This window comes from Glycine soja, chromosome 7, assembly GCF_004193775.1.
Source record: "Glycine soja cultivar W05 chromosome 7, ASM419377v2, whole genome shotgun sequence".
In the NCBI taxonomy this organism is placed as follows: Eukaryota; Viridiplantae; Streptophyta; class Magnoliopsida; order Fabales; family Fabaceae; genus Glycine; species Glycine soja.
This window is the reverse complement of record NC_041008.1, coordinates 36,680,073-36,752,161: the sequence shown is the minus strand read 5'-3', so window position 1 is coordinate 36,752,161 and position 72,089 is coordinate 36,680,073. Positions and strand designations below refer to the sequence as shown.

The following is a 72,089-nucleotide window of genomic DNA, read 5'->3' as shown; positions in this document are numbered from 1 at the left end:
TTCTAGATGAATTCTCAATAGATTTGCAAGTGTTTGCCCAAGAGTTGTTGAGAGAGCATTTGACAATTAAGTTCTCTTAGAATATCTCTCTCTTGCTTTTTGAAGTCAGACACACATATATATAGGCTCATCGTGCCTTTTCAAAATGGTTTGAAGAGATGTGTCTTTTCAAAAAGCTTTTTTCTGAAATTCTTCACTGGTAATTGATTACAGGTTTCTGGTAATCGATTACACAGTTATATTTTGAAGGGTCATAACTTTTTAAATTGAATTTAAGGAGTTCCGTTATTGGTAATCAATTACACACCAATGGTAATCGATTACAACCTTTAAATTCAAATTTCAAAACCCTTTTTAAAAGCTGATTTGTAAACTTGTCTTCTCATAATCGATTACACTGCTTGGTAATCAATTACCAGAGCCTTTGATCTCTTGAAAACAATTTTGTTTGAGGCCTTATCTTTTTCTTGATCTTTGTTTGCTTGACCTTGAATTAATCTTGAAGCAATGCTTAACATTTGAATGTTTGTTGAAGTAACCTTGTAAGCGACCTTATTTGATTCTACTTTGCCATCATCAAAATCCTATATTCATACATTCACATAGATAACCTTGGTCGTTTAGCCTAAGTAATTTGTGGGTGAACTAAGTATAAAAATTGTTTGTTGTGGAAGTAGGTTAACATTTCTATTAACAAATAGGGAATTTCTAAGTAAATGCCCAAGTATTTGTTACTTCTTGGGTTGAAAATATATTTCTTGCTACTTAAGAGTTGATACTTTGGCCACGACTTAGATAACCTTGGCCACATAGCCTAAGTAATTTGTGGGTAAACTAAGTATAAAAATTGTTTACTGTGGAAATAGTAGGTCAACATTTCTATTGGCAGATAGGGAATTTCTAAGTACATGCCCAAGCACTTGTTACTTCTTGGGTTGAAAATATATTTCTCACTACTTAAGAGTTGATACTTTGGTCACGAGTTAGATAACCTTGGCTGCATAGCCTAAGTAATTTGTGGATAAACTAAGCATAAAAATTGTCTACTATGGAAGTAGTAGGTCAACATTTCTATTGGCAAATAAGGAATTTCCAAGTACATGCCCAAGTACTTATTACTGGGTTGAAAATACATTTTTGGCTACTTAAGAATTGATACTTTGGCCACCACTTAGATAACCTTGGGCACATAGCCTACAAAATTTGTGGGTAAACTAAGTATAAAAATTGTCTGTGCAATATCCTATCTCCTTTTCCTTTTAAATTTTGTCATTGTTTTTTGATTTTTTATAGGTTCTGGACTATGGTTTTAAATTTGATCATTTTACAAGAAAACCAAGTTTAGATCTTTGAAACAAATTTTATTCAAGTTGATTATTCAAATTGGAAGGTTTCATTTCAAAAAATATAGGTTTCCACATTCAGAAACAACTTTAGAGTTATATGAATCAAGGAATTGGCTTCGAATAGTTTCCAGAAACACCATTTAAAATACAAATTTGAAAAATAAGCTTTTGAACATGTGTACAACATTTGTTTAACTTAAGATTATTCAAGCGAATGAAACATTGAGCAAATAATATCAAATAAGTTTTAGTAAATATGCTACATATTATCTGAAGTAATAATAATAATACTAACAATAACAATAATAAATACTTGAAAACACAATTAATTTTGGTTGTTTGTAAATTGTAATATATCTAGTTTGTATGTTGTTAATCATTGTTTTGATCCTCCATGAATTCCTCATTCGAAGCGACATCGGTGGCAGGCTGCATATTTGTAGTGGTTGGATCTGATAAAGTTTCTGCAAAAGTTGAATCCTGAACTTGGTTTTTTATCCTTGAAATCAATGATGTTGTAGGTTCAGGTTGTTTAAACATGGAAACAACATTTTCTTTCAGGGCAAATTCAGCAGTTATCTTTTCTTGCCTCTAATAAGTGAAATGAAATATTATTTATTAAAATGATGCATCCATAAGATTTCTTTGTTATGGCATATTTCAATGACATTAAAGAAACCTTGACAATCAAGAATAGTTGATAGTGAACCTCTTTCTACTCCAAACAACAATTCCTTCCCAATAAGAGATTTCAGCAGTATAGGAGGATCCTGTACCCAAAAAAGTAATTTTAACATATATAAACACACACTAGAAGTATCTTTTTGGTTGTTTAGAATTTAATTTAATTTAAAACTTAAATTTATTTTTGACACCTGAATTTTAGAAACAACTTCTGCACATTGGAGTCAGTTAGCTTGAAGGCAACATTAGCAGATCCATCTACACTTGAACCTTAATGCAACAACTCAAGATAGTCTAATAATGCCCAAATTATTTGCAAGGAATACAATGTATTTTTCAAATAGTCGCAAATAAATATGACTTACTAAATGCATGGTTTTTATTCTTCCATTCTTGTTGAGTGTAGGAATGCTTTAAATGTTTTTTTTCCTTGTTTTGATGAGGATATACAAATTAGTTATGTTTAAGTGAGTCAACTATACTTAACTCATCATGGTTTGGTAGGTTTAATAGGTCGACTAACAAGTTGACTCACTTAATTTTAAAAAAATAAAAAATACACAATGTATAAGAAAAATACAAAAAAATAGAAAAACATAAATAAAATAAGATCAACAATATAATTATTCATAACAACAAATTCAATGAAATGAGTAGACAAAATTTTTACTTCACATCATTGTTTGGTGTGTTAAATTAAACTAATCAAATTTTGAAGTATGCCATATTTAAGTTAGATAACTTTTGGGGTTGAGGAACGTAACAAATGGTCCATGGATCCAATAAATTTACAAGATATAAAAATAATTAGTGGTTTTTTTAATCAGAAACTGTAGAGTTTCAAGTTAAAAGATAAGATGCATGCACATTGGAAATTAAATTTTTATCACTAAGGTTTAGGTGACTTAAATGCAAAGTAGAAGATTACTTTTTACTAGATAAACCTTAGTTGAATGAATGCATTGAAAGTTGTTTTTATTTCAACTTCCAAGAGAACTTATTTATTATAGTTGGTTACAATCTTCACTATAAATAGAGAAGAGAATTAGTGGATAAACACAACATATGTAGAGAGAGTGCGACAGAAAAGAAATTGTGATACAAAGTCACTTTGTTGAGAGAAAGATGTTTTTGTATAAGAGTGTTATCATTTCTTGTAATCATTGAGTGGGGTATTCGGGTTTGTGGAGTGATATACTATTTGAGGTGGGTTACAATCTTGTAATCATTTTTGTGATAGTGAAATACTTTTTGAGACGATTCCGTGGACGTAATCAAGAGGTATCAGACCATGTTTAATTCTTGTGTTTGTTATTATTTTTCTACGGTGTAATCTTTGTTGTGTTCTCACGATCCTTTGTGGGTGTGAGTAATTTATTTGAGGGAGTATTGATTACCCAACACTAACGGGTGGTTTTAATAGGTCATCTTAATTATTATTTTTTAAAATGAAATGTGCGCTACTAGAGTCAACCTAATTCACTTTTTTACACGAAAAATTCTAGAATACAGATTAGGAATCCATAAACCAAATAGAGAAAGACAATATGAGAATTACATATATTATGTTGGATATACCAGTAAACGAATGGTGCCTGTAGGAACTCCCTTCATCTAAGGGAAATGCTAGGTGCACCCAGCAATATTGTTGGTGCACCCAGCAATTTATTGAAAGGACCATTTTGCCCTTCATTTAAAAACTTAAAAAGATTTTTTTTCCCCTCTTTCGGAAGCATTCTAACTTCTTCACTTCTCTCTTCCGCAAAAGCATTCTAACTTCTTCTCTTCTCTCTTCCGCGATGAGCCTCGGTGGTGGTGGTCTTCTTCTCCGCGAGCCTTCTCCGCGAGCCCGCTGCTTGTTTTTCCCTTGGACCCATTTGCATTCGAGGTAGGTGCCTGTAACCTTCCTTTGGTTTTGTTATGCACTATAGTTGTACCATTTAGGGTAGGTTAGTGGAACCTTAGTGGAACCTTAGGGTAGAAGACGTCGGAAAAAATGGGAAAAAGGTGGTTACGGTGGCACCTTCCGAAAGATCCGTTTCAGGTTCTTCCGGAACTTCCGGAAGAACGTGTTCCGGAAGATTTCCAGAAGAAGGGTTCTTCCGGAAGTAATGAAACGTCTTTCGGAAAGCTTCCGGAACACCTCTTCCAGAAGAAGTAGTTCTTCCGGAAAATTTCCGGAAGAAGGGTTCTTCCGGATGACCTTTCAGTGCTTCCGAAAGCACTTTCCAGAAGACCCCTTCTTCCGGAAAGTTTCCGGAAGAACTAATTTTTCCGGAAGTTAGTTTTTTTTTTTAACAGAAAAAGTTAATGTATTTTATTTATAAATAAAGTTGGTTATTTGTATAAATTATGTTGGTTATTTTTGTTAATTGTTTTTGTTTATTTTTTATATCATTTTAGTTGAGTATTTTACTAATTATTTAATTTTAAATTAGTTATGTATTTTTTTATAAATGAAGTAATTTATTTTTGTAAATAAAGTTGTGTGATTTGAATTTTTTTTTAAATACTAATTATTTTTTATATATGATATAAATTAAGTTGTGTATGTTTTGAAATTTTTTTCCCATTTTTGTTTTATTTTTATATATAATTTTAGTTGTGTATGTTTACTAATTTTAGTTGTATTTTTTTTTCTATAAATAAACTTTTTTATTTTATTATAAATAAAGTTGTTTATTTTATTATAAATGAAGTATTTTTTTTATAAATGAAGTTGTTTATTTTTTTTTTTAAATTAAGTTGTGGATGTTTAATAATTAATTATTTGTACATTAGTTGTGGTTTTTTATAAATGAAGTTTTTTTTTAAATTAAGTTGTGGATGTTTAGTAATTAATTGTTTTTATATTAGTTGTGTTTTTTTATAAATGAAGTTGTTTATTTTTTTTAAATTAAGTTGTGGATGTGTACTAAATAATTTAGTTGTGTTTTTTTTATAAATGAAGTTTTTTAATTTTTTTTTTAAATTAAGTTGTGAATGTTTAGTAATTAATTATTTTTATATTAGTTGTGTTTTTTTATAAATGAAGTTGTTTATTTTTTTTAAAATTAAGTTGTGGATGTTTACTAAATAATTTAGTTGTGTTTTTTTTATAAATGAAGTTTTTTAAATTTTTTTTTAAATTAAGTTGTGGATGTTTACTAATTAATTTTTATTACATTAGTTGTGTTTTTTTTATAAATGAAGTTGTTTTATTTTAGTCTTATTTGATTTATATTAGTCTTATTTGTTTATAAATAAACTTGTTTTATTTTTATAAAGAAAGTTGTGTATATTTTGACCGAAAAAAATATGTGTTTGACTTGATTTGCAAATCATGACTAGAACACGAGGTTTAGGTCGTGCCATAGGTAGACTTGTAGACAGAGATAGACATGATGACCATGATGCAGCTGATGTTCCCGAGAGGCGTAGGCCTACTGCCTCAGCCCGTAGGCAACAGGTTCATCAGATGACTGCTGATGCACGTGATATGGCTGAGGACGTTGTTGACATGACTGACGATGTCCCTGATCTGGTTGAGGAGGCACCTGAGATGTGTGCGGACGTACAGGGTGCTGATGGTGCTGAGGGGTCAGATGCTGATGATGATACTAAGGGATTCCCTGGTGGGCCACGTGACCCATCAGTACTGGCATCATTTGTGGACCATGTTGCACATGCTATTTGGAGTGGACAGGTATTTTAATTTGTTAATTATTTATCATTGTTGATTTGTTTGTCATTATTTTTTTTTAATAATTGTATAATTTGTACTTCAAATCAGGAACGTCCTGATTTGAAGTTGGTGTCACATGGGAGGAAGGTGACATTGATTGGGAGGTCAGTGCCTGAGATTGAAGGACTGGTTGCTGCCACTGGATTAAGTCCACTGATCGATTATTTAGTTGTTACTGGCGATCCTGGACTAATATCCGCATTTGTGGAGAGGTGGCACGGCGAGACCAGCACCTTCCACCTTTCGGTAGGAGAGTTGACGATCACATTGGATGATGTGTCATCACTCCTTCATTTGCCCATCACTGGCACGTTGCACAGTTTTCATGCTCTTTCTACGAAGGAGGCGAGATTTTTGCTGACAGAGTTGCTTGAGGTATCTGTCGAGGAGGCTAGAGCCGAGACAACACTGACATGTGGGGCATATGTACGGCTAGGATGGGTTCGAGACATTTGTGAGATGAGATGTCAGGCCCGGCGGTGGATTGTAGCAGCTCGTGCTTATTTGCTGCACCTAGTCGATTGCACTCTTTTTGCTAATAAGAGTGCAACATACGTGCATGTGGTTCACCTAGATGCTTTTCTTGACCTCGCTCAGAGTGGTGGTTATGCTTGGGGAGTTGCCGCGCTGATTCATATGTATGACCAGTTAGATGAGGCTTCTAGGACCACCACACGATAGCTTGCGGGGTACCTGACTCTATTACAGGTAAATTTTGTGTTTTTTAATATGTTATGTTCGATTATGATTTAAACATGTTTTTATGTTATGTTAACCTCATTTTTTGTGTAGTGCTGGATCTATGAGCACTTCCCTAGTGTGCACCAATGCGTGACAGATGATACATACTAGGAGACGTCCCCACGTGCTTCCCGGTGGTTGACGTCGAAGGCGCACATGAAGGGAATCACAGGAGCACCTTATAGGGCACGTTGTGATGCTTTGACCGTCACAGATGTGTCCTGGTTGTCGTACACAGAGCATCGGGGGGTTAGGGCCTTTAAGTTGATTTCATCATTCCAGGGTCAGTTGAGATGGGATCCTATGGTGGTCACAACTCGACCAGAGAGGGTGGTACGGCAATTTGGTTACATCCAGAGCATCCCTCCGCCGCCTATTAGTGCTCGATTGTCACACGATGATATAGATGACAGGTGGATGCATTTTGCGGAGCACGTACTACCTGCGGGTGAGCTTTGTCTAGTGCCTGGGCAGGTATCTGCGGATTACATGGAGTGGTTTTTCCGCATATCTCACCCATTCATGATACTGACCCAGGCAGGTGACCAGCAGAGAGATGCACCAGCTGCAGACCCTGAGGAGTACATACAGCCGCCCAGCCCCCAGGTTCCAGTGGCATTTGACCCCCCTCCACATGTGGTAAGATTTTTTGCGCGTTTAATGTTTGATGAGTTGTTATTTATTTTAAATTTTATAATAAATATTTTTAATGGTTGTCACAGGATGATTACGACGGATATGAGGCGAATGCACAGAGGTTGGAGTGTGTGCTCAACCTTAGGATGGTCACTGCAGGCACAGAGTATGCAGGACTGTCTGACGATCGCCAGAGGGGGAGCCAGTGCTGATGAAAGTGTTAGGGCTCGTCAGAGACGCCGCACGGAGCATTGATTATTGTATTTATTTTTTGTCTTGTAGTTGACATGAATTTTTGTAATTATTACAGTTTTTTGTTTAATATAGTTGACTTGTTTTGCACAGTTTATTATTTTATGATATTAACTGACGTATGGATTCTGATTCCGATCATGGTCCTTAAGCGAAGTTTTGGAGTGTTTTAAATTTATTTTTAAAAAAAGTGAACCTAAAATCATGAGTTTTGTTTGTAAGAATTACATTAAAAATAACATGTTTGAGATTTTTTTCCGTGGGTGTGCGAGTGCCGTAAGACAATGGAGGGCCGCTATTTGTCATGTTTGGACGTCAAAGAACCCAAAAAAATTATTTCTGTTCCCCGGTTCCATCAAATAACACCTAAAAACAAAGCCAAAAAAATAGGAAAGAGACCCTTTTTCATGTTCAAGTACCCATGTTTGGGATTTTTTCCGTGGGTGTGCGAGTGCCGTAAGACAATGGAGGGCCGCTATTTGTCATGTTTGGACGTCAAAGAACCCAAAAAAATTATTTCCGTTCCCCGATTCCATTAAATAACACCTTAAAACAAAGCCAGAAAATCCAAAAAAATAGGAAAGAGACCCTTTTTCATGTTCAAGGACCCATGTTTGGGATTTTTTTCCGTGGGTGTGCGAGTGCCGTAAGACAATGGAGGGCCGCTATTTCTCATGTTTGGACGTCAAAGAACCCAAAAAAATTATTCCCGTTCCCCAGTTCCATCAAATAGCACCTAAAAACAAAGCCAGAAAATCCAAAAAAATAGGAAAGAGACCCTTTTTCATATTCAAGTACCCATGTTTGAGATTTTTTTTCGTGGGTGTGCGAGTGCCGTAAGACAATGGAGGGCCTCTATTTCTCATGTTTGGACGTCAAAAAACCCAAAAAAATTATTCCCGTTCCCTGTTTCCGTCAAATAAAACCTAAAAACAAAGCCAGAAAATCCAAAAAAAAAAAGGAATCCGACCCTTCTAACAATTAAAATAAATTATCCTTGGACCATTGAAACAACACATTCAACTTTATTATGGTATTTAAACACGCTGTAAACAGATAAAGGTTACATCAACGAAAAAGAAAAAAAATAAACATTGCATTCAGTTGTTTAGCGATGTCCCAGTGACCTCGTCTTCGATTTTCACAACATATTTAGTAAAGACAGCTAAAATTTCTATTGGTTCATATTTTTTCCAGTAGTTAGATTGTACTAACACCTTCAGCAGTTCTTCATTGGTCCTCAGCTCATTTATTTCATATTTTATAAGCGTATCTGAATACTCAAAGCGAGCTGGTTGGCGGAAAAACAATCGTCTTACCATTTGTGATTCGTGAATTCCAAGAGGGGGAATCCCTTTAGGTGCAACTTGCTTTATTAAATTCTTCAGTTCATCGATGGTACATGTTGAAGGAATTTGAAATTTCTTAGGATTTTTTCCTGTGAACGCGCATCCAACAAATTTGTTCTGCGGTGGCATGTTCCATTTCCCGTTGTAATACAGGATCGCGTCATGAGTACGGGGCATAGTGCGTTGAAGTAAGTTTATTATTCCATCTGGTGTTCTTCCAATGGTGCATAATAACTCAATCGGACCAACACAAGAAAATTGATCATTACACATTAACATTGTGTTGACATCGTCATCATTTATCAATTTCATACACTGAAAGCGAATTTGGTTACCTGTATCGGTGATTGGCTTCCGGTAGTGACTTTCATCCAAAAATTGTTTGTCGGATAGCTGAAGGGTATTGTGTATTCTGGTTTTTAGGCTTGCAAAATCACAACTGTTTGGTACTCGAATGGGCACCGGAGTTGAAGTTTGGAAGTAAACGCCAGTATCATTGTGAATAATTGATCCATTTGGAAAAATGAAATTCAACCTTAAGTTGACAATCGTTTGACTGCTAGTTTCTCCTAAAAATGTCATACTTTGTGTATCAATTGGGAGACTATTTGAAAGCAAGATAATGTGTGATTTATTAGCCGTGTCTGCTATATATATAGATGGTTGTGACCGAGCGATTGCTTCACTTTGTTTACAAAAAAATAGACACGCATGAACATGTTTCGTGTTTACGTTTCCTTCAGAATGTGTAGTCAAGTCAGTCAATGTGTTGTCGCGCTCAAACTTTAATACGCATGCATGCCATTATGTGTTGTCAATTATGACAATGATGTATGCTACACGCATTAATGATTTTTGTTTGACCAACAATTTTTTTTGCTTAACCAAACGAGTACTTAATAATATTAATTGGTTAGTAATGGGTTACAACAAATTATATCGTATAATGAATACAATTACATAAACAATGCATGTTTAGTCTTCATTTAGGTCGACATATTGTCTTTTGAATGACATCAAGCTTGTGTATTGCTACATTCTACTAATATATGGAGTTGTCCACTGCTTTGCTTGAGAATAACAATTGCATGACCACAAAAACGCTGGAGGCGGTAAGGGACAATGGTCTTTCAAATAAACCTGTTGTACATGAACCAAGATTATATCATGCGGTGACTGGTCAAATGAACCAGCGAAGTCATTGCATAATTGTTATACTAACTATATTCAATGTACCTGAACAAAATGATTTCCAAACACGTGACCGACACATTTCATGCGGTGCCCAGAAGAATCAGGTGGTGGTTGACTTCTAAGAGGGAAAAATGTCATGTTTTGTTGTCGGGACAACGATACAAGGATTACGTTATACCGTGATGCAATCACATATCTCATCTTCGTTATATCCATCCACTTGTCCACACTAACCTGAATTAACCAAACATACACATGTAAGTAATTTAAAGTTTGTTATTAAAAAAATTAACCTAAAAACATACCTTCAAAAACCCATCAACAAGTAAGGACAACTTTAATTGTTCAAATCTCTCTATGCCACTAAAGAGGTTCATGTACTCATGCGACCACCTGCCAAGTTCTTTAATCAATTCATTATGCACTAGCGGCCACGAATCTTCCCCCATACCTAATAAAGCGGCAATGGACCGATATCCACAATTACCGTCCACTTTCACATCCACAACGTCACGAATGAAACCTTGAATGAATGGCGCAAATTGATCCAACATCAGGATGATCCTTGTTGGCTGAGGCGGTTCAGAACATGATGCACTACGTTTGACTGGAGAGTTGCTGCTTTGAACAGACTGAAAAGCATCAACATACTCCCAGTAAGACGGATCACGCTTTGTGGATCTTTGACTTCTTTTCATCGGTTTCTTCGGTGCACCTTTAGTGTTGACCTTTGACAGAGGAGGGCACATAGAGTTATGATCAGGATATGCAATTTCTTGGAGTTTACTCTTCATAGTTACTTTGCCAGATACATCAAGTTCATCAAACCTTTTAGATATGGTCTCTATCTCTTCCTTGATGCTAACTTCCGTCTCACATAACCCTTGGTCTGAAAAGCAAAGTCTCCTCCAGAAAATATGGACTGACTCCAATGGGATGCTGCCAGCAGTATACCTAGAAAGCTCACATGCACAAGGAAGACCGTGCGTGCTTCTCATCACACAACCACAAGAAGAGGGATTGTTGCCGAGATAACATAGACGGTCAACCTCAGAAGCAATTTGATTTAAAGCGTCCCTTGAAACCATCCTAAGAAGCCTCTTGTATAAGGTTTTTTTATATACATGTCCAACCACATGCGTACTGGTTTCAAAGGATGCTTTAATTTCGACGTGTTACAGCGTGATCATGTTGTTCATGGCATCCTAAACACTACATAGGTCTCCAACGCTATTTTGTAGTACTCTTTTGAGAGCCCAATGAGTTGATTCAACCCTACATTTAAAATACACAACAAACATAAAAATATAAAACAATTAAATACCATTTATTACTAATCCTTACTAGCAAATAAAATCAGTTCTTAATACCTGTTTGTTGTTGTGTTGCCTAGGTGCATGACCTTATTCGTCCATGCTGTAATAAATTTTTCCTTGTGGGAGATAATCCATGTGTCGTTAACATAGTCAGTGAACATCGGCCAAGGCAAACAAGCAACTTGAAACTTCTGAAGTGACTCATGGAACTGGTGTTCGGACGGACAATCAACCAAAGTACCCCAGTTATCCATTACATAGTCCCACGCATTTTTTTCACTGATTAAAGATTTGCACTTCGCCTTCACATTCTTATCGATATGAAACCTGCACAACAAATTTGTACACTTGGGGAACACAGTTTTCACTGCATTCATCAGTGCTAGGTCTCTGTCAGTGACAATAACAACAGGGAGGCGATCGTTTCTTAAAAATAGGCCTCGAAATCGTTCCAAAGCCCATACAATATTATTAACACGCTCAGCCTCCAGATATGCAAACCCAGCAGAGAATGTCATCACCATTAGTGTCACTCCAACAAAGTCAAGTAGTGGGAGTCTGTACCTGTTTGTTTTGTAGGTACTGTCTATAAAAAACATCAGATGACATGCATTGCATAACTTTACTGCATCTGGGTGACACCAAAACAGATTATGCACCACAACTTCATCCTTTAATCTATGCCAATGAATGTATTGATCACGTTCGAGAAGCTTCATCAGATGCTGCATTTCGGTATTAGCTCATCTTATTGAAGAACGATATGCACTTCTTGCATTGTAAATTTGCTTTATCATGGTGCAACTGTTGGCATTGTGTTCCTTCAACGTTAGCAAGATGTTTTTTGGTTTCACCATCGACTTTGTCATATCAGCAATAATTTTTTTTTCATCCTTAGTCAATCGCCCAGCGTATGGATGTCCAACTAAGGACTTGGCCAATTCATGATTGTTTATCCCACAGATCAACTTCACCATCCAACCTTCCCCTTCATGCACTGGTTTCCCACGAAGCCTGAAGGAACAACCACATTTCCTACTCCCAGTGTCTTTTCTAACGAATTCTTTATTCATACACTTGTATATACCACTCCTTTCACACCCAATTAAGACAAATGAACTTCTTCCTCTGCTACCGGTCTCTGTGTAAGACCTCATAATCACTGCAACAAATTCATTTTCATGGGCAACTGTTCGAGCCCATTGCAAAACATCATCTCGAGTACCGAATACCTACAACGCAACCCAAACATATTAATTTTTATACGAAACATCAATTCAACCAAATGACTCAAATTATCTATGATTACTTGAGACGTATTAAAAGCATTTGAACAATTCACATGTGGTTCATTCACCCCACATTCTTCTTCATTATCATAATCATAATCCATATGAACTTCTTGTGACATCGCATAGTCATACCTCCATTGATCTTCGTCCATCTTAAGGACATGCATCATACACAAGTACATTCAAATTATCATATAACCACATCCAAAAATTTACTACACATTAAATAACAAACATATTAACAGGACATATGCATCATACAAAAGTATATTCAAATTATCATATAACCACATCCACAAATTGACTACATATTAACTAACAAACATATTAACAACTAATACAAATATATTCTAAATTTATAACTACATTATTTACTTAAACAAAACTTAAAACTATAATAAACAACTAATAAAACATTTTTCTACTACAACAAAATACAATTATGTTACCTAAATCATTTAATATTATACCAAATCATTATACCTAATTAAACCAATAATCCACAATTGAATATATATATATATATATATATATATATATATATATATATATATATATATATATATATATATATATATATATATTAAAACAAAAATAAAAAAATCTGTTAATAATGTAACATTCCGGAAGAACTTCTTTCGGAAGTTACTAAGCTCAATTCCGAAAGAAGTAGTTCCGGAAGTGTTTTTCGGAACAACTTCTTCTGGAATGGGCCTTAGTAACTTTCGAAAGAAGTTCTTCCGGAAGTTGCTAAGGCCAATTCCGGAAGAGGTAGTTCTAGAAGTGTCTTTCGGAACAACTTCTTCCGGAAATGGCCTTAGCAACTTCCGGAAGAACTTCTTCTGGAAGTTACTAAGGCCCATTCCGGAAGAAGTTGTTCCGGAAAACACTTCCGGAATTGAGCTTAGTAACTTCTGGAAGAAGTTCTTCCGGAAATCCAACATTCTCATTCCGAAACTTCTTCCTCCTCTAGTTAAAATTTCTTCCAGAAATAGCTTTTTACTGTTTTTCTTCTCTAAAAACTAGTCAGAAAACGCAAAAAATACTCATAAATGCGTACCTCCGACGAAATAGGAAGACCAATGACTAACAAAACTTCAAATACGGAACACCTGCTTCACGGGACCACCAAATCTTCGAATACGGAACACCTACTTCATGGGACCACCAAATCTTCAAAGCTTTTTACGGAAGGATAACAACAACAAGAACATAAAAAACGAAGGATGCAGGTGAAATGGAAGGAATGGAAGCGTGTAAACAGAAAAGGAAGCGCAGTAAATTTAAAGAAAACTACACAGGGGCAAAATCGTCATTACATATGTATTAAATATTATTTTATTTTTACTTATTATTATAAAATGAAATTTATTTTTACTTGACATTGTTATAAAATAATAATTATTTTTTTATTATATATTAACTTTTGTAATACAAATTAAATGTTATCATAATAAATATTTTATATTTTTAATAAAATATACAAATTAATTAATTTTTATGATTTAAATTATACTAAATTGTCACACAAATTAATATTTACATTTACATCCGCGTAAAAAAAAATTATAAATATTAGTCATAATTATGTTCACTAATTATTTATGTATAATAATATTATTTATTTTATAACTTAATTTATTCATTAAAATTAAATAATTACAAAAATACCATTTAAAGAAAAACAATTTCCGGAAGACCCTTCTTTTTGAAGAAGAAGGTTGTCTTACGGAAGAACCTTCTTCCGGAAACATTCCGGAACATGTACTTCTGGAACGTATTCCTGAATTCTTCCGGAATCACACCATCTTCTTCTGGAAGAAGGGTCTTCCGGAAATTTTCCGGAAAAAAGTGTCTTCCAGGATGATTCCAGAAGATGATTCTTCCGGAAAGAGTGTTCGTGAAAGGGCATTTTTGCCTATTCACTATTTGCTGGATGCCCCAACAATATTGTTGGGTGCACGTAGCAACTCCCTTTATCTAATATCAAAATTCTATATCAACAAGGAGGAGGAGGCCCACCCGATAATGTGTATCCTGGATCAAATACTTTTCATTGTGATCAAAAGCCAAATTAATTAAAGCATAACAATTCAGTTTCTCTTTAAACATTATAAACTTTTTTTTTTACTTGTGATTTTTTTTTTTATGTACAACAATGATAATGAGAACCGAATGTAAATTTTAATTATGTATCTATTTTAACTTTCACAATTAGATCGACTCTAATAAAGTTTGGATTTTGACCAGGGACTTATTTAAAATCCCATTTTTTTTAAAAGAATTAAAATAACCTATTAAAACGCCAATTACCCTCTATACCCGGTAAACTTATTGGATTCATGTGGCATTTATTGGTTTCTCAACCCTATAAGTCGCCTAAATTAAATAGGGCATATTTTAAAGTTGATTAGTTTAATTTAATTTAACTTAACACGCCGAACAACAATGTGATGTTCACTTAAACACACACATAAATGTGACGCAAAAACGACGTCGACTTATTCCGTCGTTCGTATGCTTAAAACCTCGAAAAACGACGTTTGGCATAGCATCGCATTGCTTTTGCCAGCACACAGTTGCATCCTTCATCCAACTCCAAAATAAAATCGACACAAACACAACACAACAGATCGAATGTATAATGTTGCGTAAGGAACTATAAAATCTCTCATTTCTGTTCTCTTCACGCACACCAACAAAACCTCTCTCTCTCATCGGAATCTCCCAAAAGAATGGACGACAAAACGCAGCAGTCCGAGAGTAAGCAAAACGACAACGACGAGGAAGTTGCGCCAAAACGACAAGACCCTAACCCGTCGTCTGGCGGGTGGGGCTTTTCGCCGCTCTCGTTTCTCTCCGATCTTCAGAAGGCCGCCGCTGTTGCCGCCGAAGAGATCTCTCGCAATGTGGGTTTCCAAACTACACAAAAATGCGCCGTTTAACATGAAATTGGGCTTATCTGAATTATTTTTTGATTTGTGTGTTAAATGTGTTTTCCCCTTTTTATTATTGCTTTCATTGTTTTGCAATAATTTTATCATGAAATTGGGCTTATCGGATTTCCGAAATATGTTGCATTAGGTGTTTTCGGTCAATGTTTTTTTTTTAAAATGTTACTAATTTAGCGGATTGTCCAGTTCGTCAGTGTGAGATTATCTAGTTCTACAAAGCATGTAGATTTTATTGTTTTATAATTTTATTTTAATTTGTTTTTGTTGGAGATTATATAAGGGTTATGCTTGGTTGGAGTGAAAATGGATTTGTGGGAAAAAGATTAATGCTTTATTTTTCCAATAAATTCTATCTTGATTGCTTAAAATAGATAATATTGAATGAAAAAGTAGAGGCATTAGTTATTTAGTTGTGGAGGATTATTAGGAAGAATGATTGAAAGACTAGAATCTAGATAAGGGTTATGTTTGGTTGGGGTCAAAATGGGTATGTGGGAAAGAGATTGATGTTTTTTTTTTTCTTGATACATGGGAAAATATTGGTGCTTTATTTCTTCTAATAGATCATATATTAATTGCTTAAAATGGATAATATTGAATGAAAAAGTGGAGGCATTAATATCTTGAAAATTATTTTGATTTGGAGGGCTGTGAGGAAGAATCATTAGGTGGGCATCAAATTATTTGTTGTGATTGTGAATTAATGGTGTTTTGAAATGCAGGCTGCTGTAGTTGCAGAGACTGCATCAAAGAGCATTGCAGAGTTGCAAAACGAAGATGAAGATTCAGAAAAAGAGTATGAAGGAGATGAAGGATCTGCAGCTGAGAAGGAAAGTGACGATGAGGGTTCCAAACTGCGTAAATCTGCTCTGGAAAGATTGGAGAAAGCTAGTGAAGAGTCACTTCTTAGCCAGGCAAGCATAAAAGGATACTTTCCCTTGGGGGGTTGGGGTGGGTTAATTTGCAATTTAGATGTTAGATTATTAGTGAAGTTAAGCATCTAACTCTGCACATATTATGCAGATTTATTCTCATGACTTTGCTATGAATTAGCAAATATGCCGATTTTCTAGTCACCATCTCTTTTGCTCATCTTTTATTGTTTTACACTGATATTTTTTCTGCTGAGTGATTGTTGAAACCTATACTATCTAGCTTCTTGAATATGCTCCTATAGGTATTGGCTCTTATAAGTTTGGTTTTTTCTCATGATTGTCGTGAGTTGTGATTTGTTAGTGACATTGATGGTGTAATTCTGTCACACTGTTCTATCAGGGAAAAATAATAATTCTTTATTTGTGAATGCAAATTGTATTCTTTTAGGTAGACTGTACTCATCCATTAAGCACTTATACCTGATCTCCTTAATGTGTGTAGGGTTTGAAGGTTTTTGATAACTCTGTGGAGACTTTTGCTTCGGGGGCATGGAGTGCTTTAGGAAATGCATGGAGAGGGGGCACTGATTTTGTTCAGCGGTATAATTCATTGCTTTATTTATTTATTTACTTTTACACTGACCCACATGGGGGTTCTTCTGTATGTCTAGTCACTGATCATTGTTCTGATGGTGATATGTTGATATTTTGAAGGAGATAAACATCTATGCTACTTGAAAATATGTAACTAGTGTCAGTATTGTATTATGCTATTTTTTAAAAGTGAACTAAGTAATGGGCCAACATGTGCTTCACTTTAGACAAAAGGACCTGCAAACTACTACTGTAGTTAATCCTTGTATGGAGTAGTTAATAAATTGTATTTTACCATCTTTTCCTCAATAGATTCCACGTCTACTTTGTATTTATTCTTGTTCCCATCTTATATGTTTACTCATCCATCATGTTACCTCATCTACAACACTGAGCTTATGCTCTTGTTGTCTCTTTACTGCCCGACATTCAGGATTAGAGTGCTATGGATAGATGAATTTAGCATATTATTTCATGCTGTTATATGATTATGGGATAAATTGATGTCTGTGTTTTGGTTGAGGATGGAGTGTGGTATCTTGTGATTTGATGTGGATGGATTTACTCAGTGTAGTTCGGGTTATTTCACCCTGCAGTTTCCTTCAAAATTATCTTTCTAAGTCAACAACATTTTAGCATTGGTTGGTATGGGTTTTTTGTTTTTTCTATTTTTATAAAGGAGGAAATTTTATCAGAGAAGAGAGAGAAAAATATAAATGGCAGAGGATAAGATATCATCTCAGAAGTAGCTGAAAACTAAAAAGTTGTTTGGTTGTGTTAAACATTGATTAGTGTTAGTTGCACTTGATTATAGAAAGTAGAATTTGTTGGAATTGAACTATACATGTGACCTGCAGTTGTACTCTGGACATTAACCCTGTCCCTTCTCTGTCCTTATGTGCTTGTTCTTTGTACTTAATATACAATACACAATTAGAAAGGAATGGCTTCTGTAGGCAGTCTGTTCACTGGTTAAGTATTGGCTGTACTGCATATGTAAAGCAATAGGGACATACTCAAAGGAGAATTTAGAATGGTGCATCTGTTGTACCTAATATTATGCATGTACAACAGCATGGAAATCTAGGATACATGTTAAGATATATGTTGAATTAATTTTAAAAATACTTCAAATATAGTAATAGGAAAATGCTACAAGTTATTTTGGTTATTGTTGGCAGAGAAATAGTTTTCTCTGAGGAGCATAGGCTCTGGTGGTTCCTTGTAAGAGCTCCTTTCTACTTTCATTAATAATATTCGCTTATTTTCTGGTGTTCTGCCAATACTTTTTTTAGGTCATTCAGCGTTCCTCAAATTTCTGGTATAGATATATCTGTATTATAGTTGCATTAAACTACTCCTCTCTCTTTGTTTGCTTCAAATATGCTATATTTTCTTTTTTCTTTTCTTGCTGTCTTGTTTTTAATTTATAGATCTGACTACTGTTGACTGAGAAAAATGTTTCATTTTTTAATTAAAACCATGACCTTTCTATAATTTCCTGCATTTTGTTCTTGGTATTCGTTGATATTCAATGGAAGCCTTGTGCTGCCTTTAGTATTCCATCCAAGTCACTGTGCAAGGTTTAATTTTAGAATGCTTCACTAGTATCATAAAAGATGCGATTGTTTCTTATTATTCAACAAACTTTGTGTTTAAAGGCCATGAACCTGAATGATGTCCTTGTGTTCTGTAGGCTCGAGAATTCTGCAACAAATCTTTCAGGATCTCCAAAGCATGATGGGCCAGGAGCTGCAGGTGCTAATGCATCTTCTCTATTAGAGGTTTGGAAAAATTGTCATTCTTCATTTGATATTCATTATCAGTAATTACAAATATACATGCATATTTCTTCTATTCATTGTGCTACAGACAGGAAAAGCTTTTACTGCAAAGGGAATGCAAGTGCTTGAATATGTTGGTAAGGAGACAATGGACTTATTAATCAGTGAAACTGGAATTGAAGTTGAGAAAGATAAAAAAGAAGGTGAAGAAGAAAATGATGAGGATCAATTATCAGAGGAAGTGACTTTTGATCGATGCTTTTACATTTATGGAGGTCCAGAACAATTGGAGGTATTCTTATTGTCAAAAGATATATAAAAATTCTCATAATATCATTTCTGTATCTTATAGAATATTTTAGAGTATCTTAAGTGATTTTCTTGAACCAACACGTATTAATCCAAGTGACAAGAAGCTTGGTCCCCCTTAAGCAAGGTCTCTAGTTTGAGTTTCAACTCATGTGAATGAATAAAATAGGTGCTAGGAGAGATTTGCTTCCTTAAGTGAGTCCATCCAGCTCAACTTGGATTAGCTAGGGGTTCAAAGTGGCTTCTAGATACTTAGGGTCCTAAGACCAAAAAGTTCTCTTATAAGTGGTTTCCTTATTTTGTTTAGAATTAGAATTTAGAAGTCTATTATTAGTATGAATAGGGTTGTGCATTGCATTATATTCTATTATTCAAGAATTTGTTCTCTTTTTTCCTCCATCTCCACCTAAATCCCTATAAATTTAACACTTTTTTTATGCTTTAAATTGTGCTATTTTAGATTTTGGTTTGACAAATTATTTCATATGCATTACTCAGGAACTGGAGGCTTTGTCTAGTCATTATGCATTGTTATTTAACCGAAGAAAAGCAAAGCTATCAGCTGAGCAAAAGTCTGTATATGATGGGAAGCTTAAAGAGGTCCAACAAGTATTTAATTTGAGTACTGATATTGGTAGAAGCAATGCTGATTCAAACAAGGGAAAGACAATAAAGAAAGGAAATGAGGGAAGCAGTGATGAGATGAAGAATTTACACGATTCTAGTGTTGGCAAGGCTGCTGAAATGGCCGCAGGGTAATTTAACTGGCCTCATAATTATTGATGTTTTATTCAACTACCATTGCTGCCAAAAATTTGAGTTTAAAGTGGTCCATTTCTAATATGGTAAAATATTACAATTCTATGAACCAAAAGAATGGTTGCAGTTCTATCGGCAAGGATGTAAAAGTATGGGTTTAGAAAATCTACATGTAGATAATTTAGATGTTTGTATGCAGGATAAGATAGATAACATGTAATTACGGGCACATGATTAGTAAAAGCAACCAAGTTTGAAATGTTTGTTTATCACTTTACTACGAGTGTCATGAGCCAACTATCCCAAAAGCCATTAGGTGAAGAGAAGACCCATGAATGGTTTTACTTTATATCCAAAACATGCCCTCACATGCTAGAGCCCTTGGATGATAATGTGCAGCTACGCTTGGTCTATAATTCTACTTATTATTAGAATGGAGGGTGGTAGGCAAGGATCGAATCTAAACTACTTGACCGCAGAGGCTCTGATTTGTCACGTGCAAGCTATCCCAAAAGCTTAAATGATTTCATATAATATTACATTTAATTTCTTACCCCCTCTCACTTTATGATCCCCGGTCTTTCTGAGTGGTTCTGATCATTATGCAAGCTCACCATTTACATATATAGATTAAGGAAGCTCTCTTTTCACTTCACTATATTATATGCTATATGTGATGCCTTTTTACCTGTTGCAGTTTCACTAATGCCTTGGCTGGACTGGCTGCTAATGATATACATCAGAGAACTACTGCAAGATTGGAATCGCTTCATTCTGAGGGAGTTCATGTACGAGAAAATATTATAGAATCTGTTGGCAAAATTTATTCTTCTTATCACATGAGTTTGTTGTAAAAGTGAATAAATGGTGCTACTTTTTCTTTGCAGAGACTATCTGAAATGTGCTGTTTTGTGGTGTCTCAACTGCTAGTGCTTGGCAAATCCATCATTTCTCGTGCCAACAACACTGAGGATGAAGCTGATGATGATAAGGCAAACATCGAGTGGCCTGAAGACGTTTCTGCAAAAGCTAATATCATAAGAATAAATGCCCAAAAAATGATAGGATATGTGGAAGCCGTTTCCAACAGTTTTATTACAGGTTGGTTGTCTACTATTCCTCCCTTTATTATCATAACACATATTGAAGTATGTCCATTGTATTTGTATGCCACAAATTTCGATCATTCTATGCTCACTTATGTTCATCATTTGGCGCTTGGAATGTATTTATCAGGCATATCTGATGTAACTGAGGCCTATCAAGCTGCCATTAAAGCTGTTACTGCTGAGTCTCATTCAGTTGTTACCCAGAAATCAGTTCAGGAAAAAGCCACTGCCTTCTCTGAGCACCTTCGAGCTGAACAAACCACAGCGGTTTGTAAAATCCAGGACGGGATGCAATTTTTAGCTCACGTTCTCATTTCAACCTCTATGAATGCTGCTTGAACACCAATATTCCTATTTGTAAATAGTCACACAGTTTAATTAGAAAAGTGATACCACTCAACTTTGCTTAGTTTATTTCGACCGTGCAGTGATGATTGAACGTTACTCGGTCTTAGTAGTGTCTGAACTGGGGCAAATTTGTCCTGTTAAATTGATTCATGCAGCTTGTTTTATTCTTTTATTCCTCAAACTGTAGAAACTGTCACATTTTCGTCAAATCAAATATCACTTAACGTACCATATGGACTTTTCTCATTTCATAGTATGTATAACACCATAACCTTTTTCAAATCATCCACGTTATTAATTTAATGCAACCTAGAGGTTGATATTAGTACATATTGAATATACCACCACACTTAAGTCGAGCTAGTCCTTAGGTATTGATCGCTGGACTGTTCTATTCTGGCGGTTATATATATTTTCGAGGGTCAGTTTCCACATATTCATACTATTCAGTTAGTGATCATTCTAATTAATGGAAACTTACTCCACAAAATAAACATAGCATACATCAACTATTTGCGAACCAGTTGCACTCAACGCAACTGGCGTTGAAAAAAAAAAAAAAAACTGTTACCCTCACATTGCTTTAGCTTTTGTACCTTAAAATGCATGTTTTTTCCGTTGAACGTGAGTTTTAACACATAATCAAAACACTAAGACATTCATATGGTAGTGATTAGAATACATGTGATGGTGGTGATGTGAATTACAATTAAATTCATGTAGTAGTGTCAAGTTGGATTATTTTCAAATTATTTATAAGAATAAAAAATTTATTTAACTTTATTTTGTACCACATTTTAAGTTTGACTTATAAAAATCAATAAACTTATTATATATAATATTATATTAATTAAATAATAATACACCAATATTTTTATTATTTTTTATATTAAAAAGTTTAGATAAATTGAATCTCAAGATTCAAAGTGTGTTTATAGAAATATTTATAAATTACTCACCAACAAGATTTTCACTTTAATAGCAAAAATCGAATTCACATCTTGTGGTATGAGTTCATTCCTTACCAAGGTTGGTCCAATATTTCAACTATTAATTAATACATTCTGATTAATATGTTTTTCTTAACAGCTCTAATTTATATACGCTCACGAGTCTTTTTTGTACTTGGGGGCAATGCAGTAAAAATCCTTACTAAGTCATATGTTGGTCACAAGAAATTGTGAAGTTGCTGCGGTCCACTTCAAATATGTTACACATTTGTCTTTCGTGCAATTACAATTCAGGTTGGCAACCCCTAACTTTTGTCCACATTCACCCTTTAATTACAAAGTACTACAAAACATGTCCAGATTCTATGTTTTTCAGGATTAAACCAACCCGATAAGAAACAACAATAATAAGCAAAATTAAACTTGTGTTCTTCCCACAACTAAACTAAGACTATAGTTATTTGCAAGCATAAGGAAAATCATAGATATGGGAGACATTGATCCTGCTTTTATACAATCCACAGAACACCGTCCCAAAGCAAAAGTGGTGGAAGTTTGTGAGATTCCAGTGATAGACCTTTCAGAAGGTAGAAAAGAATTACTCATTTCACAAATTGGCAAGGCATGTGAGGAGTGGGGATTTTTCCAAGTAATAAATCATGGGGTACCCTTTGAGATTAGTAGAGAGGTTGAGATTGAGGCCAAGAAGTTCTTTGAGATGAGCTTAGAGGAGAAGAAGAAATTGAAAAGAGATGAATTTAATGCAATGGGTTACCATGATGGGGAGCACACCAAGAACGTGAGAGACTGGAAAGAGGTGTTTGATTACCTTGTTGAAAACACTGCAGAAGTTCCATCTTCTCATGAACCAAATGATATGGATTTGAGGATTCTCACCAACCAGTGGCCCCAAAACTCTCCTCGCTTTAGGTAATCTTAATGAGTTCAAAGTCAATTTGAGAATTGAGATTTCTTATGTTATCAATTGGTTTGTGATAGTATGAAAAAGTAAATTTAGTCTTTGTTTTTGTTTGGTAATAATCAATCAATTTATTTGCTAACTCTGAAATTGGTATAAATTTTAGATTCAGTTCTTCAGTGTTGTAAAAAAGTATATTTAGTGGCATTGGTCAATGAATTTGGTCCTCAACACATAGTAACATTAGTGTAGGGTCAAAATGATTTATTTAGCCATCAGCCCTTGACTCCCTGATGAGACCCTGAGAAATTTCTGCATGTTTCAATATTTTAGGACGGTTATAAGACTAATTCCCAGTTTGGAATTTAGCAACAAAAAACTTCTTGCCCCTCTTCAAGGAAGTGTTCAGCAAAACTCAGGTCATCCCCACTAAGGATCAATTTGATCGAAGATTACTATAGTGAGAAATTAAATGTTTTTTTGTTAAATGTAAAGGACTAAATTACTTGTTCTCGTAATGTTAAGGACCGAGTTCATTGATGGCACCAATTTCATGACAAAATTGGTGTTTACTCTAGTGTTAATCTTGCAAATGATCAAAAAGAACAAAACAATATAATTTATTTTTGACACACAATAGAGATTGTTCTACACCAGCATAACTCATATATGATCATATATATGCCAGTCTGACTTTGACAATAGTTATTTAAAATCAAGAAGAAACTTGCATATTTCAAAATTAAATTCGGAAGAGAAATATTCATGGGTTGATTATGTTTCGTTAGGGAAACATTGCAGGAGTATGCTCGAGAAGTGGAAAAGCTAGCTTACAAGTTGTTGGAGCTGATTTCACTGAGCTTGGGTTTGGATGCTGAAAAATTCCATGGCTGTTTCATGAACCAACTCAGCATGGTGAGGCTCAATTACTATCCCACATGCCCTTTCCCTGATTTGGCACTTGGTGTTGGTCGCCACAAGGACTCCAGTGCTTTAACTGTGCTTGCCCAAGATGATGTTGGAGGATTACAAGTTAAAAGAAAATCAGATGGAGAATGGATTCCAGTTAAACCCACCCCAAATGCATTTATTATCAATGTGGGGGATATAGTTCAGGTATGTTGTTATTCTTTCCCCTGAATTGTCCTTAAAGTAAAAAAAAAAAAAAATACTTAAGTAGTGTTGGAAGTATTAAAAATAGTTCTAAATAGTCTTCCAAATATATAAGAATCCTTCAAATTGGTACACTTTACTCAAATACGTCAACTTAAGGACTAAAGTGATAGATGTTCAATAATCAATACTTTAAAGACTATTTAAAATAGGTTTATTACTTTAGGGACAACTTAGGAGAGAGAATAATTGATGGGCCACAGATTACGGGCTTGGGAGACACGAGGAGTAGACCCATAAGAAGAACCAATCCTCCCAAGTATATGAAAGATTACGCCTGAAGCAAGCTACGATTTCGGTTAAGAGAATAATGTGCTGGCTCGCTAGGATTAGTTAGCACCAATTAAAGAGAATATCTTGTCTGATATTCTGTTATAGTCATTGTAGTGTTGTCTGCTATTAATTTTGTAATGTTGTCTGCTAGTAATAGTTAATTGTAGTGTTGTCCATAGTGGTGTATTTCCGTTATTCTCTGCTTGATCATTGCCATTCAATACCTAGGAACACTATATATATATGTAGCTGCAGAATGTGAAAGGAGGAAAAAAAGAATTATCAGTTTTCTTTCATCTAATTTTGGAGGCCCTTAGTCCTCGAAATCCAAGGCCCATTCTACAGGCATAACAGTTTGGTGCTTTAATTGAGCTTATGGCGGATTTCACTCGGTTTAAGTCCAATATGGACCGCATTGAAGAAGCCATTGCCAAACTCACCTCCACTCAACTTCATCTTACCGCTACCCAGAATTCCCTGTCCGTCAAGCTGGACGATCTACTTCAGAAATTCGCACAGATGGAAACAAACCCCTACTCTCCAATGTCGTCCACTGCAAACCAGCATATTGCAACACAGTCCTCAACCCTACATCGCATGAAGTTAGAGGTCCCGCGTTTTGATGGATTGGATCCTATGGGGTGGATCTTCAAGATCACTCAGTTTTTCGAGTATCATTCCACACCAGACTCTGAACGATTGATGATAACCTCCTTCTACATGGATGGCTCTGCACTTGCATGGTACCAATGGATGACACGTAACAGTCAAATCACCTCTTGGTCCGGCCTCGTTCAAGCTCACGCAATGCGGCTCCGTTAACGAGTACTTGGCCGAGTTTGAAACTCTAGCCAATCGGATTGTTGACTTACCACCCCTTTTCCTGCTCAGCTGTTTCGTTTCAGGATTAGCTCCTGAGATCTGTCGCGAAGTGCAAGCATTCTAACCTCTGACGTTGATTCAGGCAGTTTCACTCGCTCACCTCCTGGAGGAGAAGTTTTCGGACTCTTGCCGGATGTTTCGCGGTAAAACCAACACCAATGTTCCCATTGGATCTTTTCCCATTTGTCCCTTACCACCTATATCATCCCCACCCTTGCTGCCCCTCCCACCCAAGCCTTCCCCAGTACCCTTCAAACGCTTTTCCTCGAAGGAGATAGCAATCCGGTGTGAGAAAGGCCTTTGCTTCAAATGTGATGAAAAGTTTAGTCGAGGCCACAAATGTCCTTCAAAGATGTTCTTTTGACTGCCGACGAGGATGCTATTTCGGTGGGCGAATTCCTTCTTGTCGATTGGGTCCAGGAAGAAGACACAACAGAGACACAATCGCAGGCCCAAATAAGCTTGCATGCACTCTCGAGCCATATGGCCCCAAAAACCTTACGCGTATTGGGTCGTGTTGCCAATCAGCAGGTGTTAACATTAATTGATGGAGGTAGCATCCACAATTTCATCCAAGAGCTACTGGCCACAACCTTGGGCCTTCCAACGCAGCCCACTCCACCGTTGTGGGTCTTGGTTGGCAACGAACACGAAATCTAATGTCACCTTCTCTATATGAAGGTCCTTGTCTGTGTTCAAGGGCAAGAATTCATGGTGGATCTTCATGTTCTTCGATTATGCGACGAAGATCATGTATTGTGAGTTTAGTGGTTGAAATCGCTAGGACCTTTCGTCATAGACTATAACAACCTAACAATGAAGTTCATGCACATCGACATAGCTTGAAGGCAGGGAGACACGAGGAGTAGGCCCATAAGAAGAACCAATTCTCCCAAGTATATGAAAGATTACGTCTGAAGGAAGCTATGAATTTCGTTAAGAGAATAATGTGCTGGCTCGGTAGGATTGGTTAGCACCAATTAAAGAGAATATCTTGTCTGATATTTTGTTATGGCCATTGTAGTGTTGTCTGCTAGTAATTCTGTAGTGTTGTCTGCTAGTAATAGCTAATTGTAGTGTTGTCTGTAGTGGTGTATTTCCGTTATTCTCTGCTTGATCCTTGTCATTTAGTACCTAGGAACACTATATGTATGTAGTTGTTGTAAAACCTTAAGGGGTTTCCTAGATTATCAATTACATGATCTTGAAACCTATGATTCTCACAAACAATAGATAAACAAATAATGCGTACCTTTCTCCATAGGAAGACTTCTCTCCGGTGTACTTTGATTTCCTTGGAAGAGGAGAGAAATAAGATTTCACTTCCTTAGACCTTTCTTTATGCCTCTCTCTACGTTCGTGATGGCTATGGGTGAGAGAAAACACTTTTCTGTCAGGAAGGGGACCTTATTTCACGTTAGTGGGTGTTAACCCCCTTTTATAACCACTACTCTCATCAAGTAGTAGTTAACCCTAGAAACTTCTCCTATTAAGCCCAATTACAATTTAGCTCTTAATTATTAATTATTTATTTATTAGTCCCTACATAAGTCACATGTCTCTCACATGAGACATTAATTCTAACATTCTCTCACTTGGCTCATGTGATATTAATAAACATTATGAACTAAATAAATAAATAGATTAACTAACATAATGCACATTAAAAAATGACTAAATTGTTTTATACATTGGATACATCATAATTTCATGATTAAGAATAACAACCAATTCGAGTCATGGCGGTTGTACATCACCTAATCGAGATAGTCCTTTCCATGTACTACAAATTAGTCTTCTCCTTAATATGATCATTAGTTAGGAGTACATAATTGGTTCAACATAATATCTTTATTCAAGACAAACCTGTTAACTTTACTCTAACACAAACATGCATGTAAATATAAAGAATAGGTAATCAGAAACATATCATAAATGAGCTCAGAGTGTCAGCAAAAATACATAAGGTAAATTACACTTAATGATCATCAATAACAATAATGCCCATATTTTCAACATGTTCTATAAATGTCTTAGGTGGTAATCCCTTTATCAAAGGATCAGTTATCATAAGGTTTGTGCTAATATGTTCTATTGACACTCTTTGTTTCTGAACTTCTTCTTTCACGACAAAGTACTTCAATTCCATATGCTTAGCACCCTTAGAGTACTTGTCGTTCTTAGAAAAAAAAATACTGCTGCGGAGTTATCACAATACATTTTCAGCGGCCTAGCAATACTGTCAATAATTCCAAGCCCTGAAATAAAGTTTCACAGCCAATAGCCTGAATTGTAGCCTCAAAACATGTTACAAATTCAACTTCCATGGCGGATGCAACAACAACTAATTGTTTTGCACTCTTCCACGATATTGCTCCTCTGGCTAAGAGAAATACAAAGCCAAGAGTGGATTTTCTTGTATCCACACATCCAGCAAAGTCTGAGTCTGAATATCCAATCACCTCAAGGTGATCAAACCTCCTATATGTAAGCATGTGATCTTTTGTTCCCTCTAAGTATCTCAGAACTTTCTTTGCAGCTTTCCAATGTTCCATTCCTGGATTACTTTGATATCTTCCTAACATTTCAGTTGCAAAGCTTATGTCTGGTCGAGTACATATTTGAGCAAACATAATACTCCCAACAACTGATGCATACGAAATTGCTTCCATTTGCTTCTGTTCTTGATCATTTTTAGGATATTGTGCGAGACTAAATTTGTCTCCTTTCTGAATTGGAATGGGAGATGTTGAGCACTTTTCCATCCTAAATCTCTCTAGTATTTTATTGATATATGCTTTCTGAGACAAGCCTAACAATCCTTGTGATCTATTTCAGAATATTTCTATCCCTATCACATAGCTTGCCTCACCCATATCCTTCATTTCAAAGTTACTAGAAAGAAACTTCTTAGTCTCATGAAGAAGACCAAGATCATTAGTTGCAAGCAATACATCATCAACATACAGGATTAGAAACATAACCTTACTCCCACTGACCTTCAGATATATACACCGATCAACAATATTTTCCTTAAATCCAAAGGAAACAATGGTATCATTAAATTTCAAATACCATAGGTGGGAAGCTTGCTTAAGACCATATATTGATTTCTTTAATTTGCACACCCTATGTTCCTTTCCTTCAACTGAGAACCCCATTGGTTGGTCCATATAAACATTCTCCTTTCGTGAGACAGGTGAAAACGTCTCTTTATAATCAATGCCATCTTGAGTAAATCCCTTAGCAACAAGTCTAGCCTTGTAACGTTCAAGGTTGTCATGAGAGTCACGTTTAGTCTTGAAGACCCACTTATAACCAACTCTCTTACAATCCTTTGGTAATTCTACAAGGTCCCAAACACCATTATGTTCCATGGAATTTATCTCTTCTTTCATGACATTTAACCACTTCTCAAAATTATCACAACTTACAGCTTGTGAAAACGAAACTGGATCATTATCATTAGTGCTTAAGTTTGTTTCTGTTTCATGTAGGTATACCACATAGTCATTCGAAATAGCTAGTCTCCTTTCTCTTTGAGACCTCCTGAATGCTACTTCTTGCGGTTCGTCCACAATGAGTTCATTGTGTATCATGGGCTCATTATTGTGTTGTGCTTCTTCATTATTGTTTGTAACAATAACTGAAGGAGCAATCACCTTACTGCTAGAGGCACAAGCTAAAGGGACTTGCACTCTAACTTCTTTAATTTTCACTTCTCGTGGAACTGTACTTCCACTGATTTCACCATTTTCAATGAACATTGCATTTCCAATTTCGACAATTCTCATACTATGATTAGGACAATAAAACATATTACCCTTTGACTTTTCTGGATAATCAATGAAATATCCACTGATTGTTCTTGCATCCAATTTTCTTTCTGGCGGATTATAAATCCTTATTTCTGCCTGGCAACCCCAAACATGCAGATGCCTTATACTATGTGTCTTATTTGTCCATAGTTCAAAAGGTGTATTTGGAACTGCCTTACTAGGAACCCTATTCAACAAATACATGGTAGTTTTCAAAGTATATATCCACAAAGATACGGGTAAAGTTGAATTGATTAACATACTCCTAACCATATCCATTAAAGTTCTGTTATGCCTTTCTGATACACCATTTTGTTGTGGTGTACCAGGCATTGTGTATTGCACACAAATGCCTCGTTTCTAAAGAAGCTTAGCAAATGGACTTGAGTAATGCCCAGTTTCATCATATTTTCCGTAATACTCACCACCTCTATCAGATCTAATAATTTTCACCTTTCTATCTAATTGTCTTTCTACTTCATTCAAGTAAATTTCCAAGGCATTCACTGCCTGAGATTTCTCATGCAATAAGTAGACATAACCATAACGTGAATAATCATCAATAAAGGTGATAAAGTATCTTTCCCTTCTAAAAGAACTAACATCAAAAGGTCCACAAATATTAGTATGCACAATTTCAAGAAGTTGAGTGCTCCTTGTAGCTCCTTTCTTTGCATGTTTTGTTTGTTTTCCCTTGATATAATCCACACAAATATTTAGATCCATAAAATCTAGATCAGGAAGAATTTCATTCTTTATTAATTTTTCCATCCTTTCTCTAGAAATGTGACCTAAATGTTTATGCCACAAGAAAGCAGATCGTTCATTCACTAAACTACGTTTAGTGCCAACATTATGATGCATAGTTAAAACAATTTCAGCATACAAACCATCTAATTTCAATTTATATAAACCATCACAAAGAACACCAGTACCAATGAAATGATTATGCTTAAATAAACCGAAACATCCATTACCAAAATTAAAAGAGTATCCAGTAACATAAAGTTTAGATAATGAAACTAAATTCCTAGATAAACTAGGTACATAAAGAGTTTCCAGTAAATCTAAATGATTTCCAGTGTCGAGTTTTAAATGATAAGTTCTGATCGCTTCCACTGGAGCTTTCACTTTATTTCCCATGAAGACAAACTTATCATTTGGGCTTATGGTCTAGATTGTAAGGAATCCCTGTATAGTGTTAGAAACATGAGTTGTACATCCAGGATCAATCTACCATGTATTATAGGGAACTTCAATTAAGTTTGATTCAAAATATACAAGAGCATTAAGCTCACCTTTCTTTTTGAACCAAGACTTACGCTTTGGGCAATCCTTCTCGAAGTGTCCAGATTTTCCACAAAAATGACAATTATTGCTCTTTGATGTTTTTTTTCTGGATTTGCACAGGACCGTCATTGATCTTTAATGGCCCTTTGCCTTTATCATGCTTCTTCACAAATCTTTTTTCAGCTCCTTGATTCCCTCGGTGGCTTACATAATGGACTGAGTGACTTCCTTGATTCTTAAGCCTCATTTCTTCCTGAACTAACATACTGTGCAATTTATGCACATTCCATTTATCTTTCATGGTATTATAGCTCATTTGGAACATGCCATATTTAGACGGTAATGAGTTTAGAATAAACTGAACAAAAAAGTTCACATTCACAGTCATTCCCAAGGTCTTAAGTCTTGCTGCAATGTTTGTCATCTCAATGGCATGTTCATGCATAGTACGCGAACCATCAAACTTCATGATGGTTAGTGTACTCATTAATGTCCCAGTAAGAGACTTATCAGCTGTTTGAGAGCGCTTTCCCACTAATCCCATAAACTCTTTAGCAGTATCGTTCTTAGGGAGAACTTTCTTAATATTGTCTGCAATAGTCATTCTCATGAACATTAGGCTGTGTCTGTTAGATCTTTTCCAAGCTTTATAATGGGCTTTCTCTGCATTGCTACTAGCATCAGTAATAGTAGCAGGCTTTTCTTCCAATATAGCAAGATCATGATCCAAAACACCGAGATGAAATTTGACTTGCTCATTCCAGTCAGAGAAGTTAAGCCCATTAAAAATTGGTACAGATGATACATGAGAATTCAATGAGTTGGGAACAGACACTGCATAATAAAACTTCACATAAGCATTTTGGTACATAAAACACAAGTCGTACATATAATTTACTCAGATAACAATCAATGTATATTGATGTTCTCCTTTGGGTGATACACCAACACACAACATACAAACATGATGATGCTAATAAAATTCTTAACATTATTTGACAATTAAATATGCACCAATTAGTAGTATCTATTTCATTTGGGTATATAAATAAAACTAATGATACACACAAATCGCCTACAATTATATTCATTTAATATAAGAACAACTAATCAACCTTTGGGCGATCCATAAATGCCTTATAACAATGAATTTCAATTACCCATAAACCAATAATCATATAATTTAGCATCCATTATTCTATGAGTAATTGAAATAATCATTAATTTGGAATTAAATAACCTTATAAATTTGGCCACTTTGGTGACTAACAAATTCAAGATACATTTAATTCCAATCAAATATATATGGCCTGCACATACTTATTGCTATTAACAATTCATAGCCATTCTATTAATTTCATTCTAGGCCATAAAATAATATTCACATTTATTTGTGTTTTGCATTCAAACACGTTCAAAGAAATATGCAGCATATAGATATACTTACTGTTACCAATAATTTCAAAGCATTCACGTTAATTTAATTCTAAGACATAAGCTTTCAGTCCTTTAATGACATTCAATAATAATTTTTGAAAAAAAAAACAACTGGGACTGAAAATAGCAAAATTGGGTTGCAAATAGCAATTTCAAAATTCCTTCACCCCTATCAACAACGTACGTGCAGGGCTGCGGATGTTTTCTCCGTTAGAAACAGAAGGGTGTTGCTAGGTGCACCTAGCATTATTGCTGGTGCACCCAACACTTAACATGAAATGACAAAAATACCCCTATGTATTTTTAAAAATATTTTTGTGCACCCAGCTCATTCAGGTTGATCCGCATATGCAATGAGTTGATCCGCATAGGTATTAGTTGATCCGCAATTGATATAGATGATCCGCAAGCTTCTTACGATCAAGTTGATCCGCAAGTAGATTTTTAAGACTTACGGATCAAGTTGATCCATAAGTCTTTTACGGATCAAGTTGATCTACAAGTTGATTTTTAAGACTTACGGATCAACTTGATCCGTAAGTCTTTTACAAATCAACTTGATCCGTAAGCTTCTTACAGATCAAGTTGATCCGCTAGTTGATTTTTAAGACTTATGGATCAAGTTGATTCGTAAGTCTTTTACGGATCAACTTAATCTGCAAGCTTCTTACGGATCAAGTTGATCCGTAAAAGACTTAGGAATCAACTTGATCCGTAAAAGACTTACGAATCAACTTGATCTGTAAGTCTTAAAAATCAACTTGCGGATCAACTTGATCCGTAGAGGGAGAAAGAAGGCAAGGATAATTTTGCCATTTTTAAAGAATGTTGGGTGCACCAGCAATAATGCTGGGTGCACCTAGCAACACTCGAAACAGAAATAGCGTTAATGACTTTCTTTCTCCATTCAATATATGTTAAAGGAAAAGTCTTTCTCTAGACATTATCATCAAATTAAATTACATAGTACAAAACGATAAATATGAAATATTTTCCCAAATTTAATATATACAATTCAAAGTACTACAAACATAATAAGTTTTTCTTAATTGAACGCAATCATAATAATATAATTTTACGCATTCATACCCTCTTCAATATAAGATTTCATACTAGCAGCGGAAAGTAAAAATAAAATCCCTAAATTTCATAATTAGGGTTCATGCATAATTGGGAGAAATTAAATCATTCTTGAAGAATCATAAATTTCATAACAGATGCTCTGATATCATATGTAAAACCTTAAGGGGTTTCCTAGATTATCAATTACAGGAAAATAACAGGATTTTGAAATTTATGATTCTCACAAACAATAAATAAACAGATAATGTGTACCTTTCTTCATAGGAAGACTTCTCTCTCCGGTGTACTTTGATTTCCTTAGAAGAAGAGAGAAATAAGATTTCACTTCCTTAGACCTTTCTTTTTGTCTCTCTCTACGTTTGTGATGACTATAAGGGAGAGAAAACACTTTTCTGTCAGAAAGGGGATCTTATTTCACATTAGTGGGTGTTAATCCCCTTTTATAACCACTACTCCCATCAAGTAGTTAACCCTAAGAACTTCTCCTATTAAGTCTAATTACAATTTAACCCTTAATTTTTATTTATTTATTTATTAGTCCCTACATAAGTCACATGTCTCTCACATGAGACATTAATTTTAACAGTTGTAAAATGTGAAAGGAGGAAAAAAAGAATTATCAGCTTTCTTTCATCTAATTATAGAGGCCCTTTGTCCTCGAAATCCAAGGCCATTCTGCAGGCATAACAATAATACTTTGAGGACAAATTGGTGTTAAAATGTAAAAAATCATTCGTTTTTGTTTTTCATAAAAATATTCTATGTAATGTTATTTAAAATTAGTCCTTCGTAGGCTGATGCGAACAATTGTTATATAATATGCTTTAGCTTTAGTCATCAATTGAGGAGACAATATAGTTGGTTGAATTGGTTTAATATAAATGTTTAGGACAATGTTGGGGGTACTTTTGCAGGTTTGGAGCAATGACAAGTATGAGAGCGTGGAGCACAGGGTGGTGGTGAATACAGAGAGGGAAAGGTTTTCAATTCCATTCTTCTTTTCCCCAGCTCACTATGTTATAGTAAAGCCTGCCGAGGAGCTGGTAAATGAGCAAAATCCTGCAAGATATAGAGAGTACAACTATGGCAAGTTCTTTGCCAACAGAAACCGGAGTGATTTCAAGAAGCGTGATGTGGAGAATATCCAAATTTATCACTTCAGGATCTTGGATTAGCCATTTGGGTTGGCATTCTCAATATCAATATCTGAGCATAACTAGTTCTGCTAGTTCCATTATTTCAAAACCAAACAAAATTGCGTTGGTTCGATTCTGTCAGTAAATAATAAAACATTAAGTCTAGTTCTAGTATGTTTTGAAACCCAAGCTGAATAGGATCATTAACAGATCTCTGATTGAGATGTGTTGTTCTTTAAATTTTTCTTATATATATTAAGAGTTCAAGACATGGACTAGTGTAAGTTGTAGTGAGTATCTGGTAATACCTTAGAAATCCAGGTTCAGCGTAAAACCACGGTGAAATCAATATAAAAGCAACTATTTGTTGCTCCAGGAAGCCACATTGAGTGCAAATCAAGTGTTACCAAACACACCATATATTTAATGACAAAAAAGAAGACATTTTATCCATTTTCTACCCTTAATTTGCTATCCTGTTCCAAGTGGGAAAATTGTAGGAACTCTGTTAATCTCTTATTCATATACATACACAGGGTAAAATTCTCCTAACAAAGCTGTACTTACAAATGAAAGCATAGGTATTAGTTTGACTCAATCCTCTTTTCCCTAAAGTTAATCACTGGTCACAAATAGCAATATTTGTCCATGTTTATGTGACTCTTCCTTCCTTAGTCCTTACACAAAAATATTCTTTACTAGCATTGAGTAATTGACTCAAAATGGGAGACTGAATATCCCTGCACAAAATATTCATTACTAGCATGGAATCAAATGATGACTAATTTCTTTATTAATTTACCCACTTCAACTTCAACTACTTCTTTATGCAAGCTCATTTGAAAGTAAACATCCATTTTTTTTGTTGGACTGACACTGGTTTGAAATTGCTGAGTATAATTATGCTTATTCAATCTGCACAACTCACATAAGAAGGCACAATTTTCGCGTGGTTTGAGACTAGAACCGTCACAAATAGAACAATGAACGAACACTACGGAAATTTTCCTTTACCACTATGATTCAATAATCATAGACCTATTTGCCGTCTTATTGGATAAGCCTAGGCACATTCAGGTGTGATTATCTGCTGAAATAACCAAGTTCTTACATTATCTTAAAAAAAAAATAACCAAGCTCTTACATCGGGATTTAAATGCAAATCAGGGTTTTTATCTTATTTTTCAAGGTTCAAATACCAAATCCGATTTTTCCAAATTCATTACGTAAAGTATTACATATATTTATCAAATTATTATGATAAACTTAAATATTTTTTATGTAAAGGTGGTAGTAAGAAAAATTCACAAATAGGACAACTATGCATATTACATGCGAAAATAGTTACAAACTCCTCTTTTAAGAAATACCGCTCAAGCCAACCCCCTCAATTTAATAAATAAAATATTTATTTATTTATTTCATTCAACCCTATAATTCTACCAATGTTTAACCTTGTTAATTAATTATCGCATACTGGTAATCTCATTCACCAAATACCAACAAAACATGTGTCCAATTTCAATGTGTGTATAAAGTTGGACACCAACACCATTATGATATATATGCCCATACTGCCATACTACTCTTCCATACCACTATATATATTACAATAACCGATTTTGCTTCTTAACAAAAGAAGCCAAAAAACCATGGGAGAAATAGATGCAGCTTTCATTCAATCACCAGAGCACAGGCCAAAGCTCTCCATCATTGAAGCTGAGGGCATTCCTGTGATAGACCTCTCCCCTTTATTATCAAACACTACTTCTTCCATCACAAACCATTCTTCCCTTGAAGAGCTTGTGAAGGAAATAGGCAATGCATGCAGAGAGAGGGGGTTCTTCCAAGTGATAAACCATGGAGCCTCTACTGAGAGCAGGGAGTAGATTGAAGCAGCTGCAAGGAAGTTCTTTGGCCAGAGCAAGGAGGAGAAGAGTAAGGTGAGAAGGGATAATGATGGTGTAAAGGTGATGGGGTACTATGACTCAGAGCACACCAAGAATGTTAGGGACTGGAAGGAGGTGTTTGATTACACTGTGGAGGAACCTACCATGATGCCGGCTTCACTTGACCCTAATTATCATAAAGAACTCACTCATTGGTATAACCAGTGGCCTCAATACCCACCAGAGTTCAGGTACTACAGCTTCAAATATTTTTGCATATTCATCCTCATGATATACCTAATTGTAACAAGATAAGTAGTTTTTATGGTAGCTCGAGAAATTTAAAGGTTTTGGTACAATTGTTTTCTGAACTAACAGCTGAATGAGTTTGATACACCAAAAGAGAAATTATTACATCATAACTACTAAGTTTCAACTTCCGACCATAGTGTTATTAATTGTTTTTCATAAATTAAAAATCTTGCTTATATACTATGTGAAGATTGATCTAGATCATGATCGAATACCTGATAATTTGAGACTATATAATAAATTCACTCAATATGCGTGTTCTAATTAATTACACGTGTAATAAATTAAGATTATTTAGAGATGTCATTCGTAGTTTTTCTTAATACTATTTGTTATGGGTATTGTTGTGTGTGTGATGAAAGACTTGAAAGAAAGATTTAGAATTGACATGTGCCACACGCGGATATATTAATCAATGAAAGACTGAATCTGATTTATGATTATCTAATTAATTATACATGTAAAGATTATCTATACATTTTTTTCAGTGAAATGATTATCACTACTAAAAAAAAGTTAATTTTAGGACGCATATTCTAAGGCAGTTTTTAGGAATCGTCTTAGAATGTTCCTCCGTAGCATTAAAGTTTAATATTTGGGGGTACACCATTGATGATTGACTTAGGGTCATTAAGGTTAAATCAATAGGTGAAATGGTTAAACCTATATATGAAGACTTATATTTTTCATACATTATTTTCTCTTACAAATTTTTGTACAACTTAATTTTTCTTTTATCTTTTTCTAGATTACCCATCATGTCTTACATATTTCTCTCTTCTTTTCTTATCGCTCTTTTGTGAGTGAAAACTATTATATAAAAATTGTATAAATACAATTAAAATAACTAATTATATATACAATAGTAAAGATTTTTTTACAATATATAATCCAATCATGAATGATTATGTATAATAAGTTTTTTTACCTTTATAATATTCCTACTTTGAAAGTCATGCAAAAAATATTTCTAATAATTAATTGATTGTCTAAAAACTTAGACTAACAATACATGTCTATTATACTCATACAATTGTTTATATTAAAATTAGCAAGTAAAAGTAATGATTTTACTTAACCCCATTTATAGGAGTTGAAATATGTGAAAAGAAGAAAGAAATAAAAGATGTGATGGGGGAGAAAATTGAAAAATATAATCAATGATGTGATTCAAGAAAAAACAAAGTGAAAATGTGGAAAGAAAAAAATTTGGAAAAAAAATCCAATCCGATATGATATACCATTATAATTAACTTATAGGATTGTGACAATTTTGTTGTATAGAGAGGCATTCCAAGAGTATGCTCAGCACATGGAAGAACTAGCACTCAAGTTAATGGAGCTTATTGCTTTGAGCTTAGGGTTGCCACCAAAACGGTTTCATGGCTTCTTCAAAGACCAAACCCTAACCTTGTTTTGGGATTAGGTCGTCACAAAGACAGTGGTGCTTTAACTGTTCTTGCTCAAGATGATGTTAGTGGGTTAGAAGTGAAGCGAAAATCTGATGGCGAATGGATTCGGGTCAAGCCAACAACACCTGATTTTATATTATCAATGTTGGAGACATAATTCAGGTACTTTTATTTATTTATTTAACATTAGTAAAAATTAACGAATTAGTGACTAAATTAAATGATAAAAAGTTGTTTTTCTCTCACTGATTTTGGTGTCACTAAATTTTAATGACAGATTTTTTAGAAATTATATATAAATTGTTTTGCTACTAATTTTAGTAATATTGTTAATAAATAAGTAAGCCCCAGAGTTTGTGAAGCATTGTCATAGTAATCCCTAAAATTAGAAGAATGACAAGCGTAAATCCTGAAAATTGAAATCTATTAATCATGTTAGTCTTTGTTGTTAGTTTCATCAGAGTCATAAGATGGTTTGGTATAGACATGATGAAGGCGGAGTGAAAATGAGTATGTGGTTCCCAATCTTCATTCTTGTTTTTCCAAACCCATTCTCGTCTTTGTCTCTTGTGGACATGATTTTTTTTTCTCATCCTTGTTCCCGTTGGAGATTAAGTATATCTATCCCATACCCGTCCTGCCCAATAATTTAAAAATATATATATATTTAACAAATAAAAATTTAAAAATAAACAAAGTTAAATATATTTTTATTTAAGGAGTCAAGTTTAGACACTTAACTTATTATAATCCAATATAAAATCCTATTACAATAAAAAATTTTCTATAAAAATCATATACATATCACCTAAAAATTATCCTAAAATATAAGATTTGAGAGAGATCATAATCCATTATGACTTATGTTTGTCTTAGAGTTTTAGTTTCAGTCTTAAAAAAATAAAATAAAAATTATAATAGACAATGATTAGTGAGTATAAAAGTTTAATAAAAGTAATTATGTAATAGACATAATATAAATTAAGGATAATTTAGTAATAAGTTATTTGGTACGAGGATAGGTGTGGATATGGAATGAGCATATACATACTCATATCTATCCATGTTCCCATTTAAAAAAATTAAATATTACCTATGCATATACTAGTGCCCTATCGAAGTAGGGATTTTTCGTCAAAATCGGAACAACTATAAGTTTGATTATCATGTCTAATTTGGTGGTTGAAGGAGAGACATAAGAACTAAAATGATAAAGAGGTCATGGGTTTCTGAATCATTTCCATGATATAACATACTAATTGATATAAAAAAAAAGAGCTATACATTTCATAGGCTAAAATGGTGGTAATTTTAATTTCAAAGATTTATATGACATTTTTCTTATTTTAAGGACTTATATGATGATACCTTACAAATTCAGAGACTAAAAGGGGAGTTTACTTGCTTATTAACTAAGTAAATTTTGATTATGTATTTTCGTTGAGAAATAATTTTTTTTATTTTTTACAATTTCTTTTTAGAAAACTAGAAAATAAATGATTAATTTTCAAAATAAGTTAAACCAAATTAAGAAATCTGAAGCTCAAGCCTCTAATTAGTAACTAGAGATGGTTGTGATGCAGGTTTGGAGCAATGATGCATATGAGAGTGTTGAGCAGAGTTATGGTGAACCCAGAGAAGGAAAGACTTTCATATCCCTTCTTTCTCAAGCCTTCACACTACACCATGGTGCAGCCTCTAGAAGATCTGGCAAATGAGCAAAACCCTGCCAAATACAAGCCTTACAATTGGGGCAATTAAGTTCTGTGTTACGAGAAAGCGCAGTAATTTCATGAAACTTAATGTTTATAACATCCAAATACATCATTTCAGGATTAATTAGATACATCGTTTTGCAATAATGTTGTAATCAAGACCCCCAAGGAACATGATAAGTACGTAGTATAGAGGAATAAGTTTGTAACTTTTATTGATGAATTTGATATTAGTTTACAATGATATATATACAAGTGAACAGCCCTAATATGTAGTGAATCAAGCTACCAATCTCCTAATAATTCTCAACAAATCAGAATTGGAAATAACAGATTTGCACGGCTAAATAATTAAAGGAATTGAAAACTAATTATTATGATTGATATCCTCCCGCAAGTTGTATAATCTGGATGAGAGATGCAACTTGGACAGTAGCGATTCGAACCGAGGGCGAAGCAGAGGCTTTGTTAGAATATCAACAAGTTGATCATCGGTAGACACAAAAGACACTCGAAACTTGCCATGTTGAACATGTTCTCGGACAAAGTGGTAGGCTAAGGCTATATGTTTCATCCGAGAGTGGAAGACAGGATTAGCACTGAGATTTGTGGCACCAAGATTGTCACAGTATATGACTGGATTGGCAATGGGCATGTGACCAAGTTCTGTGAACAAGGAAAGAACCCATAATAGTTCACTAGCCGTGTCAGCCAAGGCTTTGTATTCTGCTTCAGTTGATGATCGAGCAACAGAACGTTGTTTGCGGGAGCTCCAGGAGATGGGAGTGTTACCGAGATACAACAAGTAACCAGTGGTTGAAACATAATCATCCTTGTCACCAGCCCAATCAGCATCCGAGTAGGCATGAAAGGTCAAAGGAGCAGTCGCTGAGATGAAGACTCCTTTGTCACAAGAGCCCGCCAAATATCGGAGCACTCGTTTGAGTGCAGACCAATGCGCCGTTCTTGGATTTTGCATGAACTGTGCGAGTTTGTTAGTGCTGAAGGCGATATCTGGACGTGTAAGACTCAAGTATTGAAGGCTTCCAACCAGTGTGCGGTACTCCTTTGGAGAGGGTAGGAGATCACCAGAATCCTTAAGTAATTGAACACTCGCTGACAAAGGAGTGGATGCTGGTTTTGTATTTTTCATGCCTGATTTATGTAGCAGATCAATGATATATTTCCTTTGTGAAAGAAACATTCTTGCAGCGGAAGGAATTACTTCGACACCCAAGAAATAACTGAGACATCCAAGATCTTTTAACGAAAACCGAGCAGCAAGTGTGGCAATGAGTTTGGACAGCTCTGCAGATGAATTTCTAGTGATAATTATATCATCAACATATACTAATAAGTAAAGTGTAACCTCTGGTTTTTGGTAGAAGAAAAGAGATGCATCTGCAGTGGAATTGACAAAACCAAGGGAGAGCAGGAATACGCGAAGCTCCGTATACCAGGCGCGGGGTGCTTGCTTCAGCCCATAGAGTGCCTTTTTGAGGCGACAAACATGATCAGGAAAGTTTTTGTTGACAAAACCAGGTGGTTGTATCATGAAGACTTCCTCCTTAAGTGTCCCTTGAAGAAATGCATTGTTGACATCAAGCTGACGTATGGGCCACCCTTGACGAACTGCAAGAGTTAGGACAATGCGAATGGTCACCGGTTTAACAATGGGGCTAAAAGTTTCTGTATAGTCCCAACCAGAGCGTTGGTGAAACCCTTTGGCGACTAACCGAGCCTTGTAACGATCAATTGATCCGTCTGGATTTCGTTTGATTCGAAATAACCATTTCCAGCCAACCAAATTTTGATCAGAGGACCGACTGACAAGATCCCAAGTGTTGTTGTGGTGTAAGGCATCAAATTCGGCTTGCATGGCTGAGCGCCAATCAGGGTCGCGAAGGGCCTGGGTGATGGTGTTGGGTTCAATGGGAGAGGAGGCTTGGACATGGAGATTAAGCTTTTGGATGGGTTTGATAATGTTGTTTTTAGACCGAGTGATGATCCCACCTCCATTTGGGTTGACAATGGTTTGGGGTGGTGGAGCAGAGAGTTGCGGGGATGATTGTGAGGTTGGAGGAGGAGATTGAGTGGGGTTTGTGGGTTCGGTGGAGGACTGGGCCATATATGGGGAGTTGGTGAGGGATGGGGAGGAAGGGGCAGGAGATGAATCTTCCGGTGGGTTCATGTGTTGTAAGATGGAGAGTTGAAGTGGGCCTGTTTGTTGCTCCGGACTTGGACTAGCGTGAGTTACTAGGGAGTTGAACGGGAATTCAGATTCAACGAACTTCACATGCCGAGAGGTGTAGATCCTTCCTGTTGTGGGATCGAGACACAAATATGCATGTTGATCAGCCGAGTAACCTACAAAAACACACATAGCAGACTTTGGTGCAAGTTTATGGTTAGCATATGGTTTAGTCCAGGGAAAACACAAACATCCAAAACACTTTAACTTATGATAATCCGGACTAATGTTGAGCAATTTAGAATAGGGTGATTGGTACCCAAGAATTGGAGTTGGGAGGTGATTTATGAGATAAGTGGCGGTGGTCATGGCGTGAGGCCAATAGGTGAGGGGCAAGCCCGAGTGATGGAGAAGAGAGAGACCGGTTTCAGCAATGTGACGATTCCGGCGTTCTGAAATTCCATTATGTTCAGGTGTATGAGGTGGCGTTGTATGATGACTTATACCATGATTTAGTAAAAAAGGGCGAAGACCAATATATTCGCCACCATTGTCTGTGTAAAGAATTTTTATTTTGTGATGATAGAAATTTTCAACTAGCGATTTAAATTTGGGAAATATAGTTTGCACATCAGATTTTCGTTTCATTGGATATAGCCAAATATAACGAGTAAAATGATCAACAAACATGCAATAATAGCGAAGACCATCAATTGATAAAAGAGGAGAAGTCCAGACATCAGAGAAAATTATTTCTAATGGATAACAAGATTGAAGAGTGGATTCATGGAATGGAAGTTTATGAATTTTGTTAATTTGACACGAGTGACAATCGGATTGCGGAAATTTATTTGAGCCTAAGGAAAAATGTTTCTGAAAAAATTTGAAAATAGAAGATGAAGGGTGCCCAAGCCTATGATGCCATGATGCAGAGGATTCTGTTCGAACCGTGTGGACGGAGGGTGAGGTGGCGGGCCAGAGATAGAGTCCATCCACACATGAGCCTTTATGGGTTGTGTGACCCGTCTGCAAGTCCTTCACATAAAAAGAGTTTGGCAGGAAAACAACAGCAGAGTTGGTTTGTTGGGTAAGTTTAGAGACAGAGATTATTTTTTGTTTCATGGAAGGAACACACAGAGCATTAGACAAGGATAAATCATTAAGTAAAAGTGTTCCAGAATGAGTGATGTTTAAACCTGAACCATTACCCATAAACAGTGAGTCAGGACCAGTGTACAGATGATGAAGCGCCAGATTATCGAGATCATTGGTTACGTGATGTGTCGCTCCACTGTCAAACAGAAAATCATGTTGCGATGGGCCGGCAGTTGCAGTATTGACCTGAACCTGTCCAGTGTGAGCCGGAGAGTTACGAGGTGGCGGTGGGACACTAGGATGCTGCTGCTGGAAGGTTTTGCACTGAGAGAGAACATGACCTTTGATGTTGCACCACTGACAGCGGCCGAGAAAAGGTTTGCAAGATGCTTTGGCATAGGTGTTTTTGAGAAGGATCCAGAGATCATGCGAGGTCTTGGTGTGAGACACCAGGGAGGCCACTTCATTAGAGAGAGTGGTGAGGAGAGCACCATATATAAGGCAGTCCTGTCGACGCCAGGTTTGGTAAGCAGGATTCTGAGTTGTTACCGGAAGTGATGCAGTGGTGGGGGTCGTTTCCGACGGCGCAGGAAAAGATCCATCTGGATTTTGGAGGAGATCATAGCCATCAAGGAGAGCTTCAACTTGTTGTTTCCAATTAGGATAATTGTTGGGAAGAAGTTTGGTGACATTGGTGAAAGTGATGCAAGCAAGGGGTTTGGATGACTCATGGGGGTTGGGAATGAAGGAGTTGTTGTCGGCCATGGGAGGCAAGGGTGGGGAACGACGTCCTTAATTAAAGAAATAGGGAATGGGTGGATCGTTTAGGCTGATACCATATAGAGAAATAAGTTTGTAACTTTTATTGATGAATTTGATATTAGTTTACAGTGATATATATACAAGTGAACAACCCTAATATGTAGTGAATCAAGCTACCAATCTCCTAATAATTCTCAACAAATCAGAATTGGAAATAACAGATTTACACGGCTAAATAATTAAAGGAATTGAAAACTAATTATTATGATTGATACGTAGAATCTTCTTAATCATGCTAGGATTATAAATAAGGTCGGTCTTGATCGATGATAGTGTATTATCTTGGATAAAGAGGTTTAGTTTGGCTCATAAATAATTTCAATTTCTGAAGCCAATGTTCATCTACTCTTTTAATACGAAATAACTTAGTTATTTGGGCAGGAAGCTGTTCCTCAATAAAGCAGATTTGCAATTTATGCCTTTTTAATCACTTTTGCTTTATGTAGGATATGCAACATTCTGTGATCCTTTTTTGTAGTAATTAATTATTTGTTTCTTTGTTTCAGGCACCACTTGTGCTTGAACTGTTCTAATAATCGTATCACTTTTTGCCTTGGAAAAAAAAACTTACATGTTTTTTAAGTCCCCCAATGATCCAAATCTGTGTTTTAATTTTTCGAAATTCAGATTATTTGTTTTGTGAGAGGTTTCGAAATTCTGAATAGAGCACACAAATAATATATCTCTTTCAACTTAATATTATCTCCATTGAGATATCCCGATGAAATCGCCACTAAACTTTATTTAATTTAAGAAAATAATAGAAAACTATTTTCCACAGTGAATGAATAAATTGACGGCGATTAGATGACTCGTTTACAAGTTATTGAAGATCCTTAATCTCCCAATTTCTACCAGATAAATACATTTAATTTTCATGATTCTCGTCCTTATATACACAGGTCTATAACGAATTTTAAAATGAGAAAATTTTAAATCAAATTATTAAAATGATTATGATTATTATTTAAAATTTATCTTCAAATTTTTAGGATAAAAAATATTTATCAAATTATCATAGGTAATTTATATAATTTCTTAAATTGATGATAAAACTAATCTAATTAATTTTTGTTAAAACACGGTTAATTTTAGGTACTACTTTATTAATTTTAATTTTGAAAAAGATTTTTTTATTGAAGCAAAGATTACTTAAACGGGTGATATTCTTATTGTATAAGTAGTAAAAGAATCAAATAGTTTAGGTCATTGAGTATGTGAATTAATTGAGTAAAAGAATCAATATTTTTAAGCTATTAAAATCGTTTTAAATTGTAGTGTAGTGAGTACAAATTAAAGAAATAAATAATAAAAAAATGGCAAAAAAAAAGGTGGATGAAATGAGTTTTAAAAAGTTAAACCCGACCCAAATAGAAGAATCGGAAGAAGAAGAAGAATCAGTTCCGTCGTGAGACACTGTCATAACATAAGAGTCGTGGACGCGGTTGGCTGTTGCTGTCTACGGTTCCAACTTCCAAGTTACAAGCTTCACCCATTTTATAAAAGTTACGGTTCGGTTCCGCTGCATTCGTGGTTGGTGCCATATACGGTTCCGCAGCTGTTTACCTTCTTGTTTTTCTTCATGCAATGCTTCCCATTTTCATACTTTGTTAACACTTAATTTTCTGATCCCAATCTCGTTAGCTTTCTAGCAACACAAAATGAGCGCCATCTCTTTCAGTTCCACCCATTTGCACAGTTGGAAAAATCCCAAGGTACTTTATATATATATATATATATATATGTAATTTTAATTTTGTTTTGTAAAATGTTGTTTTTGTTGCCATACAATGTTTCGTTAGTAATTATTAGCATGCAGGACACGATTTTGTTTTGATTCTGTTACTTTTTCTTATTCTTTTTTTGGTGGGTAAATGTGTTTGATTCTCAAAGTTTATGTTGTTATTGGACGTTGGTATTGTTCAGGGGTTTGGAAAGGTGAGAAAGCAACGAGATGGGAAGCTACTTGTCAAGTGTTCCAGCAAGAGTGGGAACCCAACTTCATTGCAAAATGGGGTTCGTGTTGGTGTTCTTGGAGCTAGTGGCTACACTGGTTCTGAGGTAAGCTACATGGCACAATCGTTCTAAGTGTGCTTGCTTGGTTTAATGTGTAGAAGTAGAATGATTGGAAGATGGAAAATAGTTATGCCTTACAGTGGGAATGAGTTTTAAAAAACAATTTCGGCCCCAATGTCAAGGTTTCTGGATCTCTGCGACCATAATTGCAGCTGCATCGACTGCATTTATCTGCAATTTCCCATAACATCAAGGATCGTGATGAAACTGTGACTGACATCACAATTTTAAAACCTTGGTTATGATTAATTTATTTTGTTTTTGGCTTGTTGTGCTTTTTGGCATCTACAACTCAAGTGTAAACTGTGAAGTGTCTTTTGTTCTAAATTGTTTGCATTGCCACTTTCCATGTACTCACCCAAGCAAGTAGATGTCACTGTCAGTTTTGATCTGGTGTTTCTGTGTTGTGAGATTGTGATACTTTTTTGGGTAGGTTATGCGACTCTTGGCTAATCATCCACAGTTTGGGATTGCACTGATGACTGCTGATAGGAAAGCTGGGCAGCCAATCTCTTCTGTATTCCCACATTTGAGCACTCGGGTATGGCTGGTTTTAGATATGATGTGTATTTAAAAAGATATTTTCATTCATTTTTAGTTTGTTTTTTATCGAGGGTATGGTGTGCTATCTTGTATTGCTTCTTCTAAGTGAAATTCCCATACCTTTTGGTTGATGATCATGGAGGTTGTTGCTATCCTCAATCATCATTTTCTTGAGCAATCCTCATGGCATGATTATGAAATATGCACGTCGATGCATTGTTATGTAAATTACATAATTTGAGCTTAACCCATGTTTGCAGGACTTGCCAGATTTGATTGCAATAAAGGATGCAAACTTTTCTGATGTGGATGCTGTATTCTGTTGTTTGCCTCATGGAACTACTCAGGTTCTTTCTTATGTCTTTTGAGTTTTGTATTTCCCTGAGTTTGCCAAGAGAGCACTGGTTAAAGTATACCAAATATCAATGCTTAAAAGTTACAAGACTATTCCTTAGATTTTCATCTTGTTTCCAGGAAATTATTAAAGGCCTACCAAAGCACTTGAAGATTGTTGATCTTTCTGCAGTATGTTTTAAATAACTTTTGTCTCTTTTAACTTTTTTTCAAAAACAAATCATTATACAGTATGAACAAAGTTTTGCTTCGTATCAGAATTGTAAATGAGGGATTTTGTAGGATTTTCGTCTAAAAGATCTTTCTGAGTATGAAGAGTGGTATGGTCAGCCGCATAGAGCACCAGATTTGCAGGTGGGACCTCTTGTCCTCTTCAATTACACAAGGGTCTAGTTTATCTAGGTCCACCTTAAATCAGTATTGCACGTTATCAACTTATACTATAGACTTTGATGTTGTCATTCATTTCATCAAATCTTACGTAACAAGTTGAACCTCTTCTAAGTTAGAATTTCTAAAGGTGTGTATATTTGAGGAAGCATAATGCAGTCACTTTTTATGAATTTGACTTATCAGCTTTTATTTCTGTTCATATATGAAAATCTTGAATCTCAAGTTGAAACCACCTTTCTTGTTGTATAATTTTATTTTTAATGCTGAGTTAATCTAGCTAACTGTATCCAGAAAGAAGCTATATATGGATTAACAGAGGTTTTAAGGGAGGAAATAAAGAATGCACGTCTAGTTGCTAATCCTGGTTGTTATCCAACTTCTGTTCAACTTCCTCTTGTCCCATTGATAAAGGTAAGCATGTTTTCTTTGCACTATACAGTATGTAGAATAAGTGAATTTTCCTTTTAAGAAAATGGCGTGTGATTAAAATTCTAAAATTAGTATAAAATTGTGTTCTAAATTTCTAATGATTCTGTTGTGACTGTGACTTGTATCTACTAGCCTTTGCCTAGGCTTATAATTTATGGTCTAGGGTGTTAAGCTTGATGTATCCTAACTTTAACCAGATTTCTTTGGTGTTCAGTTCATGGCCTGTTTAAGGGAATCAGTGTTTCAGATATATGAAAAGCTCTGCTACAATGATTAGTTTTTAGATCGCCCTTTTTTTGTCTTGTTTTTTCTCCTTTTGTTTTTCCTTGTTGATTATTTGATTTCTTATCCTCCAACCTTTTGTATTTCTATCATTTTCTCTAAACAAATTTCTTCTTTCATCAATTAAAAAAACTATGCATATTTGCATTTATTCGATAACATGAATGATTGAACATTTATAGCTCAAAAGGGAGGAGTATTGAAGATATGTTGTGTTCCATATAGTTTGCATTAAAAGGCATTACATGGCTATAGTGATATTACTGCTATCATGCTATGCATTTACATCTATCTGGTGGATTGGTGAAATATATCCAGGATTCTGGATAACATATGAATTCGGATTTTTGGACGTGTATCTGTACTAAACGCATTTATCAAGTCTGTCTACCTTGACTAAAGTGCTCAAGATGCTAGATCAGAGTTGTTTTCAGGGATGGAAGCAATGTCCTAGGACTTAGGCTCAACTTTATGCTTCTTATTTTAAAAACTGATTTTTCTGTATTTATTGATTTTATGATGCTTGAAGAGTTTCAAATCCCCTTTAAGGTTCTTCTTTCTGAGTTTTCTTTGTTTTGCAGGCTAGTCTTATTGAGCTTAAAAATATTATCATTGATGCTAAATCTGGTGTGAGTGGAGCAGGTTAGAATTTTGATGCACCTCTTTTGTATTTTATTGCAAGTATTCCACAAAATATTCTCATCCCAAGCTTCTGATTTCCTTGTGGTTCTGTTACTTGGTTCTTGTTGCAGGGCGCAGTGCCAAAGAAAATTTATTGTTCACTGAAGTAACTGAAGGTCTCAATTCTTATGGTGTTACCCTACATCGCCATGGTAAGTCTAATTTTCTTCTTATTGGATTTATTTATTTCGAGTCTTACAACTCCAGCCTAACTAATGCACAGAACATATTTTATCTTCCTGTTATACTTTTGTGTGTGATGACAAAGTGTCTAGGGATTAGTTTTATTGTAAGAGCTATGCAATCTTACAATAACCACTCAAGGCAGAGCCAATAATACTTGTTACACTAGTTTTCTGGTATTTTAACCGGTATAGCCTTAGGAGCCCCCTCCTGTTAGTACACTAGTGTCAAGAAGGGCCAAGAGTTATTTCCGCTGATCAGCCTGGTTCTCCTCCATTAGGAAAAAAGAGGTGTGGGGATTGGCTAATTGGGCCTGCTGGGGCCACATAATTTAACTGTAACTTGATCATGGACTGTGATTGTGTTGTGCTTCTCTTCATTAACTTATATTGGTGATCTCTTTCCCAATTGAACTACATTGGATTGAGCATTTTACCATTAAGCTCTTATCCTATTTGTTATATATTGCTAGTGATTTGATTTTAGCTATTGGGGACATATTGGCATCTTAATTTGAATAGATCTAATTATCTTATTTTTGTTGTATGCAGTTCCTGAAATTGAGCAGGGACTTGCTGATGCTTCAGGTTCAAAAGTAACTGTTAGTTTTACACCACATCTAATTCCAATGGTAAGAGTAGCACCTAGAGTTCTAATGTTCTATCTTCTGTATTCTTTTCTTCTTGCTGGTCAAGTAAATTAACAAATGCTTCTTTGCCATTTTTAGAGCCGTGGTATGCAATCAACTATTTATGTGGAAATGGCTCCAGGAGTGAGAATTGAGGACCTGTACCAGCAACTGAAGCTCTCATATGAGGTTTGTCTTTTTATGTCACTACTTGTCACCTACACTAGTTTACAAAAATGTAATGTATGAATTGCATATATGCCAACAAATACAAAGAATGCAGGTTGAAAATGGTACTTAATGGTTATTCTTCATTGTTGAGAAGAACTTTTTCATCATTGAACTCTCTGCATCATATTATTTGAGATCTCAGAGTCTCTTTAACCTTTAAGGATTTATCCTGCCTGTTTCATGGGGCTGTGGAATGTGCTATCATGATTCATGGTTTATTTCTTTGTTAGTCTACTTTTCGGTTCATTTTTGAATTTCTTGGTTTGACCCTTTATTAATTTCTCTTTTCTTTCTGGTGATTTCAGAATGAAGAATTTGTTTTTGTGTTGGAAAATGGAGTCATTCCTCGAACTCACAGCGTTAAAGGGACTAATTACTGTTTAATCAATGTTTTTCCAGACCGAATTCCTGGAAGAGCAATCATTATATCTGTTGTATGTTAAGTTTTTTTTTCCTCCTATATATCCAGCTGAAATTGTGTATTTAATGATATTATGATACTATTGTTGACATCACTATGTTGATGTGTTGTTGCAGATTGATAATCTAGTGAAGGGAGCTTCAGGTCAAGCTTTACAAAACCTTAATTTGTTAATGGGATTTCCAGAAAATTTGGGACTTCATTACCTGCCTCTTTTTCCATAGAGTAGTTGTCTTGTCCAACTAGAGCTCCAATTCTGCAGTCACAGTTCCACCAAAATACTTGATGGAGCAGAGGAAATATTTTCAAGTTATGTATTTTCGTTCTCTAGATTGTAATGTGAGATTCTTCAAGAATTTAGAAGGGAATTGATTATGGCATTGGCAGGGATACTATAGCAATTTCTGTCTTTTTTGTCCTTTGTTTTGATCTGTAATGTTAGAAATCACTGAAGGTGGTGGCGTGTAGTTTTCCAAGTTTGGGTTTTGGTTTATTTGTAATGCCAATATTTTAGTGGACTATGAAATCACCATCTCAAGTTTTTGAGATTTTTGTTTCAATTTGACTTACTGCCTGTTTGATTTTCTCTAAAATCGCAGGTTGAGGATTGGTTTTTTTTCTTATTAGGTAAGAACAGTAAACATCAAAGCTGCAATCTAGCATTAGAAATGCCTTAAGAGTCCCATAAAAGACACCAACAAACAGCTGAAGGGCAGTCTGTATATTGTAACAAATTGATCAGACTGGGCTCTGAATTTTGCTAAAGCATCAGCACTAATATTTTCAACTTTTTTTAATTGTTGAAATAATACAATTTTTTAATTTTGGTGTTGATAAAACTACGCTTATGCAGTACAACAACAACAACAACAACAACAACGCCTTATCCCACTAGGTGGGGTCGACTACATGGATCAACTTCCGCCATAATGTTCTATCAAGTACCATACTTCTATCCAAACCATTAATTTCGAGATCCTTTTTGATAACCTCTCTTATAGTCTTTTTGGGTCTTCCTCTGCCTCGAATTGTTTGTCTTCTCTCCATCTGGTCTACTCTCCTCACTACAGAGTCTACCGGTCTTCTCTCTACATGCCCAAACCACCTAAGTCTATTTTCCACCATCTTCTCTACAATAGGCGCTACTCCAACCCTCTCTCTAATAGCTTCGTTTCTAATTTTATCCTGTCGAGTCTTACCACACATCCACCGCAACATCCTCATCTCCGCTACACCTACTTTATTCTCATGTTGGCTCTTGACCGCCCAACATTCTGTTCCGTACAAAATCGCCGGTCTTGCCGCAGTCCGATAAAACTTTCCCTTTAGCTTGATCGGTACCTTTGCATCACATAACACCCCCGATGCTTTTCTCCATTTCATCCATCCTGCTTGAATGCGATGATTCACATCCCCTTCAATTTCCCCATCATCCTGTATTACAGACCCAAGATATTTAAACCATGTGACTTGAGGGATAATATGGTCTCCTATTTTCACCTCTGAGTTAGAAACCCTCCTTCTTTTGTTGAACTTACATTCCATATACTCCGATTTGCTTCTGCTTAGGCGAAAGCCATGTGTTTCTAGAGCTCGTCTCCAAGTTTCCAACCTCTCATTCAACTCCTCCCTCGACTCTCCAAGGAGGACTATGTCATCTGCAAAAAGCATGCATCTCGGCGCTATCTCTTGGATTTGTTCCGTGAGGACATCCAGAATTAAGGTAAAAAGGTAGGGGCTAAGGGTTGACCCTTGATGTAAACCAATTGTGATGGGAAAATCGTCTGACTCTCCACCCTGTGTCCTAACACTAGTCGATACCCTATCATACATATCTTGGATAGCTCGAATATATGCAACCCTAACCCCTTTCTTCTCTAGAGCTTTCCACAAAATCTCTCTAGGCACTCTATCATACGCTTTCTCCAAGTCAATAAAAATCAAGTGCAAGTCTTGTTGGGCCATGCGATATTGCTCCATCACCCGCCGTAATAAATAAATCGCTTCCATGATCGACCTTCCCGGCATGAAACCAAATTGATTCTCAGTAACTTGAGTTTCCTTTCTTAATCTCCGTTCGATCACTCTTTCCCATAATTTCCCATAACTACGCTTATGCAGTAATGAAAATTATTTTGTGGTGATGAAAATACAATTAATTTTCGTTTGCTGTAGTGGGATAATTTTCTTTAGATTTAAATTTTGAATGTAAACTCACCTTGAAAGTAACATAATTTTACAAACAAGTTTACAAGAAACTGATTATAAATTAATAACTCACTTAGAGCCACACTTAACAATTTTACATAATGAAACTAACATCATAAAGTTTTTAACAATAAAAAATCATCTAATTTGAATACTTGTGGCAAAAAATATATCACACTCATGTTATTGCCCAAACAGGGTATTTTATCCAAACCACCCACTTTAGTAAAAAAACTGGGAATAATTCAAGCGTACGCTAAATTTTAAATTCTATCAACACATAGTACACATCTCCAAATTTTCAACAAGCGAAGAAACAGAATATAAAACTAACTAGTCAAGTTTATCATTTTTTTTGGAAGGCAAATTAGTATATTTTGTATTACTAGAAGGATATGCAAGTACAAGGAGTACGGCAAAGTATGTACAAGTGGAATAGATCTATTTATATGTAAAGCATATCCAAATGCAAAAAATAGTATGAATCTACTCATGAATTCAAACAGAGTAACGGGGTAAGCATCCACGAAGAGAAGATCTTATTAGTATTCTGTTTCTTATAAAGAAACCATTCCCATGAGTTGATCTTAATTTCTTCAAGAAGCTTACCACCATCAAAAGTGTGACTCTTAAAAATGATTCCATTTCTATGCTTCCACATACACCAGCAGGTGCAATGCCATATTAAATATTTTCATTTCTTCACCTTTTCCCCCAATATTAGTGAACCAAAGAGATTGTATATGGCTTGCAAATCGTTTGGAATAACAACAATTATATCCAACCACTCAAAAACTCTTTGCCAAATTAAAGAATTGTAGTTGCATTGCCGAAATAGATGTTCAGTAGTCTCCAAACTTGCTCTGCAGAATGAACATGATTGCTAGACATTCAAAATGGGAAGTCTTCTCTTGTTAAGTTGTTCATAAGTTGGCAATTGATCCAAAAATAATCGCAAAGAAAAAACAAGTACTTTCATCGGGGCAACACTGTTCCAAAATTTACCAAGAATAGGATTTGAATCCTGAATATTCTGAATTTGAGAGGCATAAAGGTAACTAGGTGATTGTAAGTTACACTTACAGAAAACAAACCGTCAGGAGACAAGATATATCTCTAGGTATCATTCTGATTCTGAACTAAAAAGTCCCCGGCCAGCAATGCTTCCAGTTCTGCAATGAGTTCCAACTCCCATTGAAAAGGTTGTCTACTCCAACACCAATTCCAGGAATCAGATTGTTCTACATCCCAAGCTGACATACCTTGGACTGATATGTCTTTATCCATTGCTAGGCTAAAGAGTCTTGCATGTGATTGCATTAAGGGAGTCTCGTTAAGGCATCTGTGTCTCCAAAACAAAGTATCCTTCCTATCACCAATCTTTCTGCAGAAGGTGCTAGTTAGCCAGCCTGGTTGATATTGGCAGTTGCCAATTCTTAAAATATCCCTCCACCATTGGGATGTGCGGCTGGCTGAGCCTGTGTTTGACAAGTCTAATGAGCCATAATGAAATTTCAAAATAGGAGCCCAAATAGCTTTAGTCTCAACCAGAAAATGCTAACGCCGTTTTACCAATAAGCTGATGTTGAAGATGCTTAGATTCTTGATTCCGAGACCACCCATTTGTTTAGGTGTACAAACTCTAGTCCACTTTAGCCAATTGATTTTCGCCTGGTCCGAAACTCCATTCCACAAAATGTGCCGCTGTATACCTTCCAACTCCCTTATCACCTTCATCAGTGCCTTAAACATAGAAAGGTAGTACAATTGAATACTCGACAGTACAAAATTAATGAGTAAGGCGACCTCCCATAGAGACAAGCTTGCTCTTCCATATTGTGAGTCTTTTCTGAAACTTGATAATAACTGGTTCCCAAGTTGATCAGAGAGTTGGACTAACCCCGACTGGCAGTCCCAAAAAGTGAAAAGGTGGAGAAGCAACCCTGCATGAAAGGAAATTTGCAGCTGGCTCATTAAATCTTTGGTTTGTGCCAATCCCATAAAAGACACTCTTAAGGAAGTTAACTAACAATCCAGAGACCAATTCGAAGCCTCGGAATATTGCTTTTATTGCCCAAAGACTATCATGAGTCACCTGTCCCACCATAACTGAATCATCAGTGTATTGGAGAATTGAGTATTGGAACTCTTCTCCAACTTTCATACCTTTGAATAGTCTTTTCTCCACCGTGCTATGAACCGCCCCGTTAGACCTTGAGCAGCTATCAAGAACAAAAATGGGGACAACGGATCACCCTGCTTCAAGCCTCTTAAAGCTGAAAACTCAAAAGTTAAGGATCCGTTTACCAAGGTTGATATGTTACTAGAGGAGACAATTATTTTCAGCCACTGACGCCATTTGACATTGAATCCTAATCTATGCAACATGTAGTCCAAGAATTTCCAGTTAACCATGTTGTATGCTTTACGGAAGTTCTCTTTGAAGGCCAACATATTCTTCTTTGACTTTTTGGCTCAATCAAGAAGTTCGTCAATGACCAGAATGCATCTAGAATTTGACAACCTGGTAAGAACGTTATTTGGCAAGAGGAAATCACTGAAGGCAACAATGTTTTGATCCAGCAGCAAGCAACTTTGATATAATAATCTTCGCAATGCTGCCTATCAGAGCAATCATTCAAAAATTTGATAAAGATTGAGGAGATTCAACCTTTGGAATCAATGCGATACACGACAATGGAAAGCTTTTGGCAATTTTGCATTGCGATGAAATTCTTGAATAGCCAAACACACATCGAAGCCAATCACCTCCCAGCTGTACTTAAAGAACGACATATTATACCCGTCAGGCCCAGGCGATTTATCACCGACACTCGACCATATAACCTCCTTGATCTCTTGGTGTGAGAACTCCACTGTGAGAAATTCTCTCTATGCATCCGTGATGGATTTGAAGTGCAGACCATCAAGATTCGGCCTAATCTGCTCTGATTCAGAAAAGATTGATGCAAAGTGGGGTTTGATTTCATCTTTGATGTCATTTACCTATGTCAACCTGCCTCTATCTGATGAAAGACCCAAAATTTGATTACTTCTTCGCCTAGATTTCATACACTAATGAAAGTACCATGTATTATAATCACCTGACTTTAACCACTTAGAACGAGATTTTTGAAGGAGAAAGGTCTCTTTCTGCTTTGAGAGTGACCATAATTGTTGTTGGATTTCTGATCTGTCAACAACAACATTAGGTTCCCAACTTGAATTTGAGAGTCAAAACCATCAAGTTGTTGTATCGCTACATAAAGCTTCTTATCAATGTTTGAAAAGCTTTGTCAACTCCAACTTTTCAAACACTGCTTGGTAGTGGCCATTTTTCCTTTAAAATAGTTAGCTGTCAGGTGTTGTTGTCATCTTTCAAACACTGCTTCTTATCAATGTCTGAGCAATTCCAAGCCTCCTTAATAATATTCAAGGAATTGTTGTCATCTTTCCAGAGGTTAAAAAAATTGAAAGGTTAGGGTCCCCATTCCAAATTCAAGAGTCATAATAGAACAATTTTGCTTGTACAACTAGTGATATTTATGTAGATGAGATAAAAAATTTCTTGCTAAGCACACTATAGATTAGGGAGTTGCTACGTGCACCCAGCATTATTGCTGGGGCACCCAGCAAACAGTGAAGTGGCGAAACTGCCCTTCAGCAATTATTCTTCCGGAAGAAGATTCTTCCGGAAACTTTCCGGAAAAATTATTTCCGGAACTTTTCCGGAAGAACCTTCTTCCGGAAGAATAATTTGTGTCTTCCGGAAGTACTCACAGACAACTTCCGGAAGAACGTCATCCGGAATGTTCTCGGAAGAAGCTTCTTCCGGAAGATTTCCATTGTCTTCCGGAAGAAGCTTCTTCCGGAAGTTAGTTTTTTTTTTTTAACAAATATTTTATTTTGTAATAATTTACTTTTAATTGCATAAACTAATTTATAAAATAATTAATACTATTATGCATAAATAATTAAATAATAAAATAATTAATATTATTATGCATAAATAATTAAATAATTAGTGAACGTAATTATGACTAATATTTATAATTTGTTTTTTACGCGCATGTCAAATATTAATTTAAACCATAAAAATTAATTAATTCCTAAACGTGATTATTGTTTTATAACAAAATGAAGAAAAAAGAATTTTCATTTTATAATAATAAGTAAAAATAAAATAATATTTAATGCGTATGTAATGACGATTTTGCCCTTGTGTAAATTTCTTTAAATTAACGTGTTGAGGCTGTGTTTTACTGCGCTTTCTTTGTTTCTTCTTCCGTTTGCTTTGTTTCTTCTTCCGTTTGCTTTGTTTGTTTCTTCCGTTTGCTGTTGTTTCGGTGGTGGTCCCTTCAGCAGTCTGTTGGTGGTCCCGTGAAGTGAAGTATTTGAAGATTTGGTGGTCCCGTGTTCCGTATTTGAAGTTTTATTAGTGGCTGTTGTTCCTATTTTGTCGGAGGTACGCGTTTATTTCGTTTTCCGGTTAGTTTTTAGAGAAGAAAAACAGTAAAAAGTGTATCCGGAAGAAATTTTAGGCACAGAAGGAGGAAGGTCCGGAATGACCACTTCCGGAAGAAGGTCTTCCGGAAGTTACGAATGCAAATTCCGGAAGTAGTTTCCGGAAGCACTTCTTCCGGAATTGGCCTTCGTAACTTCCGGAAGACCTTCTTCCGGAAGTGGTGAAGGCCAATTCCGGAAGAATTGCTTCCGGAAACTACTTCCGGAAGACCTTCTTCCGGAATTTGCATTCGTAACTTCCGGAAGACCTTCTTCCGGAATGTTAAATTATTAGTAATTTTTTTTAATTTCTGTTTTATAATTTATATATATATATATATATATTTCTGTTAGTTAATAATGAATTATTGGTTTAATTAGGTATAATGATATATATTGTGGATTATAATTTTTTGTTTTATAATGGTATATATATATATATATATATATATTTCTGTTTTATAATTTTTTTTATTTCTGTTTTATATATGTTGTGGATTATTGATTTAATTAGGTATAATGGTATAATATTAAATGATTTAGGTAACTTAAATGTATAATGGTACAAAAATGTTTTATTAGTTGTTTATTATAGTGATAAGTTTAGTTTAAGTAAATAATGTAGTTATAAATTTAGAATATAGTGATAATTTTAATATAGTCGTGTATGATGCATATGTCCTATTAATATGTTTGTTATTTAAGGTGTAGTAAATTTTTGGATGTGGTTATATGATAATTTGAATGTACTTGTGTATGATGCATATGTCCTTAAGATGGACGAAGATCAATGGAGGTATGACTTTGCGATGTCACAAGAAGTTCATATGGATTATGATTATGATAATCAAGAAGAATGTGGAGTGAATGAACCACATGTCGATTGTTCAAATGCTTTTAATACATCTCAGGTAATCATAGATAATTTGAGTCATTGGTTGAATTGATGGTTTGTATGAAAATTAATGTGTTAGGGTTGCGTTGTAGGTATTCGCTACTCGAGATGATGTTTTGCAATGGACTCGAACAGTTGCCCATGAAAATGGATTTGTTGCAGTGATTATGAGATCTGACACAGAGACCGGTAGCAGAGGAAGAAGTTCATTTGTGTTAATTGGGTGTGAAAGGAGTGGTACGTACAAGTGTAGAAATAAAGAATTCGTTAGAAAAGACACCGGGAGTAGAAAATGTGGTTGTCCCTTCAGGCTTCGTGGGAAACCAGTGCGTGGAGGGGAAGGTTGGATGGTGAAGTTGATCTAAGGGATTCATAATCATGAATTGGCGAATTCCTTAGTTGGACATCCATACGCCGGGCGATTGACTAAGGAAGAAAAGAAAATTATTGCTGATATGACAAAGTCAATGGTGAAACCGAAAAACATCTTGCTAACGTTGAAGGAACACAATGCCGACAGTTACACCACGATAAAGCAAATTTACAATGCAAGAAGTGCATATCGTTCTTCAATAAGAGGAGCTGATACCGAAATGCAGCATCTGATGAAGCTTCTCGAACGTGATCAATACATTCATTGGCATAGATTGAAGGATGAAGTTGTGGTGCGTGATCTGTTTTGGTGTCACCCAGATGCAGTAAAGTTATGCAATGCATGTCATCTGGTATTTTTTATAGACAGTACCTACAAAACAAACAGGTACAGACTCCCACTACTTGACTTTATTGGAGTGACACCAACGGCGATGACATTCTCTGCTGGGTTTGCATATCTGGAGGCTGAGCGTGTTAATAATATTGTATGGGCTTTGGAACGATTTCGAGGCCTATTTTTAAGACACGATCGCCTCCCTCTTGTTATTGTCACTGACAGAGACCTAGCACTGATGAATGCAGTGAAAACTGTGTTTCCTGAGTCTACTAATTTGTTGTGCAGGTTTCATATCGATAAGAATGTGAAGGCGAAGTGCAAATCTTTAATCGGGGAAAAAAATGCGTGGGACTATGTAATGGATAACTGGGGTACTTTGGTTGATTGTCCGTTCGAATACGAGTTCCATGAGTCATATCAGAAGTTTCAAGTTGCTTGTTCGCCTTGGCCGATGTTCGTTGACTATGTTAACGACACATGGATTATCCCCCACAAGGAAAAATTTATTACAGCATGGACGAATAAGGTCATGCACCTAGGCAACACAACAACAAACAGGTATTAACAACTGATTTTATTTGTTAGTAACGATTAATATTAAATGGTATTTAATTGTTGTATATTTTCATGTTTGTTGTGTATTTTAAATGTAGGGTTGAATCAGCTCATTGGGCTCTCAAAAGAGTACTACAAAATAGCGTTGGAGACCTATGTAGTGTTTGGGATGCCATGAACAACATGATCACGCTGCAACACGTCGAAATTAAAGCATCCTTTGAAACCAGTACGCATGTGGTTGGCCATGTATATAAAAAAAACTTATACAAGAGGCTTCTTGGGATGGTTTCGAGGGATGCTTTAAATCAGATTGCTTCTGAGATTGACCGTCTACGTTATCTCGGCAACAATCTCTCTTCTTGTGGTTGTGTGATGAGAAGCACGCACGGGCTTCCTTGTGCATGTGAGCTTTCTAGGTATACTGCTAGCAGCATCCCATTGGAGTCAGTCCATCTTTTTTGGAGGAGACTTTGCTTTTCAGACCAAGGGTTATGTGAGACGGAAGTCACCATCAAGGAAGAAATAGAGGTTATATCTAAAAGGTTTGATGAACTTGATGTGGCTGGCAAAGTAAATCTGAAGAGTAAACTTCGAGAAATCGCATACCCTGATCATAACTCTATGTGCCCTCCTCCATCAAAGGTGAACACTAAAGGTGTACCGAAGAAACCGATGAAAAGAAGTCAAACATCCACAAAGCGTGATCCGTCTTACTGGGAGTATGTTGATGCTTTTCATTATGTTCAAAGCAGCAACTCTCCAGTGAAACGAAGTGCATCATGTTCTCAACCGCGTCAGCCAACAAGGATCATCCCGATGTTGGATCAATTTGCGTCATTCTTTCAAGGTTTCATTCGTGACGTTGTGGATGTGAAAGCGGACGGTAACTGTGGATATCGGTCCATTGGCGCTTTATTAGGTATGGGGGAAGATTCGTGGCCGTTAGTGCGTAATGAATTGCTTAAAGAACTTGGCAGGTGGTCGCATGAGTACATGAACCTCTTCGGTGGCACAGAGAGATTTGAACAATTAAAGTTGTCCCTACTTGTTGATGGATTTTCAAAGGTATGTTTTTAGGTTAATTTTTTTTAATAACAATGTTTAAATTACTTACATGTGTATGTTTGGTTCATTCAGGTTAGTGTGGACAAGTGGATGGATATAACAGACATGGGATATGTGATTGCTTCACGGTATAACGTAATCCTTGTATCGTTGTCCCAACAACAAAGCATGACATTTTTCCCTCTTAGAAGTCAACCACCACCTGACTCTTCTGGCCACCGCATCATATGTGTCGGTCACGTGTTTGGAAATCATTTTGTTCAGGTACATTGAATATAGTTAGTGTAACAATTATGCAATGACTTCGCTGGTTCGTTTGGCACGGTCAGCGCATGATATAATGTTTGTTCATGTACAACAGGTTTATTTGAAAGACCATTGTCCGTTGCTGCCCCCAGCGCTGTTGTGGTCAACCAATTGTTATTCTCAGGCAAAGCAATGGGCAATTCCATATATTAGTAGAATGCAGCAATACACAAGCTTGATGTCATTCAAAACACACTATGTAGACCTAAATGAAGACTAAACATGCATTGTTTATTTAATTGTATTCATTATGCGATATTATGCCTCGTATTCATGACGCGATCCTGTATTACAACGGCAAATGGAACATGCCACCGCAGAACAAATTTGTTGGTTGCGCGTTCACAGGAAAAAATCCTAAGAAATTTCAAATTCCTTCAACATGTACCATCGATGAACTGAAGAATTTAATCAAGCAAGTTGCACCTAAAGGGATTCCCCCTCTTGGAATTCACGAATCACAAACGGTAAGACGATTGTTTTTCCGCAAACCAGCTCGGTTTGAGTATTCAGATACGGTTATAAAATATGAAATAAATGAGCTGATCACCAACGAAGAACTGCTGAAGGTGTTAGTACAATCTAACTACTGGAAAAAATATGGACCAATAGAAATTTTAGCTGTCTTTACTAAATATGTTGAAGACGAGGTCAGTGGGACGTCGCTAAAGAACTGAATGTCATGTTTAATTTTTTGTTTTTTCGTTGATGTAACCTTTATATGTTTACGGCATGTTTAATTCCCATAATAAAGTTGAATGCGTTGTTTCAGTGGTCCAAAAAATTAATTGTTAAAAGGGTTCATTTCGTATTTTTTTGGATTTTGAGGCTTTGTTTTGACGTGTTAGTTGACGGAACCATGGAACGAGACTATTTTTTTTGGATTCTTTGACGTCCAAACATGAGAAATGGCCGCCCTCCGTTGTCTCAGGGCACTGGCACACCCACGCAAAAAAATCCCAAACATGGGTACTTGAACATGGGAAAAGGGTTCATTTCGTATTTTTTTGGATTTTGAGGCTTTGTTTTGACGTGTTAGTTGACGGAACCATGGAACGGGACTATTTTTTTTGGATTCTTTGACGTCCAAACATGAGAAATGGCCGCCCTCCGTTGTCTCAGGGCACTGGCACACCCACGCAAAAAAATCCCAAACATGGGTACTTGAACATGGGAAAAGGGTTCATTTCGTATTTTTTTGGATTTTGAGGCTTTGTTTTGACGTGTTAGTTGATGGAACCATGGAACGGGACTATTTTTTTTGGATTCTTTGACGTCCAAACATGAGAAATGGCCGCCCTCCGTTGTCTCAGGGCACTGGCACACCCACGCAAAAAAATCCCAAACATGGGTACTTGAACATGGAAAAAGGGTTCATTTCGTATTTTTTTGGATTTTGAGGCTTTGTTTTGACGTGTTAGTTGACGGAACCATGGAACGGGACTATTTTTTTTGGATTCTTTGACGTCCAAACATGAGAAATGGCCACCCTCCATTGTCTCAGGGCACAGGCACACCCACGCAAAAAAATCCCAAACATGGGTACTTGAACATGGAAAAAAGGTTCATTTATGTAATTCTTACAAACAAAACTCATGATTCTAAAAACTTATGTTTTTTATGTAATTCTTACAAACATGGAAAAAGGGTTCATTTATGTAATTCTTACAAACATGGGTACTTGAACATGAAAAAAGGGTTCACTTATGAATTATTAATCATTTTAAAAACTTTTATTTTTTATGTAATTCTGACAAACAAAACTCATGATTCTAGGTTCCCTTTTTTTAAAAATAAATTTAAAACAACCGTAAACTTCGCTTAAGGACCACAAACAATCGGAATAACAAACTATATTATAAAATAATAAACTGTGCAAAACACGTCAACTATATTAAACAAAAACTGTAATAATTACAAATATTCATGTCAACTACAACACAACAAAATAAATACAATGATCAATGGTCCGTGCGGCGTCTCTGACGAGCCCTGACCGTCCCATCAGCACTGGGTCCCCCTCTCGCGATCGTCAGGCAGTCCTGCATAATGTCATATAACTCTGTGCCTGCAGTGACTATCCTAAGGTTGAGCACACGCTCCAACCTCTGTGCAATCGCCTCATATCCCTCGTAATCATCCTGTCAAAGTCAGTAAAAACATTTATTATGAAATTCAAAATAAACAACAACTCATAAAACATTAAACGCGCAAATAATCTTACCACATATGGAGGGGGGTCAAATGCCACTGGAACCTGGGGGCTGGGCGGCTGTATGTAGTCCTCAGGGTCTGCAGCTGGTGCATCCCTCTGCTGGTCAGCTGCCTGGGTCGGTGTCATGAAAGGGTGAGATATGCGGAAAAACCACTCAATGTAATCCGCAGATACCTGCCCAGGCACTAGACAAGGCTGACCCGCAGGTAGTAAGTGATCCGCAAACTCCATCCACCTGTCATCTATCTGATCCTGTGACAATCGTGCACTAACAGGCGGCGGAGGGATGCTCTGGATGTAACCGAACTGGCGTACCACCCTCTCCGGTCGAACTGTGACGATCATAGGACCCCATCTGAGCTGACCCTGGAACGATGAAATCTCCTGAAACGCCCTAACACCCCGATGCTCCGTGTACGGCAACCAGGACACATCTGTGACGGTCAAACCATCACAACGTGCCCTGTAGGGTGCTCCTGTGATGCCCTTCATGTGCGCCTTCGACGTCAACCACCGGGAAGCACGTGGGGACGTCTCCTGGTATGTATCGTCAGTCACGCACTGATGCACACTAGGGAAGTGCTCATAGATCCAGCATTACACAATAATTGAGGTTAACATAACATAAAAACATGTTTAAATCATAATCGAACCTAACATATTAATAAACACAAAATTTACCTGAAGTAGCGTCAAGTACCCCGCAAGTTGTCGGGTGGTGGTCCTACAAGCCTCATCTAACTGGTCATACATATGAACCAGCGCGGCAACCCCCCAAGCGTAACCACCACTATGAGCGAGGTCCCGGAAAGCGTCAAGGTGGACCACATGCACGTATGTTGCACTCTTATTAGCAAAAAGAGTGCAACCGACAAGGTGCAGCAGATAAGCGCGAGCTGCGACAATCCACCGCCGGGCCTGACATCTGGTCTCATAAATGTCACGAACCCATCCTAATCGTACATATGCTCCACGTGTGAGTGCTGTCTCGGCTCTGGCCTCCTCCGCAGACACTTCCAGCAACTCCGTGAGCAAGAATCTGGCCTCCTCCGTAGAAAGAGCGTGGAAACTGTGCAAGGCGCCAGTGATGGGCAAATGTAGAATGGACGACACATCATCCAATGTGATCGTCAGCTCTCCTACTGGAAGGTGGAATGTGCTAGTCTCACTGTGCCACCTCTCCACAAATGCGGATATAAGTCCAAGATCGCCAGTAATAACTGAACAATCTATCAGTGGACTTAATCCTGTGGCAGCCACCAGGCCTTCAATCTCAGGCACTGGCCTCCCAATCAGTGTCACCTTCCTCCCATGTGACACTAACTTCAAATCAGGACGTTCCTGATTTGAAGTACAAATTATACAATTATTAAAAAAAAATTAATCATAAACAAATAAATAAACAATGACAAATAATTAACAAATTAAAATACATGTCCACTCCACACGGCATGTGCAACATGCTCAGCAAATGATGTGAGCACTGACGGGTCACGTGGACCACCAGGGAATCCCTCTGCAGCATCATCACCATCTGACCCCTCACCACTATCAGCACCCTGTGCGTCCGCACGCATCTCAGGTGCCTCCGTAGGCTGCTCAGGGACATCATCAGTCATGTCAGCGACGTCCTCAGCCATATCACGTCCCTCCGTAGTCATATGATGAACGCGTAGCCTACGGGCTGAGGCAGTAGGCCTACGCCTCTCGGGAACATCGCCAGCATCCTCGTCAGCAGCTCTATCTCTGCCTACAACTCTACCTATGGCACGACCTAAACCTCGTGTTCTGGCCATGATCTGTAAATCATGTCGAACACGTATTTTTTTCGGTCAAAATATACACAATTTTCTTTATAAAAAATCAACTTTATTTATAAACAAATAAGACTAACTTAAATCAAATTATTTTCACACATACACGACCTAATTTTTTTTAAAAAAATTAAACAACTTCATTTATATAAAAAAAAAACAACTAATGTAAAAAAAATTATTAATAAACATGCACAACTTAATTTTTTTATAAAAATTAAACAACTTCATTTATAAAAAAAAACACAACTAATGTAAAAATAATTAATTAGTAAACATCCAACTCTTAATTTAAAAAAATAAATAAGAAACTTCATTTCTAAAAAAAAACACAACTAAATTACTTAGTAAACATCCACAAGTTAATTTTTTTTTAAAAAAAATAAACAACTTCATTTATAAAAACAAAACACAACTAATATAAAAATAATTCATTACTAAACATCCACAACTTAATTTTAAAAAAAAATTAAACAACTAATGTAAAAAAAATTATTTAGTAAACATCCACAATTTTTTTAGTAAATAAAATACTTCATTTATAATAAAATAAACTAATTAATTATAAAAAATTAGTATTTTTATAAAACTTCCAAAACACACAACTTTAATTATAAAAATAGACAACTTCATTTTTAAAGAAAAAACACTAATTTAAAAAAATAAACAATAAACAAAAACAAACACAACTACTTTTATAAAAAAAAATTAATTTACAAATTAATATTTAGTAAAAATACACAATTTAAATTATAAAAAAAATATGACATCAAAAACCTAAACTTCATTTTACATAAAATCTAAAAAACAAAATAACCAAAATAAATAAAATAATTCATTTAAAAAAAATAAAAACAATTTTTGTTTAAAAAAATTTATAAAAAAAAACACAAAAAAAAACAAAAAAACCACTTCCGGAAGAAGTGGTTCTTCCGGAAACATTCCGGAAGAAGGGGTTCTTCCGGAAAGGTCTTCCGGAAATTTGAAAGTTCTTCCGGAAGAGTGCGTCTTCCGGAATTCTTCCGGATGAACCACTTCTTCCGGAAAGTTCCCGGAAGAGGTTTTCCGGGAGTCTTCCGGAAGAAGGGTTCTTCCGGAAGACGTTTGGTTACTTCCGGAAGAACAGTTCTTCCAGAAACTTTCCGGAAAATGTTCTTCCGGAACTTCCGGAAGAACCCCTAACGGGTCTTCCGGAAGACTTCTCCGTCAGCCTTTTCCGCCATTTTTTCTGGCGTACTCTCGTCTTCTCCCCTCTCGTCTTCTACCCTAAGGTTCCATTGCTATGCTAAGGTTCCATTGTTATGCTAAGGTTCCATTGCTATGCTAACAGTGATGCACATTACAAGCTAAGGGTAAGGGGAAGGGGAACTAACCTGTTCGCGGAGAAGAAGAAGAAAGCCTTGGCGCGCCTCGCGGAGAAGAAGCTTCACGGAGAAGAGAAGAAGAAGCAGGTTCCGGGAGAAGAAGAAGTTGTTCCGGGAGAGAAGAAGAAGCTGTGTTCCGGGAGAGAAGAAGAATCTGTGTTCCGGGAGAGAAGAAGAATCTGTGTTCCGGGAGAGAAGAAGAATCTGTTCGAAAAAAAGTCTTCCGGAAATTACATTTGCGTTTTTTATAATTTTATTTTAAAGGGCAAAATGGTACTTTCAATAAATTGCTGGGTGCACCAGCAATATTGCTGGGTGCACCTAGCAACTCCCTATAGATTAGGATGTTCGTTTAAATGCCCACCATTATGTTTTAGAGATTATACAGTACCGATCCAAAGGGGGAAATATTTAGGAGTGCTGCTTGGTGCACCCAACATTTTTGTTGGTGCACCCAGCACTTGAGATAAAAAGCCCTTTATGCCCCTGGGTTATTTTAAAAAAAAAACGCTTGACTCTCTCTCTCCCGCTACTCTCTCTCTCCTCTCCGTTGCAGTTTCTTTTCTTCTTCCTCGCACAGCTTTTGATTCTTCTTCTCCCACAAAGCATTTGATTCTTCCCCAGAGCCATTCTTCTTCTTCCTCGCGCTACCTTTTTCTTCTTCTCCGTTTGATTCTTCTTCTTCTTCCTCAGCCACGAACGACGAAGCACGAGCAGCCACAAACCACGAACCACCGTGAAGAGGAGCCACGAACCACAAACCACCGTCCACCGTCGAGGGAGCATCGTCAGCGTCGACCGTCGAGGTAAGCACCACTGTCCTTTCCGCCATTGATGTCGGAGTAGGGAAGCTTGGAGGAGCTCACGGATCAGGTGATCCGTAAACTACACAAACATAGTTTACGGATCAGGTGATCCATAAGCATGTTCCGGATCAACTTGATCCGAAAAATGCTTACGGATCACCTGATCCGTAAACAACTCAGACATAGCTTACGAATCAGGTGATCCGTAAATAGTCAAAGCTTCATTTTACAAATTGTATCCTCTTTCAGGGATGAATTAGATTGATTAGCATGAATTATGATTATATATAGATGTATCCTCTTTCAGGGAATTATCGAAATAGTATATATTGATTAGCGTGAATTATGATTATATTGAGATGTTGACAATTTTCTTCATTTAAAAAATTCCAAAAGATACCTAATGCTTGTCAGAAATTATCCAAATATTCCAAACCATATATTGCTACTAAAACTAGTCTCATTATTACAAAGATAAAAATCACAACTAGAGAGAGCTTAAGGGTTAATTGCATCAACTTCATCCTTATGGTTTGCTTAAGGGTTGGTTACGAAGTCATGCAATCTTTTATGCTCAAACCTATTCCTTTTCTCAATATAATCTTTAACATTGAGATAAATAACTAAGAAATAATTATAAGAAATATTTGGAATCGATTATTGACTTTAAAAAAAGCAAATTACTTCCTCATAGACACTTCATTTACGTTGACAATTGAATGCACTACAAATAAAGCTTTAGATATTTATAACTAGCTTTTGCGAATTGGGAATTGAGCTACAAACCCAAAGAAAATGTATTAATCATTGTTTAAGAAAGTGACTTAAAAAAAGTTTAAAAGTTGTATAAGCTTTGTTTGTTACTCGGTGAAACAGTTTTCCTCATTAATATGGCAATATCACTCCCCCCAAACATATCATCAACAATTTTAATATTATGCAACTTCAACATGATCTTCTGCTCCACCTAGATATCCCACCAACTTATTGATGCATGTACATAATTCCCTTATAACCTCACTATCAAATTGCATTTGAGGATTGTGATTGAACTCTGCATTCGAAAACTTGACAACCACATGTAATAGGTGATGAAGTTGGATATTCCATCTTTGTTCAATGATTTCGAACACACAAGTGTGTGTGCTTATTGATTTAGTCAACATATGAGAAAGTTTCTAAAATCCTAAAGTGACCTAACCATGCTTTCAATGATTTTAATCACTCACTTAACCATGCTTTCAACTTATTGATGCATGTACATAATTCCCTTATAACCTCACTATCAAATTGCATCTGAGGATTGTGATTGAACTCTGCATTCGAAAATTGGACAACCACATGTAATAGGTGATGAAGTTGGATATTCCATCTTCGTTCAATGATTTTGAACAGACAAGTGTGTGTGCTTATTGATTTAGTCAATGATTTCAATGCTTTCAATGATTAATCATTTTCATTTGTCATCTGGCTTTGGTGGCTTTGTGAGACTCACGCATAAAATTTGAGAGAATGAAATGAGTGATGGATTTTGCGATACTCATTTGCAGATCATGGTTAGGACTAGAGGATTAGGTCGTGCCTTAGGTCAGGTCACTGGCAGAGGTGTGGGCAGAGGAGATCATGATGATTACGATGATGCTTCGCAGCATTGACGGAATACTGCATCCGCACGGAGGCAGCGAGTTGTTGTGACTGCGGATCACGTCGATGAGCCAGTCATCCCTACGCCAGATGTTCAGGATGACCCAATGGAGGCACCAGCTGCTGTAGAGGACATTCCTGTGAACACAGGTGCAAAGGCTGCTGAGGATGAGCATGAGGGATTTCCGGGTGGTCCGAGTGACCCATCCGTGTTGACCCTGTATACGGATCACGTTGCTTGCAGCGTATGAACGGGAGAGGTATTTATAATATTTATTTTTAGTTACTTGTAAATTATACTTTATGATTGAAATTAGTTTTCCTTTAAATGATAATTTTAACAAATTTTGTGTTCCTTTATACTTTAATTCAGGAGCGTCTTGAATTGAAGCTATCCTCTCATGGGAGGAAGGTCCATGGTTTAGGCAGGTCTGTCCCTGCCATTGATGGACTTATTGCTGGTACAAGACTAAGTCCTCTGATCGCGTGTTCGGTAGACACCGACGATCGAGGACTTTTGTCCGTGTTTGTGGAGCGGTGGCACTGAGAGACGTCTAGTTTCCATCTCCCGGTGGGAGAGCTCACCATCACGCTGGATGACGTCTCCTCACTTCTCCATCTGCCCGTGATTGGAGACTTACACGCCTTTCAGCCCTTGCATGTGGACAATGTGGTTCAGATGCTGGTCGACTTATTGATGGTCTCTACAGAGTCTGCCAGGGCTGAGACAGCCCAGTTTCGTGGATCGTACGTACGCCTGCAATGGGTACGTGATATATATGAGCGCCGATGCCAGACAGGTCATTGAACAGCTGCGGCTCGTGCATATCTTCTCCATCTTCTGGGTTGCACTCTGTTTGCTAACAAGAGTGCACTATGTTTGCTAACAAGAGTGCAACCAATGTGCATGTTGTCTACTTGGAGGCCCTTCGTGACCTCAGTATGATTGAGAGGTACGCCTGGGGAGTGGCTGCTTTGGTTCATATGTACGACCAGCTGAACGATGCATCTATGAGCCACAATCGACAGCTTGGCGGTTACATCACACTGCTGTAGGTAACAAATATGTTTTTCATTCATTCAAGCTCAATAATGTTCAACTTTAAATTTTGTTACACTTTCATTATTAATGTTTATAATTTTAATGTTACATCTGTAGTGCTGGATTTACGAGCACTTTCCCTCGGTCGCGGAGTCCACCACTGATCAGGACTACGACGAGGCTTCCCCGCGTGCGTGCAGGTGGATTGCGACGAAGAAGACCGTGAAGAGCATTCGCACGCCGGCATACACGGAGCGCCTGGACCGACTCCGGATTCTGGATGTCTGTTGGATCCCTTATGGGGAGCATCGGGAGGTCCAGGACTTCCACGTCAGATCATGCTATTCCGGTCTCTTGCGCTGGGGGCCTGTTGCTGTTTATTACCGATCGGAGAGGGTCGTGCGACAGTTTGGCTACACGCAGACCATTCCTGCTTCTCCTGTCGATTCATGGGTCTCGTATGATGATATACACGACAGGTGGATGCACTACGAGGATCATATCGTACCAGCAGATGAGGTGTGCGTTGTGCCAGGGGCGTGTTCCAGTGACTTCCTGGACTGGTTCTTCCGCATCTCCCATCCTTTCATGACACCAGGCCACACATTAGATCCTCTGCCTCATGGTCACGCCCTGCAGCCCCGAGTCGTCCCTCAGGCCCCGCAGACAGATATCCCTCACGTGCCGGAGCCAGGAGCATTGTCCACATCTACGGAGGAGCCTAGACATGCAGTGGTAAGTAATACTAATAATTTACGTCATTTACCTCAATATTTGCATAATAATTTGTGTAATCAGTTTGTTTTGTATGTAACAGGAAGTTTGTGATGACATTGCTGAGAGGTTGGAGCGCCATCTGAGTCTAGGGGTGGTCACGCCTGGCTCATCGACACATGAGGTGATCGAAGAATGCCTCAGATTGGCCAGGAGTGTGACACAGGACCATCTAGTATACGTTAGGTGTAGACGCAGGCGGCGCACTGATCAGGCGTAGTTTATGTACATATTTTATATTGATATTCCATGTATATATAGATATTGTACATGAACTCATTTCATGAGTATTGTTGGTTTTATTTATTTTTATTACTAATGTTAGTTTTATTTATTTTCATTGATTGTGTATTCCATTTATGTCTATATACACGCGTGTTATTAAAATGGTCTAGTTAACTTAGTTATAGTATATGTAAATTATTATAAATGGTCTAGTTAACTTAGTTTACCAACTAATAAAAAATAATTTGAAATATAACTTTAAATATAATTGAAATAAAGAAGTTGAAAAGGGTGTAAAAAACAATTAAACAAAAAATGGACACCATTCGTTATCTAAGATCCTTATTTTATATAACGTACTAATATTTTTAAATTCTCTTATAATTACTATTTTCCCACTTATACTAATGATCATGTAAAAAAATGTATTATAAAGTAGTTAGTATTTTAATTTTTAATATAATACTAATTATTTTTTTATATTCTTTATAATATTAATGATATGATTAATTATAAAAATAAAAAATAAATTAATGATGATAATATTAATTTTATAAAATTATTATTATCTTTTATGTATTTATTGATTTTTATTAATATGTATAAAATAACCTTAAACAATATCTTTAAAAATGTTGTATAGTTAATAAATTATTATTTTTCTTCTTACGGATCAACTTGATCCGTAAGAGACTTTCGGATTAAGTTGATCCGTAAGAGACTTTCGGATCAAGTTGATCCGTAAGTCACTTACGGGTCAACTTGATCCTTAAGAGGAAAACCAAGCAAGGGCAATTTCGCCATTTTTTTAGAATGTTGGATGCACCAACAATAATGCTGGGTGTACCAGCAATAATGCAGGGTGCACCTAGCAGCACTCAATATTTAGGGTGAGGAATTTGACCTTATAGTCTTTGGACAAATATGTTTACTTTAATGGATCATATGAACCAGTAGGTCTGATAGTAGCCCAGAACAGAGAGATCAAGCGTCACATAACATTGAATTATAACGGTAGTTTTATGTTGTTTATCCTGTGTTTAGATGAAGAATCTTTAACATTTCAACAAAATATAAAGGGTGTATTAGATTAGAGTTTTAAAAGATATTTTTGTCGTAATTTTTTTTTTAATTTTAAAAGACTTTATAAAATATAATGCCTTTTTATTTTTTTTAGAAGGTTTTTATGATTAGGATTTTATAATTTGAATTTTAATGAATTTATAATATATGAATTAATAAGATTTAAAAGGAATTTATAGATTTATAATATTTTAAAGGAGTTTATAAATTTAGATGAGATTGTTGAATAGCTATAATATTTATATATTTTTTGGTTTAATTAAGTTTTGTATACTTGGAATATAGGTCGTTTTCAGATTTCTACTTAACATTTATTTTTTTCATCCAAGTACCTGAAAAAAAATTTCAGTTTCATTTTTATTACCTGTCGTCCTTTCGTTAAGTGAAAACGTGACAAATGGAGTATCACATCATCACGCCCCTTATCATTGACACCTTATTGTCACAACATCATCACCTTTAATAACGTGACAATAACAAGGCGTACGTGATGATGTGACACTCTGTCTGTCCTGTGATTACTTAACAGAAGACGACTAATGGTAGATAGTAAAATGAAACTGGAAAATTTTTCAGCTAGTTGTTTGATAAAAAAATGAATTTTTAGGTAGTAATCGAAAACGGTCTATTTTTGAGTTATGAAAAACTTAACCAATTTGAAAAACAATTTTTTAGTTAAAAATGATAAGATGGAGTTTTATCAAAATAAATAATTTAATTTCAGATAAAATGATAAGTTTTATTATTTTATTGAAAATAAAAATAAAAATGGTAATCGTAAATTTAAGTTATGTTTAAAAGTAAATCTTATAAGTCAATAAGAAAAAATCATTTCTCAAACACTTTTATTTAATCAAATATTGGTAAACTTGTCAAAAAAATTAATTAAAATAACTTGATGAACATATATGTAATTTTCTTTATCTTATTTATTTTTTTAAGATAATTCCTCATTTAAAATAAGAATATACATTAAATTAATAAGATATCT

General features: G+C 36.0%; 5 protein-coding genes and 2 pseudogenes across 6 annotated transcripts; 6 read left to right on the top strand and 1 right to left on the bottom strand.

The window, feature by feature from the left end:
• Positions 1 to 6,651: 6,651 nt before the first annotated feature.
• Positions 6,652 to 7,343, top strand: LOC114420639. Its single transcript, XM_028386484.1, has 2 exons — positions 6,652 to 7,134; positions 7,218 to 7,343. Exons 1-2 carry the CDS (start codon positions 6,652 to 6,654, stop codon positions 7,341 to 7,343), a joined length of 609 nt encoding a protein of 202 aa, XP_028242285.1.
• Positions 7,344 to 15,053: 7,710 nt separating this feature from the next.
• On the top strand, positions 15,054 to 21,499 carry LOC114419393. The gene is made up of 10 exons (XM_028385042.1): positions 15,054 to 15,209; positions 15,241 to 15,443; positions 16,211 to 16,402; positions 16,866 to 16,963; positions 18,654 to 18,741; positions 18,830 to 19,033; positions 19,549 to 19,805; positions 20,507 to 20,597; positions 20,697 to 20,910; positions 21,046 to 21,499. Exons 2-10 carry the CDS (start codon positions 15,270 to 15,272, stop codon positions 21,255 to 21,257), a joined length of 1,530 nt encoding a protein of 509 aa, XP_028240843.1. The 5' UTR covers positions 15,054 to 15,209; positions 15,241 to 15,269; the 3' UTR covers positions 21,258 to 21,499.
• Positions 21,500 to 22,601: 1,102 nt separating this feature from the next.
• LOC114419391 (protein DMR6-LIKE OXYGENASE 2-like) lies at positions 22,602 to 34,680 on the top strand. 2 transcript variants are annotated; one of them, XM_028385041.1, is made up of 3 exons: positions 22,602 to 23,146; positions 23,924 to 24,251; positions 33,981 to 34,156. In XM_028385041.1, exons 1-3 carry the CDS (start codon positions 22,704 to 22,706, stop codon positions 34,017 to 34,019), a joined length of 810 nt encoding a protein of 269 aa, XP_028240842.1. In that variant the 5' UTR covers positions 22,602 to 22,703; the 3' UTR covers positions 34,020 to 34,156. The 2 variants fall into 2 exon arrangements, with proteins under 2 accessions (XP_028240842.1, XP_028240841.1); XM_028385040.1 differs by having other exon boundaries at positions 22,605 to 23,146; positions 34,006 to 34,680.
• Positions 34,681 to 35,701: 1,021 nt separating this feature from the next.
• On the top strand, positions 35,702 to 39,744 carry LOC114419392 (annotated as a pseudogene).
• Positions 39,745 to 45,024: 5,280 nt separating this feature from the next.
• On the top strand, positions 45,025 to 50,444 carry LOC114419390 (probable N-acetyl-gamma-glutamyl-phosphate reductase, chloroplastic). Its single transcript, XM_028385039.1, has 14 exons — positions 45,025 to 45,196; positions 45,308 to 45,378; positions 45,590 to 45,724; positions 46,173 to 46,280; positions 46,543 to 46,629; positions 46,757 to 46,807; positions 46,919 to 46,990; positions 47,321 to 47,440; positions 48,322 to 48,382; positions 48,493 to 48,573; positions 49,156 to 49,235; positions 49,332 to 49,421; positions 49,769 to 49,897; positions 50,001 to 50,444. The coding sequence occupies exons 2-14, from the start codon at positions 45,325 to 45,327 to the stop codon at positions 50,106 to 50,108; spliced, it is 1,176 nt and encodes a 391-aa protein (XP_028240840.1). The 5' UTR covers positions 45,025 to 45,196; positions 45,308 to 45,324; the 3' UTR covers positions 50,109 to 50,444.
• A 12,433-nt stretch (positions 50,445 to 62,877) lies between these two features.
• LOC114420326 lies at positions 62,878 to 63,330 on the bottom strand (annotated as a pseudogene).
• Positions 63,331 to 65,461: 2,131 nt separating this feature from the next.
• On the top strand, positions 65,462 to 70,010 carry LOC114420638. Its single transcript, XM_028386483.1, has 8 exons — positions 65,462 to 65,611; positions 67,881 to 67,922; positions 68,013 to 68,219; positions 68,348 to 68,467; positions 68,685 to 68,774; positions 68,866 to 68,952; positions 69,134 to 69,751; positions 69,834 to 70,010. Exons 1-8 carry the CDS (start codon positions 65,462 to 65,464, stop codon positions 70,008 to 70,010), a joined length of 1,491 nt encoding a protein of 496 aa, XP_028242284.1.
• Positions 70,011 to 72,089: the final 2,079 nt, after the last annotated feature.

Coding starts and splice junctions, on each gene's coding strand:
- LOC114420639 (XM_028386484.1), top strand. CDS start 6,652: ATGAAGGGAATCACAGGAGCACCTTATAGGGCACGTTGTGATGCTTTG. Junction 7,135..7,217: donor TTGACCCCCCTCCACATGTG/GTAAGATTTTTT, acceptor TGGTTGTCACAG/GATGATTACGACGGATATGA.
- LOC114419391 (XM_028385040.1), top strand. CDS start 22,704: ATGGGAGACATTGATCCTGCTTTTATACAATCCACAGAACACCGTCCC. Junction 23,147..23,923: donor CAAAACTCTCCTCGCTTTAG/GTAATCTTAATG, acceptor ATGTTTCGTTAG/GGAAACATTGCAGGAGTATG. Junction 24,252..34,005: donor ATGTGGGGGATATAGTTCAG/GTATGTTGTTAT, acceptor GTACTTTTGCAG/GTTTGGAGCAATGACAAGTA.
- LOC114419390 (XM_028385039.1), top strand. CDS start 45,325: ATGAGCGCCATCTCTTTCAGTTCCACCCATTTGCACAGTTGGAAAAAT. Junction 45,725..46,172: donor GTGGCTACACTGGTTCTGAG/GTAAGCTACATG, acceptor TTTTTTGGGTAG/GTTATGCGACTCTTGGCTAA. Junction 46,630..46,756: donor TGCCTCATGGAACTACTCAG/GTTCTTTCTTAT, acceptor TCTTGTTTCCAG/GAAATTATTAAAGGCCTACC.
- LOC114419393 (XM_028385042.1), top strand. CDS start 15,270: ATGGACGACAAAACGCAGCAGTCCGAGAGTAAGCAAAACGACAACGAC. Junction 16,964..18,653: donor GGCACTGATTTTGTTCAGCG/GTATAATTCATT, acceptor TGTGTTCTGTAG/GCTCGAGAATTCTGCAACAA. Junction 19,034..19,548: donor GAGGTCCAGAACAATTGGAG/GTATTCTTATTG, acceptor TGCATTACTCAG/GAACTGGAGGCTTTGTCTAG.
- LOC114420638 (XM_028386483.1), top strand. CDS start 65,462: ATGCTAAGGTTCCATTGCTATGCTAACAGTGATGCACATTACAAGCTA. Junction 65,612..67,880: donor GAGAAGAGAAGAAGAAGCAG/GTTCCGGGAGAA, acceptor ACTCATTTGCAG/ATCATGGTTAGGACTAGAGG. Junction 68,953..69,133: donor CCTGGGGAGTGGCTGCTTTG/GTTCATATGTAC, acceptor TTACATCTGTAG/TGCTGGATTTACGAGCACTT.